Below are 72,089 nucleotides of genomic sequence, written 5' to 3'. Positions count from 1 at the left end.
CGAAATTTCCACCTTCGGACTATGATGGCGCCTAACATTTCACTTGCAAGGCAAGCCAACGTTAGAATAATATTAATCAATTTTTAAATAATCTTTAAATTATTAATAATCAAAGAAACAAATGCGGAAGCAACGTTTGAAATACAGTAAAATAACCCATAAAAATAACGGTGTCTAAATATCATCCCAGAATTGGTATCACAAGTGCACGAGCTTCTAGAATAATACAAATAAAGGTCTGAATAAAAATAAGTTGTCTGGAAATAAACACACAGCTAAAGTAAAATAGACAGGGACTTCAGAACTGCGGATGCCATGCAGTTATACCTCAAGTCTCCTCCGAATAGCTGAAATCCGAACAAGTCTATGGTACGCCGCTGGGACCAACTCCAAAATCTGCACAAGAAGTGCAGAGTGTAGTATCAGTACAACCGACCCCATGTACTAGTAAGTGCTGAGCCTAACCTCGACGAAGTAGTGAGGAGGCTAAGGCGGTTCACTTACATTAACCTGTACGCAATATTAATGACAACAAGAAATAATAGAAATAAAACAGGTGACTCATTTATAATAATTGAAGCCAACTCGGCAGTCATAATCCATTATCATTTTAACTAATTCTGTTGCAGCGTGCAACCCGCTCTCACAATATATTCACATTCAATTCTGTTGCAGCGTGCAACCCGCTCTCCCTATATATATTCCTTTTTATCAAGTCTGTCATATATTTATTTCAATCAAGTATATATATAGACTTTTAAATAAGTCTGTTGCGGCGTGCAATCCGATCCCCCAATATTGACTTTTCAGTAAGTCTATTGCGGCGTGCAATCCGATCCCCTAATATTAATTTTTAATAAGTCTGTTGCGGCGTGCAACCCGATCCTCCAATATGGACTTTTTATTAAGTCTGTTGCGGCGTGCAACCCGATCCTCCATTATTGACTTTTTAATAAGTCTGTTGGGGTGAGCAACCCGATCCTCCAATATTAAATTTTTTAATAAGTCTGTTGTGGCATGCAATCTGATCCCCCAATATTGACTTTTCAGTAAGTCTATTGCGGCGTGCAATCCGATCCCCCAATATTGACTTTTAATAAGTCTGTTGCGGCGTGCAACCCGATCTTCCAATATGGACTTTTTATTAAGTCTGTTGCGGCATCCAACCCGATCCTCCAATATTGACTTTTAATAATTCTGTTGCAGCGTGCAACCCGATCCTCCAATATTGACTTTTTAATAAGTCTGTTGTGGCGTGCAACCCGATCCTCCAATATTTACTTTTTAATAAGTCTGTTGCGGTGTGCAACCCGATCCTCCAATATATCCATTTCAATCAATTCTTATAGAAAAAATTTTTCCAATAAACTCAACAATTAATATAAAATTATAAGACAACAAGCATACAACAATTATGATTTAATTTTGAAACAAACAATGACAAATAGTAAATTATTATAGAAATCAAGGAGAAAATAGGCAGTTTAATATTTAATATGCTAAATGTCAAATAACAATTAAAACACATAATTCAAATAGCATGTAACAATTAATGCAAGAATTCAAGAATTAATATTTGACAAAGAATAGGAGAGCAATAATTATTATAATAATAATAATTTATAATTTAAAATAATTTATGATTTTTCAAGTAAGCAGGCAAACAATTAATTTGATGACGTATAGATACTCGTCACCTCTCCTATACGTCGTCCACAAATAATTTACAGAACAAATAATTTAAGGGTTCTATTGCCTCAAGTCAAGGTTAACCACGACACTTACCTCGCTTTGCAAATTCCAATCAATTATTCAACCACAGCTTTTTCTTTGAATTTTTTCCTCCGAAAGCTTCAAATCTATTCGCAAACAGTTCGATATATTCAATACTAATCATAGAAATTAATTCCATATGAATTTACAAATTTTCCGGATAAAAATCCGAAATTCATTAAAATATTCGGCAGTAGGACCCACGTCTCAAATCCCAAAAAAACTTACGAAATCCGAACACCCGTTCCGATACGATTTCAACCAAATAAAATTTGTCCAATTCCGATATCAAATGGACCTTCAAATCTTAATTTTTCTTTTTTGGAAAGTTTTACAAAACTTCCAATTTCTTCCATCTAAATCCGAAATAAATGATGCATATAGGCTTAGATTTATGAAATACAATCACTATATGATAAAGAACAATTACCCAGTTCGAAATCGTGAAAAACTCCTTTGAAATCGCACCTAAGCCGAGTTATAATTGAGGGTTTGTGAAAAATGAGAAAAATCCTGTTTTGGTTTTGTTTAAGTCATATGGGTCAGGCCTTCTTCACATTCGTGAAGGGCCTGTCACGTTCCGGATAAAAATCCGAAATTTATTAAAATATTCGGCAGTGGGACCCACGTCTCAAATCCTCAAAAAACTTGCGAAATACGAACTCGCGTTCGCGATGAAGGAATGATCAACCTTCCCCCAGGTGTGCCTAACACTACGCGTTGGCGAGGAACTGGTCGCGTTCGCGAAGGGTAATGCCCCCATCGCTTCGCATTCACGACCAAGCCTTCGCTACCCGGTTTACTCTTCGCATTCGCGAATGCAAGAATACCTGTTGCAGCAAAATACCAGATTTTCAAAGTCCAAAACATCCCGTAGCCTATTCGAAACTCACCCGAGCCCTCGGGGCTCCAAACCAAATATGCACACAAGTCCTAAAATATCATACGAACTTGCTCGCGCAATCAAATCGCCAAAATAACATCTAGAACTATGAATCGGACACCAAATCAAAGGAAGTTTTCAAGAAAACTTTAAAACTTATATTTTTACAATCGGACGTCTGAATCACGTCAAATCAACTCCGATTCTCACCAAATTCGGCAGACAAGTCATAAATATTATAGTGGACCTATACCGGACTCCGAAACTAAAATACGAACCTGAGGTCAATAAATCTAACATCAGTAATTTCTTAAAAATCATTAAGCTTTCAATCTTTTAATTTTTCATCAAAATTCCATATCTCGGGCTAGGGACCTCGGAATTCGATTTCGGGCATACGTCCAAGTCCCAAATCACGATATGGACCTATCGAATTGTCAAAGTACTGATCCGAGTCCGTTTGCTCAAAATATTGACCAAAGTCAACTTAGTTGAGTTTAAAAGCTCTATTTCACATTTTAATTTATTTTTCACATAAAAACTTTCCAAAAAATTGTACGGACTACGCACGCAAGTCGAAAAATAATAAATGGTACTTTTCGAGGTCTTAGAACACAGAATTACTTATTAAATTTAAAGATGATATTTTAGGTCATCACAACCGCATGCAAAATAGTGTATTTCCTTACAAAATATATGAAGAATTGAAGTTATAGGAAGAATATAAACCTCAAAGCAATGGAATACTTTGATTTGGGTTTTTACAATAGAACAGTTTGAACGATAAATGAGCAACAGAACTGCAAGTTTATTCCGTAAGATGAAGCACTTGATCTAATTTTATGATACAAAAGGTGAAAATATCTCTCTCAATAATGGTAATTCTAAAAAAGCCTTTTTTATTACAAAAGGTGAAAATATCTCTCTCAATGATGGTAATTCTACAATGTCTTTTTTGATTACGAATAGTGGTGGCTATAAGATGTTCCTCCAATATTTTTGCTACCGGAGGAGACATGTTAAGTACATCCTTAGGAAAAGAATCTTTGTCATCTACCCAAATGATTACAGAACATCTAAATAAGAAGAAAGCACAGAATATTCTGCTTCATCTGATATGACTTCACAAGAAAGAAAATGTTATACACCGTATACAAAATAGTGTGTTTCCTTACAAAAAATATGAAGAACTAAAGTTAGAAGAAGAATATAAACCTCAAAGCAATGGGATACTTTGATTTGTGTTTTACAATAGTACAATTTGAACGATAAATGAGCAACAGAACTACAAGTTTATTCCGTAAGATGAAGCACTTAATCCAATTTTATTATACAAAAGGTGAAAATATCTTTCTCAATGATGGTAATTCTAAAGAGCCCTTTTTGATTACGAATAGTGGTACTATAAAATATTCCTCCAATATTTTTGCTACCGGAAGGGACATGTTAAGCACATCCTTAGGAAGAGCATCTTTGTCATCTGCCCAAATGATAACAGAATATCTAAGTAAGAAAAAAATATAAAATGTTCTGCTTCATCTAATATGAATTAACAAGAAAAAAAATATTATACACCGCATACAAAATAGTTTATTTCCTTAAAATAAAATATGAAGAATTGAAGTTATAGAAAGAATATAAACCTCAAAGCAGTGGAATACTTTGATTTGGGTTTTTACAATAGAACAATACGAACGATAAATGAGCAACATAACTGCAGGTTTATTCCGTAAGATGAATCACTTGATCTAATTTTATGATACAAAAGGTGAAAATATCTTTCTCAATGATGGAAATTCTAAAAAGCCCTTATTGATTACGAATAGTGGTAGCTATAAGATGTTCTTCCAATATTTTTGCTACCGTAGAGGACATGTTAAGCACATCCTTAGGAAGAGAATCTTTATCATCTGCCCAAATGATAATAGAACATCTAAGTAAGAAAAAAGTACAGAATGTTCTGCTTCATCTGATATGACTTAACAAGAAAAAAAAAATATTATACACCGCATAGAAAATAGTTTGTTTCCTTAAAATAAAATATGAAGAATTGAAGTTATAGGAAGAATATAAACCTCAAAGCAATTGAATACTTTGATTTGGGTTTTTACAATAGAACAATTTGAACGATAAATGAGCAACAGAACTGCAAGATCATTCCGTAAGGTTAAGTACTTGATCTAATTTTATGATACAAAAGGTGAAAATATCTCTCTCAATGATGGTAATTCTAAAAAGCCCTTTTTGATTACGAATAGTGGTGGCTATAAGATGTTCCTCCAATATTGTTGCTACCGGAGGGGACATGTTAAGCACATCCTTAGGAAGAGCATCTTTGTCATCTGCCCAAATGATAACAGAACATCTAAGTAAGAAGAAAGTACAGAATGTTCTGCTTCATCTCATTTGACTTAACAAGAAAAAAAAATATTATACACCGCATCCAAAATAGTATGTTTCCTTAAAAAAAATGAAGAATTGAAGTTATAGAAAGAATATAAACCTCAAAGCAATGGAATATTTTGATTTGGGTTTTTACAATAGAACAATTTGAACGATAAATGAGCAAAAGAACTGCAAGTTCATTCCGTAAAGTGAAGCACTTGATCTAATTTTATGATACAAAAGGTGAAAATATCTCTCTCAATGATGGTAATTCTAAAAAGCCCTTGTTGATTACGAATAGTGGTGGCTATAAGATGTTCCTCCAATATTGTTGCTACCGGAAGGGACATGTTAAACACATCCTTAGGAAGAGCATCTTTGTCATCTGCCCAAATGATAACAGAACATCTAAGTAAGAAGAAAGTACAGAATGTTCCGCTTCATCTCATATGACTTAACAAGAAAAAAAATATATTATACACCGCATACAAAATAGTATGTTTCCTTAAAAAATAAAGAATTGAAGTTATAGGAAGAATATAAACCTCAAAGTAATGGAATACTTTGATTTGGGTTTTTACAATAGAACAATTTGAACGATAAATGAGCAGCAGAACTGCAAGTTCATTCCGTAAGATGAAGCACTTGATCTAATTTTATGATACAAAAGGTGAAAATATCTCTCTCAATGATAGTAATTCTAAAAAGCCCTTTTTGATTACGAATAGTGGTGGCTATAAGATGTTCCTCCAATATTTTTGCTACCGGAGGGAGACATGTTAAGCACATCCTTAGGAAGAACATATTTGTCATCTGCCCAAATGATAACAGAACATCTAAACAAGAAGAAAGTGCAAAATGTTCTGCTTCATCTTATATGACTTAGCAAAAAAATATTGTTATACGCCGCATACAAAATAGTGTATTTTTTTATAAAAAATATGAAGAATTGAAGTTATAGGAAGAATATAAACCTCAACGCAATGGAATACTTTGATTTGGGTTTTTCAAAGGTAAAAAAATACATTTTTGGATGTCCTTAGCATGAAAACTCTACAACCACGTAAATTAGATTAGATCCTAATTTCCTTATGGCTTGTCATATAATACATAACCATTCCAATACATGCACGATCATTATTCATTTCTGTGAAAGCTAATTCTTTTGGGAAGTTACCATGAATTTATAAAAAAAAATATTTTGTAGCTCTGCCTTTTTCTCTCTTTTAAATTGCACAATATATATCTAAATACTTCTTGTTTCCGTAAATTGCACATAAACTTTCAGAAACAAACATTAGTTGAAGGCTATTGTTTAGTTGATTAGAAGCAACTGTTACATTTGCTTACAGATTTTTGTTTTTCTTTCTTGAGAGTGAATCTTTTTCTTTTCCATTACATCGATTTTTGTCTACTAAGCGAATTCAGAGAAAAATTAAAGAGGAAAAGAAATATAGCCTTTTCCAATCATAATCTCTTGGTAAATTGCATCGTACTGTTTTGCCTGCTTCACTAAAGAAATCCCTCCAACATTGCATATTCTCCAAATCTGTCTTTCAAAATGTCCTCATCTCTGGCAACATATTTAGCAAAATTTTCTTTACTACGCTATTGCTTTAAGTAGTTATTCTTGAAAGAAGCTAATTACACTTGCAGGCTGCAATAAACAAAGAAATTATTTGTATAACTCTATATCCAATCTCCATTATTGCATTTTAAGAAACTTTGTTTTGGACCTAAAAGAGAAAAAAAGACACACATCATTTAAAACTAATTTCTAACCATTACAACAATGCCATATATACTAATTTCACCTTTGATTCATCAAGACAAACTATGATATACAAAAATGATCAACTGGCAATTAGCATCCGTATTATAGAATAAGTTCCCTGGAAAAATTAGAATAAATCTTTTTGGTGTTCTTGTTAAAAATAGATTGAGTAATCATTGCAGCTATCTGCAATTTAAGGACATTTGAACAAATGGATGACGCAAACACCATAAACTTTTCCTAATACTAATTTCAACAGAATCTTTAATCTATTTTGCAATATTTAATGATGAAGGAGGTGATAGTGAATACTTTGCACTGTTCATAATTTTACTTTATACACTGTGTATTTTTTTATTTTTTTTTCCTTTGATCATTAAGATAGAAATTTCATTCACAAAATACACAACTAATTAGATGGTGCTATGAACTATACAACCAAACCAGAAGTATAATTCTTTTTCCTTGTGTAGGGTTTTTTTTTACCCTGCTTATCCTAACTCTTATATCATGTTCAGAAATTGATCGGATATTAAAATTTAGCAAACCAGGAACGGTAACCCAGAATATAAAATGAGAGACCATTTCCAAATAATATCCAAAAATATGGTCTCAAAAAAAATGGTATACGAAATTGGACTTACGCAGGCATAGTCAAGATGATTAGCAGTCATGGATGTGGCAGCCTCGGCGGCCAGGTCACAACATTTCTAGTACAGAATATCTGAGAAATCTTAAGTCTATGCAAATTGGTGACAAATAAGAACATGCATGTCCGAAATGGGGTAGATAAATATAAAAATAAAATATTTATTAAGAACCCATCAAAAAATGTTCAAATTATTTCATACCTATTCGATAAAGGGTGCACGCATACAACTACCAAATTTGAGATATGAAAAACTATTGCATACATTTGAGTGGGTTATGGACAAAAAGACCATATTGATCCAGTTAACAAAGATGAAGATAAGTTACCGCCACCCGCCAAACTTACTCTTACATTGAAATCACACATATATCTCATACATTGGATGAGAAACTTAGTTGCAAAACCTTAATGAAGCTATGTAGAAACTTTTTACTCATTGAATAGAAGTAATGAGGATTTCTTTCTTGTTGCTTGTTCTCGCATATGAAATCACAAAATCCTAAGCTAAAATATTAAAAACCTAACTGAACTTGGACATTTTCTTCTTTGATGTTTTTGTACTCCTCTCTATGTCACATTGATACATCTTCTTTTCTTCTTTCATGTAATTTCCCTGCTTTTCAGTCCAAAAACAAGGACGATTTCATGGATATTATAATAATTCCATGAAACAAAATGCTTTTAATAGAACTCTGAAACATCTAGAAAATATGGTAATAGACTTCATTGGTGGCTTTGCTGATGTCCATGCCCCACTCTATTAATTCACAGAACACTTTTTGGCTACAACATGCCTAGGTTACATGATAAAACACACAAAATCATTTTCTCAATATTTGTCTCGGAAAACTAAAATCTACAAAAAACAGTTTAAATAAAATAAACCAGAAGATTGTAAGGAACAAATTGAACAAAAAGGAAGGAGTAAGAGGAAGAACACACCAGAGAGAGAGAAAGAGCAGAAGAGATGACCTGAAGAAGCCCAGAAAGAGAGAGAGAATTGAAAGTAAGAACTAAAATTTGAAGCCGATAAGAATTGTGGAGTCTAGTAGGGTTTAGCGACCCACCGATCGGAGATTTTCTGTTCGGTCACTTTATCCGCCGTCGGAAAGGCATCGTCGGCGAGACTCACCCATCCATCGTACTGATATATACTCAAATTTACAAGTTTTTGTGGACAGAAGAGAATCAAATAGTGATGGAGGATTGGGAGGATGTTCCAGTTCCGGATCTTCTTAAGAAGGAGCAACCAAGGAGTAAATGGGATGATGAAGATGCAGATGATAATGATGTAAAAGAATCTTGGGAAGATGAAAAGGAGCCTGTTCCGGCACCTAAACCAGAACCTCCTGCTGAAAAGGCACCCAAGAAGTCTGCTGAAAAAGCTAGTGAAAAGAAAGGCAAGGAAGCTGAAATTCATACCAAGGAAGAGCCTCTAGATCCAGTAGCAGAGAAACTTCGCCAGCAAAGGCTTGTGGAAGAAGCTGATTATAAGTCCATAGCTGAATTGTTCGTCACGAAAGGTGGTGATGACAAGACCATTGACAATTTCATCCCCAAAAGTGAGAATGATTTCTTGGAATATGCTGAGTTACGTTGATTTCTCATAATTAAGCTGCGACCATATGAGAAAAGCTACCATTATATGTGGTTGCTCAAGGCCTCATCCCTGAGCCGATGAAGGAAGTCAGAGTCTGGTACCCTGGACTTAGTATTCTTCTTGGGCTTACGAGCCCGGGTGGCTGCCCTCTTTTTTATCTTCGCCACTAGATCTGGGGAACCTGAGGACTTATTTTTCCTCTTCTTCTCCTACGTGGAAGCCCCAGACAGTCCCGAAATGGAGGGTTCGATGGGTAAGGACGTATGCTCGTCCCCTACCAGAGGCCTAAAATCGGTGGTCTTAGACAAACCTACGAGGGAAAGGAGAAAGTCAACATTATGTAAGCTTGGGACGTAGTAATAACTATTTAGGGGAGAGCCTTTCTATGAGAACGGGCTTCCCATTTGCCCCTCGAAAGTTTGTGCCACGTGCGCTTGTGGTATGACATCTGCTTGCAGATTCTTTCGATCCACTCCTTGAGTCAGGGGATCGCATTAGGAACCCGAGCAATAGCTGCGCGACTATAAATACTGGTGATGAGAGAAGAACTAAAGGGAAATTGACACTTAAGGAAAGACTACACTTACAAGATGCATTCTACTTCTTGAGGAATGGCAGGAACTCGGGAGGGATCATGTCTTCAGTTTTTACCCAAACAAAATACCCTTGCCAACCTCGGTCTCTATCCTTGTCGATGCTGGAAAAGGGGGCCTTGGTGGCTTGGCGAACAAGCTTGATTAGTCCCTATCGAAAATTTTGGGGACTGTACAGATGGAGTGGTTGGTCGAGGGTGAACTGAGAAGATTCGGTGTTGTTCATAAAATGGTGTAAAAGGTTCACAATCCTCTAGACGTACGGGTGGATTTGCCCGAGGCACACCTCGTACCTCTTACAAAAGGCCAGGATTGGTAGGTCTACCGGGCCCAGCGTGAAAGGGTAAGTGTAAACACTTAAATACCCCTCCACGTGGGTAGTAATATCGTCCTTAGGTCTGGGGACAACCACGTCCTTGCCTTCCCATTTACAATCCTCCCGGACTATGGAAAAGGTATCTTTAGTAACAGAGCATATGTATATCCACGCTCTTTCACCTCGGTCTTGTTTGACGGAGGTATTCCCGACCATGAAGTCATCTCCGATAGAACAAGCCCCGGGTCTACAGCTTTTTATAGGAGGCTCTGGAGCCACCTCGACATTTGCGGCCGGGTGGGAAGATGAAGGGGCCGCTTGCTGTGGTACAGACTTGGAAGTTTTGACCATCGTGAATCTGGGAAATATATGAATATTTGAAGAAGGAATATGAAATGAGATTGTCAATGACTGCGTTGAAAGGTGCAGATGCTAAATAAATTGCCTCTTCTGTTACTGCAATTGCAAATGAGAAGATTATAGCAGAAAAGGAAGCCAATGCAAGTAAAAAGAAAGGTGCAAAGAAGAAGCAGATACATGTTGATAAGGCAGATGACGAAGCTGTGGTAAATGCATATGATGGTTATGATGATTATGATTTCATGTGAAAGGGAAACTTAGCAAACACATGCATGTTAGGCCGACAATATCACCTTTCTAGTTACATTAGTCCGACAATCTTTTGGATTTACAAGTGACAACTGTGAGGAAGATCCTGCAGCCTGTTCTCCCAATTCTGGAGGCTTATTGAATGTCATGTTTTTTTTTTTTGGTTTACATTTTGAGATCAGTTACTGGTTGGAGATCCATTGGTAAAATATTTTTCAGTTGATCTGCGTTTTCTTGTATGATGTGGATCTTAGATTTTGGACCTATAGATTTCCTGTAACTGTCTAATTCGAAACTATTTATATGGACTCTTTCTTCTTTAAAAAAAAAACTAAAATTTGCTTTTAAAATCTTATATAATAAAAGGAGAGGCAAAAACACATTATTAAGACAAGTGGCATAATCACAAAAAGTCAAGTGACATTATTTAGACAAAATAAACTACCTTTTTAACTAAAAAATATCTTTTTAAATTTTGAATTAATTGGTTACTCTATTTGAATTAATAAATATAGATATCTTATAATTAGCTATATTAAAAATATAAAAATATAAAAAAAATAACTACTCATTCAAATTTGGGAGTAGTTTCAAGTTGGAGTTTTAAAGTTATTTTAAAAAACGAAAAATAAGAAAAACTTAAATGTAACGACCCGACTTGTCGTTTTAAGAATTAATGTCGCGTTCAGTGACTTAAGGTCTCGAGCAATTTCGCAATATGTATTATGACCCGCATGTGTGATCGAGTTTGATTTACGAATGATTCAGAGAGATTTGGGACACTTAGTCCCTCAGATGGAAGCTTAAGTCTTAGGATTTTTATCGTAGTTGGAACTGTGTGAAGACGACTCCGGAATAGAGTTCTGTCGGTTCTTTTAGCTCCGTTGGGTGATTTTGGACTTAGGAGCGTGTCCGGACTGTGAATCTGAGGTCTGTAGCCAATTTAGGCTTGAAATGGTGAAAGCCGAATTTTTGGAAAGTTTGACCGGGGGGGTTGACTTTTTGATATCGGGGTCGGAATGCGGTTCCGAGAGTTGGAACAATTTCGTTATTTTATTTGGGACTTGCCTGCAAAATTTGATGTCATTCCGGTTTGGTTTGATAGGTTTTGGCACGAGTTTTAGAAGTTAGAAGTTCATAATTCGTTTCGATGCGCGATTCGTAATTCCGGTGTTGTTTGATGTGGTTTGAAGCCTCGACTAAGTTCGTATGATATTTTGGTACTTGATGGTATATTTGGTTGAAGTCCCGAGGGGCTCGGGTGCGTTTTGGGGTGGTTTCGGACCAAATTGGAGCTGTTTGAACTGATGTTGCTGAAGTCTGGTTTCCTTCTTCGCGAACAAGAAAGGAGTCCCGCGTTCGCGAAGAGGAATTTGAGGGACTAATGATTTAGTCTTCGCGAATGCGAAGCTGTGGACGCGAACGCGAAGAAGGAGCAGGGCAAGCCTTCGCGAACACGGCCCAGGCAACGCGAACGAGAAGAAGAAAGGAAGATTGGGGCCTGGGGTCGTTTGGCCTTCGCGAACGTGAAGCGTGGAACGCAAACATGAAGGAGTTGGTCAGCTGACCATCGCGAACGCGACAAGGAGTTCGCAAACGCGAAGAGGAAATGATGGGGCAGAAACAGTTGGCCTTCGCGAACGCGACGAGGAGGTCGCGAACGCGATGAAGGATTTGAGGCAGTTGGGTTTTGGCCTTCGCGAACGCAAAGCAATGGTCGCGAACGCGAAGAAGGCCTATCTGGGCAGAATTAAAAGTCCCAAAAACGAGGGTTTGAGTTCATAACTCAAAATCAAATTTGGAGCTCGGTAAAAGGCGATTTTTGGAGAGATTCTTGCGTGGGTGTTTGGGGGTAAGTGATTCTTATCCAGTTTTGATTAATTTTCATGATTATGTCTTTGAATCCATCATTTAATTCGAATTTAGTGGAGGAAAAATCAAGATTTTTATAAAATCATCCAAAAATAAAAATTTAAGATTTGAAAGTCGAGTTGTTATTGGAATTCGATAAAATTGGTATGGTTGGACTCGTATCGGAATGGGTGTTTGAATTTCATAAAAATTATGTCGGGTTCCAAGAGGCGAGTCCCGCGTTGACTTTTGTTGACTTTTGGGAATAAATTTTTTTGTCGACGTATTATTAACCGGAATTATTTTCGATGAATTTTAATAAAGCTATACAATTAATTTGGATAGATTTGAATGACCCGGAGGTCAATTCAAGAAAGAACACGATTTTGGAATATCGGCATAACTTCAAAAAGGTAAGTATCTTGCCTAACCTCGAGTGGGAGAATTACCCCTTAGGCATTGAGTCTTATGTGCAAATTGTGTGGTTGGAAGCCGTGTACGCGAGGTGATGAATACGTACTCGGGCTTATATGTGCAAATTTTATTGGTTAAAGTTTTAGGCAACTTTATGTATTAAATTAGATAATTATTGGCACTAGTAAATACTTGAGTTATCATGCTGCATTCCTTAATTGTCAAGTTTGTGTTTTATATAATAATTTGGTGTTATTGTAATTTGGATTTTATGTGAATTCCGTGTGTTTATTGATTTGATATATTTCTTGGAACTAAATTCATGATGGAATCCTTATCTGCAAATATTTATTAAATAAGTTTAAATTAATGAGTTAATATAATTATCAAGAATGTGGAGCCTTGGGCTATTTATTGAGAAATTTATTGATTCTGCTACATATTGGAACTTGATTGTGGTCAGTAGCAAATTGTGATATGAATTATTGTATTGTGTTGTAGATTAAACACTCTCCTTGACGTTATTTATACTTCCTACATTGATTGTTAATGATATACATGTGCTTGGTGAGGAAGAGTGTAAAGCACGAATGGTGATGCAGTGCCATTTATATTATATTATTATGTGAGGGAGAGTGTAAAGCACGAAGGGTGATGCTGTGCCATTTCATTTATATTATCAGGTGAGGATGAGAGTAAAAGCACGAAGGGTGATGCCGTGCAATTATTATTTTATTATCGTATACTCATGGCACGAAGGGTGTTTTTGTGCAGGAGAGGACGAGAGACATACATTATATTATGATATTGTTTGTTGTGTATACATCCATGCCTTTATCTTGAGATGTTATTGTGCGCCTATGTTTTCTATGTGACTTGTAGTCGTGTTGCTTCATTGTACCTCTACTTTATTCTTTTTACTGTTATTGGCATTTCTCTCACCTTAGTTGGTACTGTTGTATGTATGTACTGTGAGAAAGATATAAATGCACGAAGGGTGTTGCCGTACCAATTGATTTGATCTACATATATATATATATATATATATATATATATATATATATATATTGGGTGAGAATGAGACAAGTGCACAAAGGTATTGCCGTGCCATTTGATGTGATACGTTGAATATATTTCTCACGCCATGAAAGTTAAATAAGGTTGACTTGGTGACTTTTACTCGAAAGAATTATATTTCAAAGTTATTTACTTGAAAGAATTATATTTGAAAGATATTTACTTGAAGGAATTATATCCGAAAGCTATTTATTGGAAAGAATTATATTCGGAAGAGATTTATTTGAAATAATTCTATTTGAAAGATATATTTATTTGAAGAAAGTATATTTGAGATATATTCATTGAAAAGGATTATATTCTAGAGACTTTCATTGAAAAACTTATAGATAAAAGATGTATATTTTGAAATACTTGATTAATTGGTTGTACCTGTGTTTATTATTCGTTGAGTAATATTTATGATGTTCCTGTTGCTTTGCTGTTTAAATCACTAGTTGATTGGTGTTGCCCTTATTGTTATTTATTTTCTATTATTTTCGTATGCTATATTGCACAGATTATTTGACTAGTGAGTGTTTTGACTGTACCTCGACTCTACTCCATTGAAGTTAGTCTTGATACTTACTGGGCACCGCTGTGGTGTGCTCACTCTACACTTCTGTACATTTTTGTGCAGAGCCAGGTATTGAAAATAAGGAACTTGAGCAGAGTTAAAGCGGTATCGTAAGGATTCAAGGTAGAGCTGCTTGGTCGTCGCAGTCCCTTGGAGTCTTTTCATTTTATTGTACTGTTAACTTGTAATCAAACAGTATTGTATATTCGGTCTGCGTGATCATTCTATGTATTCAGTTAGAGTTCGTGACTCAGTACTACTAGTCTTGGGAGGTTGTACATTCATAATTGTTCCGCTGTTAGTTTTAGTTATTTATTTAATTCAAAAAAAAAGGGCTTCAAAAGGTAATTAAAATCGGCTTACCTAGTCTTAGAAACTAGGTGCCATCACGACGCATGTGGTGGGATTTTGGGTCGTGACATTAAATTAGCTACAATAAAAAAACGAAAATATTAATAATAAAAAAAACTACCTATTCAAGTTGGGGAATAGTTTCAAGTTGGAGTTTTAAATTATTTTAAAATAAAAAATAAAAATAAAGAAATAAAAAATTGCCAATTCAAATTGGGGTGTGGTTTCAATTTGGAGTTTTAAAATTATTTTAAAATAAAAAACGAAAATAAAGAAATAAAAAATTGCCAATTTAAATTGGGGATTAGTTTCTTTCTAATATAGTAGGTATATATATATATATATAGAGAGAGAGAGAGAGATATACACACACACACACACACACACACAAAAAGAGAAGTAAATAATTATATGATGCCAAGTGGTATAACTATGAGACGCCAAGTATAGATTTTTAGGACAAAGCTCCAACAAAGTTGGTGTTTTAAAATTATTTTAAATAAAAAACAAAATTGAAAAAAATAAAAAATTTAAATTTGGGAGTAGTTTCAAGTTGGAGTTTTAAGATAAAATAAACTACCTTTATAACTAAAACATCTTTTGAATTTTAAATTTTGAATTAATTGATTACTCTATTTGAATTAATAAATATAGATATCTTATAATTAGCTATAATAAAAATGGAAAAAGAATTACCAATTCAAATTGGAGAGTAGTTTCAAGTTGGAGTTTTAAAAATATATTAAAATAAAATAATCTATATATAATAAAAGGAGAGGCAAAAGCACATTATTTAGATAAGTGGCATAACCACAAAAAGCCAAGTGGCATTATTAAGACAAAATAAACTACCTTTTAACTAAAAAAACCTTTTTATATTTTGAATTAACTGATTACTCTATTTGAATTAATAAATATAGATATCTTATAATTAGCTATATTAAGAAATCAAAAATAAAAAAAATAACTACTCATTCAAATTGGGGAGTAGTTTCAAGTTGGAGTTTTAAAGTTATTTTAAAATTAAAAAACGAAAAATAAGAAAAACTTAAATTAGCTACAATAAAAAAAATAAAACTATTTATAATAATAATAACAAAACTACCTATCCAAGTTGGGGAATAGTTTCAAGTTGGAGTTTTAAATTATTTTAAAATATAAAACAAAAATAAAAAAATAAAAAATTGCCAATTCAAAATTGGAGTGTGGTTTCAATTTGGAGTTTTAAAATTATTTTAAAATAAACAACGGAAATAAAAAAATAAAATAATTGCAAATTTAAATTGGGGAGTAGTTTCTTTCTAATATAGTAGTATATATATATATACACACACAAAAAAAAGAGAAGCAAATAATAATATGATGCCAAGTGGTATAACCATGAGACGCCAAGTATAGATTTTTAGGACAAAGCTCCAACAAAGTTGGTGTTTTAAAATTATTTTAAATAAAAAATGAAATTGAAAAAAATAACAACAATAACCCAGTAAAATCCCACTAATGGGGTTTGGGGAGGGCAGTGTGCACGCAGGTCTTACCCTTACTCCGAAGGAATAGAGAGGTTGTTTCCGAAAGACCCTCGGCTCAAGAAAACAAAAAGCCAAAAGGACAAAAAGGAGACAATATTAGTATCATCACATCAATCATAGGAAAAATGAAAAAAATAAAAAATTGTAAATTCAAATTTGAGAGTAGTTTCAAATTGGAGTTTTAAGACAAAATAAACTACCTTTCTAACTAAAAAATCTTTTGAATTTTAAATTTTGAATTAATTGGTTACTCTATTTGAATTAATAAATATAATAAATATATATATATATATATATATATATATATATATATATATATATATATATATATATATATATATATATATATATATATATATATATAGAGAGAGAGAGAGAGAGAGAGAGAGAGAGAGCATTGGGGAGTAGTTTCAAGTTGGAGTTTTAAAAATATATTAAAATAAAAAATCTATCTATATGTATATAATAGGAGAGGCAAAAACACCATAGTAAGCCAACTGGCAATATAATAAAAAGTCACTTGGCAATGTTAGTACAAAATTAGTTAAGTTAGGTAATAATTAGTTTTTTTTTAATTTAAATTTTAAAATAAATAAATTATGCACTATGTGTTGTTAATAATTAGTTGCTATTTTTGAATTTGAATTTAAACATAGAAGAAAAGTCTAATTTGAATTTGAAATCATTACAAGCAACATAGTAAAAAATATATAAATCAAAACTTTATATTGAAAATAAAATAGAAGAAAAGTTGAATTGCTTATTCTATATAATGCAAAAACAATATTCTAAAACTATTGATACATTTTATACATAATAATAAAAGAACATATATTTTGGATGAAATCCAAAATGTAAAAATCAAAACTTTATGTTGAAAAAAATCGAAGAAAAGTCGAATTGCTTAGAAACAAATAATTAAAATATTGATACCTTTTATACAAAATAATAAAAGAACATATATTTTGGACGAAGTAAGAAATCTATATTATTTATGTTATATTAAAGGAGGTATTTATATATTATATATTATATTATCTATACATAATACAAGGAGATGCAAAGACACCATAGTAAGCTAAGTGACAACATAATAAAAAGTCACTTGGCAATGTTAGGACAAAATTAGCTAAGTTAGGTAATAATTAGTTTTTTTAAATTTAAATTTTTAAAAAAACTAAATTATGTACTATGTGTTATTAATAATCAGTTACTATTTTTGAATTTGAATTTAAACATAGAAGAAAAGTCTAATTTGAATTTGAAATAATTACAAGCAACATAGTAAAGAATATAAAAATCAAAACTTTATATTGAAAATAAAATAGAAGAAAAGTCTAATTGCTTATTCTATAAAATGTAAACAAAATATTCTAAAAATATTGATACATTTTATACAAAATAATAAAAGAACATATATTTTGGATGAAGTCCAAAATGTAAAAATCAAAACTTTATGTTGAAACAAATAGAAGAAAAGTTTAATTGCTTATTCTATATAATATAAAAAAATAATTAAAATATTGATACCTTTTATACAAAATAATAAAAGAACATATATTTTGGACGAAGTAAGAAATCAATATTATCTATGTTATATTAAATGAGGTATCTATGTATTATATAATATATTATCTATACATAATATAAGGAGAGGCAAATATATCATATTAAGCCAAGTAGCAACCTAATAAAAAGTCACTATCAATTTTATGATTAAAAATTAATATTCATAAGATTAAGCCAAGTGTCATGATACTACAACTTGATAAATTTTACAATTATTCATGAAAAAAATTTAAATACCAAAAAACAATAACCAAGATATAATTATAAAGTCAGTAAATAATATACAAAAGTATTATTAATAAATTTTGGACAAATTGAAGATTGTGAATAGAAGGCTTGTCTCTTTACTTTTGAACAAAGTTTTAAAAGGCTTCTCTTTATAATTTTAATGAATTTAAAATTATAATTTAATTAAAAATAAGGATATTTAAATTATAAGTAAAACACTAAATGAAAAAACTAATTAAATACAAGAGTAGAAAAAAATATACGAAAAGAGGAAATAAATATAATATTAGGAAATTGATAAATTTAGACAATTCCTAAAAAATACCTAAACCCAAACTCACGTCTTTAAAAAAAACATTTATCGATAAATATAGACAATTTCTAGAAAAAACCTAAACCCAAACCCACATCTTAAAAAAAAAAAAAAAAAAAAAAACTATTGTCATTAATTCCATCACCAACATCTTCTTAATTGAAAACCTATTATTCTCAAAATTTCTATGTGATCCAACTATGCCAGGAGATTTCAGCATTCTCACAAATTGTGATAATTGTTACGAACAACATATAAATGGAATTGTGTACCATAGCAAGGTTTCTTGGTTGGTATCTATCAAATCGGATAACTTTTCAACCTATTAATTATATTATTACTCATCCGTTTTCATAATGTTGCGGCAATATTTATCAGTTGACGGGTTTATATAATAATATTATCTACTATTTCATGAAGAAAATAAAAAGATGATAAATATTTTTAAATATTTTAAATACAAACTTTATCTTGAATTTTTTTTTCAATTTATTCAATTACTTAAATAACAAAATTGCAATTCAAGAAAAATAGTAGAATTTGGATAGTTATGGTGTCACTCTTTTTGATACTTAGTCCTAAAATTCTCCGCGCAACCCGCGGGTATGAATACTAGTCTACGAAGAAAAAGCATGATGTTCGGGTGAGTCTCCCTACCATTAACACGTGGCACTACAGTAGAGAAAGGAGAACCAGATAGAATCTGCCTTCACTTTTGATTTATTTACTCAAATACCCTTCGTCGCACAAAGAACTTCCATTTATTATATAGTTAAAAAATTAAATTAAAAAAAAAAAAAAAAAAAAAGGACGGGAGGATGGAACTCAAAGCCAGAAGATTGCTCTTTATTTATCATTGCTATTTCAACAAACTTAAACTAAACAAGAAACTAACTTTTTTATGTTTTGATAAGTTTTCTTACGGGTCATTTACTACATATGCAGACCAAATTACCTCAAAACTTTTAGATGACTTCGCTCAAAATGACCTTCAAATGAATATAAGCGCCAAACTCCTCCATTTGTTACGTATATCGTTATTACACCTCATGTTTTTGTACGTGAGAGTACGTCGTAAATCAATTGATAAAAGTTCAGAAATGAGATCATTTTTGAAAGTATATAAAGTAATTAAGTATCTTGTTATCTTGGAGGTTACAAATATTTAAGATCATGAATAACAAGTACCAAGAGGGTTGGAAAGCTTAGAAGCTAAACAAATTTAAGAAAATAAATTTCGTCGAAAGTCGACAAGTTGTGAATTATATAACATGTACTTTTGGGGTGAAACTAGGGTGTTCAATATGATAAGGAGATTATGTTATGAGTTATTTTAGTCGTATGATAATCGTATGTTACGTTTTGAAGTCAAGCGAGTTGTGGAACAAAAGTTGACAAAGGTCATCACAAGTTATATTCATAATGTGCTGAAAATTAGGTCAAAAGTAGAAGAGATTTTCTCTCAATATAATAAGAATTACGGGTTGATCCACATATCAAATAGAAGATCTACGAGTCTAGTTTCTAACGCATTAAACCGTTCATCGAAACGACATCGGAGTAGAGAGACATTCGCGTTTTTACGAGACTACGCAAGTAGCTCCCTATGGGACCCACTTAGCGGTTGAGATATCTTGATATATATATATATGTGATGCCTACAACCCGGTTTTAACTCATTCTTTTTCACTCTCTTCAGACCTAGACACCTAAAAACTTTCTCTCAAACTTCTTTCGTGATCCAAGACCCAAACCAAGGGAAAACAACACAAATCAAGTATCGGGAATCCCATGGCGCTAGTGAGTTTCTTGTTCTTCTTGTGGTTGCTGATTTTGGTGTGGTTCCACCTCATGTGGGAAATTTTTTTAAGTAGTTTAAGTTCTGTAAAATACTCTCCCAAGGTTTTCATATCAACCCAAGGTAATTTCAACTCTTCCAAGTGATTATAGTGTCGAGAAACCCAAATTGATTGTTAGTTTCTCTTCCTTGTTCTTGTGGCTGCGTTGGAAGGATATTTCGTGGTGAAATAAGCTCAAATTGGAGTTGTTCTATCTGTTTAAAGGTAAGGAACCTCTTACTCTACATGTATTTAAGTTTATTCAACTTACGGCTAAGTCGTTCAAGCTAGATTTTATGAGATATCAATCGAAAAGCTTGTTAGTAATGTTGGTTGATTGTTGGGCTGTTTGGCAGGTGTTCTTGCAGCATTTTATGGCTGAAAAATTTATGCAATAACCTGAGTATATTGTGTTGTTATTATCAACATTTTTCTGAATATAAATAAGAGAGAAAGGATTCAAAATCTAGTATTATTAGACATTAACTGAACTTGTTACTCGACGTGTTATTGTGTTGGTTGTGTTCCATATAGCTACTGATTGTTGTTTGGGCTGTTTGGGGACTTTTAATAATTTATGGGATGTAGTAAAAACAAGGGAGGTGCTGTCCATTTTCTTGTAGAATATTGGTTTTGAAATATGAGAGTTACAACGCTTATGTGATGACGACGAAGTCGGTTTCCTCATTGTAGATGTAAGATCATATTGAGCTTCGTTGACGATTGGAGAGAAGATTGCAAAGGTATGTTAAGTCACTTTCTTCTTTCTTTTGGCATGATCTAAAGTGAAATGAACATAAACGATAAGCTATTTCATAACGGATCTACTCCTAACAACTAATGTTGTCCATGTTGTTCTTTCCTTATAAAGTTATTCTAAGCAAGTATATATGATCTTTGAATCGTATGGAAGCTCATATTGATGGTATGGATGTCCATAATGTTAATCGAAGATGTGACAACCTTACGTCACTCCGAAAGGTTTAGAACGTGATTCCATGAGTCCAGTATGCATTATATATATGTATCTATTTTACTCTACCGAGTTGCGCTATAGTCGGCCGGGTACGGCACCTATTGTACAACCACTGATCAGTTGGGTTTATTGAGTTCCACGTGGCCGGGTATGATTCTATCAAGCCTGATGATAGCCGGGTACGTTTTTACCGAGCCTATTACGGTCGGGTACGATATGATGATGATGATGCCCGCAGAGGCGTATATTTTTGGAATCTTATATATATATATATATATATATATATATATATATATATATATATGTATCATGCATTTCATGTCAGTAGCCCTCAAAGGCATTTAGATGTTACAGGTTGTATCTTCTCTATCTCTCTTTATATTACTGTTCTTATTTATGTTTTCCTGCCTTACACTCGATACTTTATTCGTACGAACGTCCCTTTTGCTTGGAGATGCTGCGTTTCATGCCCGCAGGTCCCGATAGACAGGTTGACAGTCCTCCTAGTAGGCTATCAGCTCATCGGAAAGTGTTGGCGCATTCCATTTGCGTCGTAGTTACCTATTTGGTAAGTATGCTTGGGACATGTATTGATTGGTATGGCTGGGCCATGTCCCGGCCTTTATGACGTTTATGTACTCTTAGAGGCTTGTAGACAGATGTCATGTAATGGATACTTGTATGGCCTTGTCGATCTATGTTTTGAGTGTACAATAATCATGTCGGTCTTATAGGCTCGTATGTCACATGTATAAGTTTGTATATCATGTTGGATCGTCCTATGTCGAGTATTCCCTTATGTTTTCTTCTGATTATCTCATGACGGTCCTTCTGGCCCATTTACCCATGATGGTATAATTAGAAAGATACGTTATGTTGGTACTCGGTTGAGTAAGACACCATATGCCCGTCGCGGTCGTTCGGTTTGGATCGTGACACTTGTTGTGCCAAAACCTCATATGAACAACCATGTGTTTAAATTATAATTATCTGCGAAACAATTCATTTATCGGATTTCTTATCACCTAGAACCAATTCCTACGAGATTCTCTGTTGATTTCTTACGTTTGGTAGCAATTCAATTCAAATTTCCTCTTTTTCTGAAACTGGTAACAGACTATTGAAATACGGGACGGTTTCGTTTTCAGATTGTTTGAATTTGAAATATCATCTATGACTCACCCGTCCTTTCTTCTCTTTTTGATAAAAAGCTTGTATGACTCAGAGGAAAAAGAATTAATAATAAATGCCATGACATTTGAATTTTCAAGAGCGAAACATAAAACTCGAATTCGAATTCTCGTAATCTTTCTTAGGGGACTGGTCCATTAAATTTCTATCAAAAAATTTATTTCCTTGACCTCATCCCGTAGTGCATAACGTAGTCATAACTCATACCCTCCCTCCTGCTAAGTTATTGGCTAAAAGAGGGAAACTCATTCAGATTATCGATTAATAATTAAGAAACTTAATATTTTAGATATTGTCGAAACCCAGTGTATAGAAATTATATTTTTCCTTATTTAATTAGTTGTATGATTTTGATCATCAAATGTTAAATGCAGAGAAACTGTTGATATTATCGCCCGGAAATGATTCCAAAGGCCTAAGCCAGCTAGTAAATCAGAGCAGAGACAAATGATACGTGTCAAGCAACAAATGCATGCAAACTCAGACACTCACACGTTACCAGCATGCACTAACCTATCTCTATATTTACACTCCCCGCTCCTTTCTGCTTTTTCACTCTTCATCTCTATCTCTTCTCAATTAAAAAAAAATCATCTCCAAAAGTTTAAAAAAATGTCTCAGATTCAACCACGCCATGAACAGCACCAGCAGCTGTCACGTCAAGTGGCAAAAACCACCACTGCTGTGACTGTTGGTGGTTCGCTGATGGTTCTGTCCGGCTTAACGCTGGCCGCCACTGTCATTGGCTTAGTTGTGGCCACTCCTTTGCTTGTCATTTTCAGCCCTGTTCTTGTACCCGCTACTATTACCATTTTCATGATCCTCGGTGGGTTATTAGCTGCTGGTGGATTTGGTGCTACTGCTACTTTTGTTTTCTACTGGATGTACAGGTACACACTCGCGCAGAATTAGGGTTTAAAGACCCTAAAGTTTATGGGTTCTGGAAACGCTACCAACCCATAGCTCATCTTATAGTTTTTGTGTCTACAACGTACATATTTAGAATTTTCTAATAATACAAATACAGGGTCTAAGCAAACACTAGGTTAGTCGATCTAGCTCTGCCCTGTCGGAACACTTATAAAACCATAAAAAAAATATTAGTCTTACGTCCTAAAAAGTGACATTTTTAAATTTAGTACTAAATTAACTTGAACTTTCTATTTCACCCTTATCACATTCATCCTTATCAGAAAATATAATGTGTGTAATGCATTTATTAATGCTGAGAATTTAGAAGTTTGAATCAAATTTTATCTGTCCTGTAATAGGTACACCATTGGGAAGCACCCAATCGGAGCGGATAAGATCGATTACGCGAGAGATAGGCTTGCGCATGCAGCCCATGATATAAAGGAGAAAGCTGAGCAATTGGGACATCAGGCACAGCAACAGATTAAGGGTACTTAGAATTGAAAGGGGAGAGGACTGTTTTTAATTAAGTTCAGTGGACTTTGAGGAACAACTGCTTGTTTTAGGCATTACATGCATGATGTACTCTTTTAAATTAATTTGTTTTTTGTTTTGAGTTGTGTGTTAAAGTGTCTCATCTCTGTGTTGATATGGAGATGTGCTGTTGGATTTTGTGGTAGATTTAATCAAATGATTTTGTAATAACATTTGCTTTTGGCTTAATGCATCTCGTTCATTGTTTATTTGTCTTTGTCCATTGAATAAAAGAATTACACACACACACACACACAAGTGTGTGTGTGTGTTTTAGTTTTGCTTCATCCCTTTGGTTGAATGGGTATATGAACCCGTTTGGTAAATGAGGGGTTTTAATGAAACCACTTTGTAAACCTTCGTGGTTTTAGTGATACCATTTTGTGCGGGGGAGACTACTTAATTCGGATCCAAAAGAATTTGAGGAGAAGGCACAAGGCCATGGTTAATTCCTCTAATTAGCAAATAGAGTACTAGGGCAAGTAAATAGGATGAAGTAATCTGAGTTCATGCAAAAGCTGAAATGGCCCTTGAGGTTGAGGGTATCATGAATCAGCACAATTTATTTTTATCTTAAGCTTAGAGCACAATTTTTTTGGAACTTGAGCAATCTCAATTTGGATATCACACCATCAATTGGCTAAGAAACCAATTCCGTGGGTGAATATTATCAAGAACAATAGCCAGGCAATATCTTGTTCAGGTTCCTAAAGTGACTTTGACTAAGAAAATCTTAAAGTTCTTTGGTAAATTTGATTGACATTTTTGTCAATCTTTCAGCATCTAAACAAAAAACTATATCTTGAGATATTGCTAGTTATCAAATATCGCGAACCGATTATGGTCATGAGTTGGCAAGTATTTTTCTTCTTAACCATTGGTAGCTGAAAACTTATTACATCCAACTAATTCGAATTTAGGTGGAATCACTAGTTTAGATTTAACATATGCGCTACAAAAGACACACACACACACACACACACACACACACACACACACACACACAAAAAAAAAAAGGTGGAGTGAAAATTTGTCAAAGGCCGAGAATAAGTACAACCTCATACAGCACAAGTTTAAGCCAAAGATCTCCAGTCAAAAGGTGGTGGAACAACTCCATCTTTAGCTCTTGTACAATGTTTCATTACACGTTCGAGCGAGAGATCGCAGGCAATAAAACTTAGCGCTCAGACTGCATCACTTTTAACTCTCTTTGAAATAGCAATGACATTGAAGTTGATCGAGTCTGGATTCTTTTGGATCATCTTTTGTATAACTTTAGCAGCATCCTACAACAAGCAAGGAATGTTTCAACTTGGAAAAAGATATAAAGAACAGTATACCCCACATAACCCGAAGGATTTGAAGTTTATGGGTTCTTATTATGATTTCAAGCTAATATATAGGTTTAACGTCAAATATTTATAAATGTTTAGTAGATTTTTTAATACACATACTAGGTCTGAACAAAAGCTACTGGGTTCATGAACATCTGATACCTATATCCGCCCCTAACACCCCTCCCACAGCAAAATCTTGAGGTACGCTATTTGATAACATAACTTATGTCAGCACACTAAATGAGTGTCCCAAAAGTCTTCCGTCTAAATTTAGTAACTTATGTCACAAGAATACAAAAAGGTAAGGCTTGGATCTTGTGAGGAAATAAGATCGGCCATCTCCAACACTTTTGGGATCGAGTTACACAAAGTAGAGCCATTTGATCATGTGAATTGGGACTTCTTGACAAACATGTTGAAGAAGATGGGTTTTGGTACAAAGTGGATTAACTGGATCAGATTTTGCATAAGCACAGCAAGATTTTCAGTGTTAGTTAACTAAGACAGGGGGATCCCTTATCCCCTTACCTATTTATTATTGCTATGGAAGGACTGAATAGTATGCCTCAAACAGCCCAACAGAACAACTAAATCAGGGGATTCAAGGTTAGCAACAAACAACGGGGAAGTTTGGAGATCACTCATCTCCTTTATGCAGATGATGCAATCATTCTTTGTGATGCTGAGACAGATCAGATAAGGATGTTAAGAGTAGTCTTGACAATTTTGAAGGAATATTAGGACTGCACATAAATTGGAGGAAAAGTTTAATATATCCGGTTAATGAACCTCAACAAATTCAGCAGTTCCCTGAGATTCTTGGAGGTGAAATAGGTACCCTCCCAACTGTTTATCTTGGAATGCCTCTGGGAGCAAAAAGTAAATCCATTGATATATGGAGTGGAGTTCTGAAAAAATGTGAGAAGAGGCTTGCTAGGTGGAAAAGCCAATACCTCTCAATAGGAGGTAGATTAGTGCTTATAATCAGTGTGTTAGATGCTCTCCCTACATATATGATGTCACTGTTTCCTATCCCGGCAAAGATAGAAAAAAAAATGAATTTTTTGAGGAGAAACTTTCTATGGCAAGGCAACAAAGTTAAAAGAGGGTTCCATTTAGTTAAATGGAAAACTGTCACCTTAAGAAAAAAACAGGGTGGCGTGGCATGGGAGTTAAAAATATGAAGAAACAAAATCAAAGCCTTCTCATGAAATGGCTCTGGAGATGCACAAATGAAGAACACTCATTATGGAGGAGGGTAATCACAGACAAATATGGTGAGGAAGGTCCCTGGAAAACTAAGGCAGTGAACAATGTCTATGGAGTAAGTGTTTGGAAGACTATCAGAAATTTGTGGCAGACTTTTAGCAACAGAATCAATCATAGAGTGGGAAATGGGCAAAAAGTCTTCTTCTGGGAAGATAATTGAATGGGGCAGCAACCTTTGAAGACAATGTATCCAGACATTTTCATTATAAACCAGCAACAGAAGGCCACCATCAATGAAGTTTGGTCTGTCCAAGGTGGAATCTCACCTTTAGGAGATTATTGAATGATTGGGAAATCAATAGAATTGCATACTTCTACAACACAATCGACAAATTCACAGGTGTCACACAAAATGATGACAAGGTTTGGTGGCTGGGACACAAGTCAGGTAGTTTCTCTGTTAAAACTTCCTATCAAGCGCTCAATCAAACTAATTTTATAACTGAGCTTTGGCCCTGGAAGCATATTTGGAAAGTAAAGACTCCTTATAAAGTGGCATGTTTTGTTTGGCTGGTAGCTAGAAAGGCCTGTTTAACGGAGGAAAATCTGATGAAAAGAGGTCTACCACTCTGTTCCAGATGTCATTTATGTGGAAGGGAGGCAGAAACTATTAATCACCTTTTCTTACATTGTTCAGTGACAGTACAAGTTTGGAATATATTTCTAGCACTAGCATGGGTACACTGGGTCATGCCAAATAACACAAAGAAAATGTTGTCACGCTGGAATAAAGGGAGTAGTCCCTTAGCTCAGAAAAATAGATGGGATTTAATTCCTGCTTGCATATGGTGGTCTATTTGAAAAGAAAGGAACTCAAGGTGGTTTGAAGACAAGGGCAGCTCAATTCAGAAGATAAAAATGGACTCTTTGTTGTTTTATTGGTGTAAGTAGGAATATATAGAGGATCCAAAAACTATAATAGATGTTCTAGGATCCTTGTAATAGGATAGAAATTTTAGATGTATATTTTGGTACAATCTCCAGTAATTATGGCCAGCACAACCTTTGTGCCTTTTGAATATATAAAATTGTTATCATCTAAGAAAAAAAGACAAGGATTGGATCTTCGGAGGAAATAAGATCAGCCATCTTCAACACCCTTTATTGTACTTTCCTATGTATTCAAAATGGTCCGCTAGAATCGTTTCAGATAGTAAGGTGGCAAACGGGCGAGTCGGGTTGGATATGGAACATGTCGGATATGGGTAATGCAAAAAATGGATAAATTATCCAACCAGACTCATATTTAATACGGATAAAAATGGGTTAACCGGCGGATAATATGGATATCCATATTATCCATGGCTTCTTGAGTATGATCACTTTTGGGAGAATTCCTAGTTTTCCAAATTTGAGGAATCCTCAATTTGAGGCTTTACAAATGTAACAGTTAGATCTATTAGTTATTCACTGGTTATCCATTTTCTAAGTGGATAATATGGCTCTTATCTATATTTAACTCATTTTTAAAAAGTTCATTATCCAACCTATTTTTTAATGGATAATATGGGTGGATAACTGTTTTCTTTTATCTATTTTGCCACCACTAGTAAGGACTAACTTAATATTTGCTTTTCAATTTAAGATTTATGTGTTTGCGTATCATCTAAATCCCAATAAGTGAAAATTTTGTAGACTTACAACATTCAGGTCCTAACTGATCTCACAGGTTAAAGAATTCAGGTGTGGTGGATGAAGGTCAGATCCAGGTCCGAGTTTTGGGATTCAGACATTTTTCTCCCCGCTATTTGGTCTTAACTTTCGGCTGCCACTTGGCTCCAAAAGGAATTAGTCAATAAAGGATGGTTACCTGTAATAGGTTGCTTGGGGAAGATGCACCATGTGAAATTGGTCCGGACCTCCTTCCATCGAGTTCATAGAGTTGTCCTGCAACATGACAAGTTTATGCAACTTCTCATCTTTGGTAATGATAACTTAAGGTGAATAAGGCAAATTTTGTCGATAATTACTGTATTATTGCAAGTTGTTTCACTAATATACAGGTTCCAAATGTATATTCAGGGCACTTATAAACAAGAAATGATGCAGTTTGCGAATTTCTCCCAGAAATTGTGCTCTGAATTATCTCCATTCGGACATCATCAACATAGGAAAAAGGAACAAAAGTAAGCTATTCTCGAATTTCATAGTGCAGAATTAGTTTCTTATGCAGACCCCAACAAGAGAGAGAGAGAGAGAGAGAGAGAGAGAGAGAGAGAGAGAGTTACCATCAACACATGCGAAGCAGATGAAATGGGTGTTCACGTTCTCTGGAGCCTGAAAAAAGAATTCACCAGATTGTTGCATGCTATTAGCACGCATCATAAAGTTAAATATAATATGTATTAGTATAATATGCACAGGATTGTTAAGCTAACAACAGTTGTCACTTTCACAATACAAAAGCTGTTATAGAGGAGGATCATGACCTTAAACTGATCAAAGTTCGAACAAAAGGCTGGTCTCGCTACCCTTACGACCAAAGTCTAAACAGAATAACCACTATGTTGAATAAAGCAAACAACAAATATTAACCGACTTTGAAATTTGAGACTGCCACAAATTTGGCGATGATCTCTTACAACTTAGAAAAGGAATATTTGAATGCTGCGTTTTCTTCAGGCCTACAACCCTGATTCTGTCAATTTTTCAGTCAAACACGCATACTTCACAGAATGATAGCTGTACCAAAAATAATGCAGATACTGTAAGCTGCAATCACCAGTGACAAAACAAGGATTTCTTTATCTATTGCCCAACCAGCTCAGCATTTATGATTCTTATGGGTTACTGTTAGGATCGGATTACCGGGTAGTGCGGAATTTAGCCAAACAACGTTATAATGACAATAACAAAGACAAATGCAAGTTTCTTCATCAAAAAAACAAAGACAGTGCAAGTTAATAATAACGGCAATTAAAGAAGATAAAGATTACACAAATTTAACGTGGTTCGATCAAGTTGACCTACGTCCACAAGCGCAGAGGAACAATTTTACTATACCAATAAGAGTACAAAAGAGAGTACAAAATTAGAGTAAATACTCTAATTAGTCCCAAATACCCCAAGAGAATAACCTCACAAGATCACTCCAAAGAAAGGGTTCACACAAGTGTTTCCCAACACTTACTCTCTTACAAAATAATCTATAATGAAATAAAGGAGGAGAAAGAAAGACAAGAGTGAAAAGCTCTTGAATTGGTGTGTTTACAAATGAGCAGAAACTCCTCTATTTATAGCAAGAAATCCTTGGCCTAATAATGGATATTATGTCATGACAAATGTCATGATCCACAAATTTTGTTATAGTGAATATTATTTCATGGCAAATGTCATGAAAATTTGGCCCTCACTTGAGAAGAAGCCAAATTAATGGTCATATTACAAATCTCCACCTTGGCCTAATTTCGGCTTATACATAGTAAATTTGCTCCACCTTCTCCGCAAAAACCCCAATGAGCAAAATCATTCTTCATAAATGCCAATCAAGTTCAAGCAAAGCTTGAAAGCTTGAACTTGGACACTTGAAGAGGTTTTGTGAATATGTCAGCAGGATTGTCTCTAGTGTTAGATCTTCTGAACAGAGACTTTTCCTTCAGCAATGGTTTCTCGGATGAAATGATACTTTATATCAATGTGCTTCGTCCTCTCATAATACATATGATCTTTAGTCAAGTGAATGGCACTTTGACTATCACAGAAAATGGTAAGACCACCTCGGTGTGAACTGAGTTCCGCAAATAGACCCTTCAATCATAAGGCTTCTTTGATTGCCTCGATCACTGCCATATATTCTGCTTCGGTAGTAGATAAAGCTACTACATGTCGTAATGTAGCTTTCCAACTAATAGCGCAACCACCAATGCAAAATACATAGCCTGTCAGTGATCTTCTTTTGTCAAGATCACCTGCATAATCTGAGTCTACAAAACCAACCAAAGTGTTAGTATTTATCCCAAACTCCAAACGTGTGTTTGAAGTACCTCGCAAGTATCTGAAAATCCATTTCACAGCCTGCCAATGTGCTTTACTAGGGCAAGCCATATACCAACTTACCACGCTCACTGCTTGTGAAATGTCTGGACGTGTACAAACCATTGCATACATAATAGTGCCGACTGCACTGGAATAAGGAACATGTTCCATGTACCTCTCCTCTTCTCTGACTGCGGGGACTGAGCAGCTGATTACTTAAAATGAGCAACAAGAGGGGTACTAACTAGTTTAGCATCTTTCATGCCAAACCTCTCCAAGACTTTCTCCAAGTACTTCTTTTGGGTCAGGAATAGCTTGTTGGCTTTTCGATCTCTTTTGATCTCCATGCCAAGGATTTTCTTAGCTGCTCCCAAATCTTTCATCTCAAATTCACTTTTCAGCTGACTTTTCAAATTGTGAATGTCTGTTAAATCCTTAGCAGCAATGAGCATGTCATCAATATAAAGTAATAAGTACACAAATGCACCATCATTTAACTTCCGGAAGTAAACGCAACTATCATACATGCTCCTCGATTAACCATGACCCAACATAAAGGAATCAAACCTTTTGTACCATTATCTTGGAGACTGCTTTAATCCGTACAAGGAATTATTCAACAAACAAACATGATCTTTTCCTTCAACTTCAAATCATTCGGGTTGATGCATGTATATTTGTTCCTCAAGTTCGCCATGTAAGAAAGCTGTCTTAACATCAAGTTGTTCTAATTCTAAATCATACATGGCAACGAAGGCAAGCAAGACACGAATAGAGCTATGTTTAACATGTGAGAAAATATCATTAAAATCAACTCCTTGTACCTGACTATAGCCCTTTGCAACTAATCGTGCCTTATACCTCGCATCTTCAACCCCTGGAATGCCATCCTTTTTCTTGAAAACCCATTTGCAACCAACAATTCTTTTTCCTGATGGCGGCTTCACAAGACCAAGTACCATTCTTGTGGAGAGACTCAATTTCTTCATTCATTGCAATCAGCCACTTGGCTGAGTCAGCACCAGAAACTGCTTCTGAATATTTTGATGATTCTCCAATTTCTTCAGTTTCCTGTGCAACTGAAAAAGCAAATGCAACATAATCTCCAAACCTTAATGGTTGTTTACCTTCTCTTCTTGGTCTATGTTTGGCTATAGAATACTCCTCTTCTTCTGGTTCAACTTCAGGAATTTCAGCTTCTGTCTCAACTTCAGGAGTTTCAACTGTATTTTGCTCCAAAGTTGATAAGCTTGGCTCAGAAGGAATGCCAATCTCAATCTCCACCTGGTTCTGTGTACTCTTTCCTTTATTTGTATTACAAGAACTAGAAGACTCTTTTCTAGAATGTAACATAGAGGATTCATCAAAGGTTACATCTCTGCTAATTATAAATTTTGTCGGTATCCTTTCAACCCAGATGCATACCCAAGGAAAATGCACTTTTTAGCCCTTGACTCTAATTTTCCATCATTTACATGCATGTATGCGGGGCAACCAAATATCTTTAAATCAGAATAATTAGCAGGAGTCCCAGACCACATTTCCTCTGGAGTCTTAAAGTTCAAAGGTGCAGAAGGAGCTCGGTTGACAATATAACAAGCTGTAAAGATAGCTTCTGCCCAAAAGGCGTTTGTCAACCCAGCATTTGAAATCATGCAATGAGCCCTTTCCAAAAGAGTTCTATTCATCCTTTCTGCCACACCATTTTGCTGAGGTGTCATTCTCACAGTACGATGTCGAGCAATTCCTTCATTCTTGCAAAGACCTGAATTAATGTAATCCAAAGTACCTTTTGTTCTATGAATCGCTGGAGATTTGAAGTTGACTCTTTTCTGCTTCCCGAACACACAATGTTCACATAACTCCATATTTCCGGTACTTTGGCCACATAAGAGACCTCTTTTGCTGAGGATGGAAAGAACTTTTTCACTCATATGCCCCAATCGCATATGCCACAATTTGGTGATGTCAGAATCTGATTTATCTGATATTGAAACTGCAGCAGCACCTGTAACAGTAGATCCCAAAAGAGTATACAACATACCATATTTGCGTGCTTTCATGATCACAAGAGCACCATGAGAAATTTTCAGAACTCCACCTTCACCTGTGTACTTGCACCCAAGAGATTCTAGAGTGCCCAAAGAGATGAGATTTTTCTTCAAGTCAGGAACATGTCTAACATCGGTGAGAGTTCTCACCACACCATCGTGCATTTTGATTCGGACTGTACCTTTTCCAATAACTTTGCAGGCAGCATTGTTGTCCATCAAGACAACTGCACCTCCAATAGATTCATATGTGGTAAATAAATCCTGATTGGGACACATATAATAAGAACAACCCGAATCTAAATCACTCATTGTTAGATTTGAAACTATTATTAGTTGCTAAAAAAATAGTTCCCTCAGTCTCATCAGCAACTACACTTGCTTCGGCAGTGTCAGTATTTATGTGCTCATTTTTCTTTTCTGTATGCTTTTCTTTGTTTTTCAATTTAAAGCATTCAGAAATAATGTGACCTTTCTTATGACAATATTTGCACATGACATTTCGGTATCTGGATTTTGACCGTGATTTAGGTTTCTCACTACTTGAATCTTTCTTATTGGATCTACCTCTTATGAATAAGTCTTCCCCTTGGTTCCCACTAGTTTCCCCAATAATATCTCTATCTATTTATTCTTTTGATTTCAAAATAGATTTGATATCTTTATAAGAGATATTATCTTTTCCATAAAACATAGTATCTCTTATATGTTTAAACGACTGGGGTAAGGAAGCAAGCAATAACACAGCTTGATCCTCATCTTTGATTTCAGCATCTATGTTACTTAAATCCATAAGAAGAGAATCAAAAGTATCAAGATGTGTAAGTATAGAGGTACCTTCAACCATACGAAAAGTGTAGAGTTTTTGCTTTAGGTAAAGCCTGTTTTCTACTGTTCTTTTCATATATAAGGTTTTAAGCTTTTCCCATATACCTTTGGCTGAGCTTTCTGCTGCAACTTCACGTAAAACCTCATTTGAAAGATTTAAAATAATACTTGTTTTTGCCTTTTTGTCTATAACGGCAAACTCCTTGTCCGTCATTTTATCCGGCATCTTCTCATTTCCTTGCAGTGCCAAATCTAAGTTATCCTGAATTAGGATAGCTTCCATCTTTAATTGCCACATTCCGAAATTTGCACTTCGGTCAAATTTCTCAACATAAGACTTTGTTAGAGTCATTTTGGATGTTTAAACTAACCCGGTTAGATCTGGCTCTAATACCAATTTGTTAGGATCGGGTTACCGAGTAGTGCAGAATTTATCCAAATAACGTTATAATGACAATAACAAAGACAATGCAAATTGATAATAACGGCAATTAAAGAAGATAAAGAAGACACAAATTTAACGTGGTTCGATCAAGGTAACCTACGTCCACAAGCGGAGAGGAGCAATTTTACTATACCAACAAGAGTACAAAAGAGTACAAAATTAGAGTAAATACTCTAATTAGTCCCAAATACCCCAAGAGAATAACCTCACAAAATCACTCCAAAGAAAGGGTTCACGCAAGTGCTTCCCAACACTTACTCTCTTACAAAATACTCTATAATGAAATAAAGGAGGAGAAAGAAAGGCAAGAGTGAAAAGCTCTTGAATTGGTGCGTTTACAAATGAGAAAAAGCTCCTCTATTTATAGCAAGAAATCCTTGGCCTAATAGTGGATATTATGTCATGGCAAATGTCATGAAAATTTGGCCATATTGAGAAGAAGCCAAATTAATGGCCATATTACAGTTACATTGCAATGAATGTAGTTTTTCTGCTGCTTAATTTTGCCCAAAAGAGCACCAATTTAAAAGAAAGTAGAAGGATACAACCTTTTTCAATCAGGTTACTGTCCATTTTGAAGATTACAAATAAAGTGCTTCTACCCATGTCTTTGACACAAGTACATTAAGGCAAACAAAAGGTGTGATTAACATATTAGGAGATTAGCCTTGCACTCAAAAGAGACCAGTCAATCGTGTCATGTCATAAAGATCTCTTCCTTTACATTTTCTTAAGAAAAACTAAGATATTCTTAAAATAAGACGACCACTATTCGCGTTAGGCATATTTTACCTTCCTATCGAAAAGCTTATGACAAAAGCCTCCTTGCCCATGTATAGAGTAGCTAGAACAGTTTCACTTAATTTAAATAAAAACACCATAAAAGATAAGGAAAAATCCAAAATGGATGTTTAATTTTGTTAACATAGAAGGGTATATAGGAGAGTACACATGAAATATCAAATCCAAATATCGGAATCTAATAGAAACTTTACAGGATATTAACGAATAAATTGCAATTGAGGCGTCGTCGATCGAATAACAACTAACAAGAACACCACTAGGAGGGCCTCCCATGCGTAATAGGGAAAACTCATCAACCTATGAAGACTATTGTGCAATTACATTTATAGTTCAAAAACTAGACCACCAAAGGGCGGTGCCTCACAAGAACAAAGAGGTCAACTTCTATGAGGTCGGTTTCCAAATAAACTTAGACCCCTTAGCTGGCATACAAACACATAAGTCGTGTCTAACATGGACAAGGACAAGGACACGGAACAGTAAGTTGAAACTAAAGGGGCATGACAAGAATTGACCAGAATACTGGAAAGGTTTTTTAACAGAGCCATCAGAGCAGGGAAAATTTACATATTCCATAACCCATAGAGTGTTAAGAGAAGCCAAGTAACAAAAGATCAACAAAACAAACATAATACTAATTCTAATTATACAAATCTATTTCAATATCACATCAAATGCCCATTTGGTTTCCAAGGAAGTTCACAAGTTCCAATATTACATGACATGTGTGCACAAGAAATAGAAAAAATAACTTCTGTCACGTCACACGTGTCCAAGGTGGGATAACGTATATCTGTGTCCCTAGGATTTTTCAAACTCCAATGTTTTGTCTGTAATTAGGGAATGGTGCCCACTGTAAAAATCTTCTCAAGAATGATATTTAGCACGAGAACCACCTCTTTGTTGCTAATAACTTGTAACTACACTTGAAGAACCTGGTTTTCTTGCAAGAATAACACATTTCTATATAGGTCTTCAACCACCTTCTAAAATTGTAGAATATCCTCAGTTGTCTGTTTACCATATCAAAAGGTTATGAACTTCATATTTATGAAGTGATTTCTCAATTGTGCCAATAAATACAACCAAGTTTTGAGTGTCTCAGCAGAATCAACGTGTAGGCCCTTAAATTAACTAGAAACAAGTCAATTGTTCTTCGCATCTTATGCTGGTTCAATTTGCACCGACAAATTCATTTTTAAGTAATTTGTTCACCACCAACCTTTTTTTTGGCGGGAGGGGGGTTAGTTGTTCACCCAACTTTATTTTACATGAAAAGAAAACTGGCTTTTGAATATCTATAGTTGGCGGGGAGTTGGTCACATCTTCACTACATCACTATTTACTGCTCAGTGTTGAGATTGTTCATTTAGATAAATAAGAACAGCAAAACTACATGAATTCTGACCTCAGTGTCACCAGCAGTAGCTGCTACTGAATGAGCAACTTCCATTTCTCTATCATTTTCAAGGAATGAAGCACGCTGCATTTTAGACTTGCATGTATTAGAGCTTAGTGAATACAATGATATGACATGTCAGCAACCACACAGAAACTAAACCAAAATGAGTACCTCCATCGGGTCCATGTGAGCAGTTGATTTAAAGAACTTGTCCAAGAATGAGTCCTCATCTATAGAGCGCCAAAAAAAAGTACCGGTATAGTGAGATAGATTAAAATAAACAGGGTAGGAATCATGTAGAACTAGACTTAAGGATAAGTTGTACCAGTAAAGAAAATTGATGATAGATTTTCTCATTAAAACCAGCATGGGAAAATGAGATAATCAACCCCATTTTAGTTCTTACTCTCAGCAAATAAGATTAAATAAGGAAACTAAAACTAAATTCTAGGAACATAGGGATATCTTGGTCTGAGGGCTCTTAAATGACCACCAATCTCTAATGGAGAGGTCCAAACGGACATGAGGGTAGATATGACGGTTCCTAACAAGTGAATTGGGAATATGGTTATGGTACCAAACATGAAGAAGGTTGATTTTACTGGGGTGGCCTTTTTATTTGGTGGGAGACTTATACGTCTGTATAGGGATAAGTGTGAGATTTAGAGAACCTCTAGTTCTACAGAACTTATAATCCACCTTAAAAGTTAAAAGATAAATTATTAATTGGAATCACGCACCCGAACAGACAAAAGATGGTATTTAAGTGGAGAAGGGTAGAGGGGCGGACCTATACTCCACCAAGTTGCAAACCGTGCGCCAACCGGCCCTCTGGGATTTTCCGGTCATAAAAAGGTTCATGGTAATGACACGGAAATGATTCATATAGTTGATTCCACCTAATACGGTATGCAGCTACAGTTGATTGAACGAACAAAACCCTAAAGGGCTTTTTCAAATAATACATTCCAGTGTTATCAAAGGCGAAAAGCGCAAAAAAACTCTAAGATCTGTTGAGGCTTTAAGCGCAAAACGCAAATAAAACATGAGCTTTTAAGAAGAAAGGCGCAAATAGAAAAAACTACAAATATGTATGTGTAGTCCAAGACTAATATCTATAAGCAAAAATATGGACAAAGAAATTGAAGAAAATTTAAAATAAAGTGAAATATCAATTATTTAGTGTCGCTTCTTCAGGATAAAGCTTATTGGCAAGGAAAAGTATGCCTTAGAGCCTTGATGACAATATTGAAGTGCGCACTAAGCAAGGCAAAGAGCTCAACATGTTTTGAGTCTCACTTCAGGGCTTAAGCACGCCTTTGATAACACTGATACATTCTTGAGAATAAGTTATGATGTAACCGAGAAAGCCAGTTCCTATACTACACATCCCCTGCAGATGACAACTGAAGCCCTCAAAAAGCGGAAACCTACATATTATGCAACTTCACAGTGAAGAAAACACAAGGTGCTCATACGGGATCCAATGCACTTATCTTGGTAGTACTATAAGACAATATATTTGATGCCAACAGTAGATATCTACATGACAAGGACCATTCATGGCATGAATATTAAAATGACCTACCAAGTTTTATCTCTGAGGTGATATTCCCAATAGCATGAAGTAGGCCTATCGTTCCACATGCATTTCCCACTGTCTGTTTCATGAAGTAAACTGTACTAGTAGGGTCCTGCACATGCAACTCTCATGAATAATTCCTAATTTAGAATTATGCATCCATATGAGCGCTCATACAATTGCAAAGAGGGGAGGAAGACATTGTCAAGGATGTCAGGAAATATTTCTCAGAGAAGAGAATGATGCACTGTTGACTGCATTTATCACAAAGGGCGGTGATAGTATTAAATAGATCTTTGAAAATCCAATTTAGCACCAAACCTTCTATCATATTGCAATGTCTACCAACTCATTCAACAACCACACTAGCAGTGGAATGAATTAGTAGCTGATTCAGATAAAGCACAACTTAGGAGAACTAATCAAAGACTAGATAGTAGCAAGAAGTCAAGAAAAATCAACATGAGGATAAGATCAAAGATGCTGCGTTCCGAGACGTATAGCATCTAGGAGGTCTTTCAGGCAACCACCTCAGTGGCCAGCAAGTAAAAGCTTCCAATAAAGCTAAAATCAGTCAAAGAGGACTAAGAGTAGACAACATTTAACGCGATGAGCTACATAACGATGAAGCCGAGGCAATGACAATATCAAGTAACAACCAATTCAGAAGAACAGGACATGCAGCACCATAAGAGATGATAACGTGCCCAACCTAATCAAACAATTATACTGGCATAATAACAAGTTAATGTGCCTCAAGATTAGACATGAATAGCAGTAACATAAAGTTCCTAAATCCTGTAAATTCAGCATTCAGCAATAAGAAAAACCAAAGGTTGATGATGAAAGCACTGTATAAATAATTTAATAACAAAGTATAGTTCATAAACATATGGCCATGAGCTCATGAAACCACCTTTGTTTGGCTGTCTTGCTGTATTCTCTCTGCTTCACTCTGAAAACACATGGCATGTAATTAATGATCTAGCATAAAATTAGAAGGAAAAAAATGAGTACAAAATCAAAAGCCTAATTAACAAAGTTTTCCTTAACAACAAACCTGTGATGTGAGAGGATAGAGAAACAAAACGGCAAGCACCGGCTTGGGCACCATTTCCAAAAGTTCTTCATCTAAACCATAAACATCGTAGCACTCTGCCTCATCAGGTGGAACACCAAGACCCCAAAGGAACTGCTCAATTAAACAAAAAAGGCATATAATGAAATAGGATCAACCAATTACGTTTTTTTACTTGTTGTTGTTATTGTTGGTTGCTTCTTGTTCACTATTTCTTAAGCCGGGGGTCTATCGGAAACATCTCTATCTTCACAAAGTAGGGGTAAGGTCTGCATACACACTAGCCTCCCCGACCCCACTTATAGGATTACACTGGGTTTGTTGTTGTTGTTGTCGTCTAGTTGGTTGATGGAAAATACACATGTAAATTAAAAACATGCTTCTATTCCTTATCAAGTAGTTATTTTTTCGGACAAAATAAGATCAATCTGCTGATTAAAGTGAAAGCAACTGCTTTATCATCCCAATTAGTGGGTAAATAACACTTCCGCTGGTCAACTTATTAAACATGAGAAACAAAGAACCACCAAGATAGTTTTTTTCTTCAATACTAAAATGAATATCTCAAGAACTCAAAAAAAAAAATGAAAGCTTAATTTTCTGAGAAACCGCAGAAAAGATTTAGCTCACGAAAAGAAAAAATCGAACAGATTAACAAAAAAGTAAATGCTAAGAAGTAAAATAAAGGGGTACCTGATTCATGACATCAGGGTTAGCTTCAAGAGGAAGCCATTTCTTAGCACTACCACTTTCAGCCATGAATTCCATTCTCTCTAGCTAGCTCTCTCTCTCTTAGGAAGTACAGGTAGCGGGTAATGTGGCACTCTGGAACGCTCCCTTCCTTATATAGGTTTTGGAAAAATTTTCTGATCGGTTTATGAAAAAAAACAAATCTGCCTTTCTTGCTTCATTTTTCCGCTTTCCAATTCCTAGCCAATTTTATAAATTTGACATATATTTGGACATAGTTTTAACGGAAAAGGGCTTTAAAATGGCTCAAAAATAACTTTAGTTAACTTTTCAATGCCTCTAATGTATGTTTTTTGGCTCAAACTTAACCATATATCTAACACAAGGGTCAACAATACTCTAACGTAATGAAAATGGTTCAAAAATACCTTCCGTTAACCTTTTGGTCCGCAAATATCCTTAACGTTTATTTTTGGGCTCAAACCTACCCCTATATCTAGTAGAACTAACCTGGTCAATTTTTTGACTTTAACTTCTCATGTGGTATTTTCTTAATCCGCCACGTATATTATTTGTATTAAATAAAACCCACATGTATCTTTTAAAATATCCAACGACCCTGACCCGCTCCAATATATTTGGACGGTCGGCTAAAAATAATTACATTCGCTAGTTAAATATATAAAAAATATATATTGATTATATATAAAAATATATATATTATACATTAATATTTTAATATATATTTACATGATATTATTTTTAGGAGAAATTATAAGGTGTAGTTTTTCCTATTAATTATGACTTATAACTCGAATTTTTAAGCAAATCTGACAATGGAACGACGGTTTTTGTTAATATTTTAGCTCTATCGTTATATATTAAAACACTATTAGTTCCCATTAAAAAGATCATGTAAAGTCCATTAATGTGCTAAGCAGTTGGATATGTATATAATTAAAGGTTTTAAATAATTTCCTTTCCATCTATTTCTTTGCTCCTGCTTTAGAATCATATAAATAGAACATTATCATTTTTATGTTTGCAAATTAAAATTTATATTTGTTAAACTTGTTAAGATTTGCAAAATTTGAAGGGCAAACTACACCGTATAATTTCTCCTAAACATAATATCATGTAAAATATATATTAAAATATTAATGTATAATATACATATTTTTATATATAATCGATGTATATTTTTTTATATATTTAACTAGCGAATGTAATTATTTTTAGTCGCCCGTCCAAATATATAGGAGCGGGTCAGGGTCGTTGGGTATTTTAAAAGATACAGGTCGGTTTATTTAATACAAATAATACACGTGGCGGATTAAAAAAATGTCACATGGCGAAGTTAAAGTCAAAAAATTGACTAGGTTAGTTCTGTTAGATATAGGGGTAAGTTTGAGCCAAAAAATAAACGTTAGGGACATTTGCGGACCAAAAGGTTAATGGAGACTATTTCTGAGCCAACGTTAGGGGTATTGTTGGCCCTTCTGTTAGATATAGGGATAAGTTTGAGCTGAAAAATAACGTTAGGGGCATTTGTGGACCAAAAGGTTAACGGAAGGTATTTTTGAGCCATTTTCAATACGTTAGGGGCATTTGTGGTCCTTTTTCCGTAGTTTTAAATTGAAAATTTTATTTGTTCATAAAACTTGATTAGTTTATGAATATATTTTTATGAAGAAAAATCTTCAAGTTTCAAAAACTAGCTTTGATGAAACTTTTTATTCCACTCGCAAAACTTTAACTTTTTTTCAAGTAAAATGCATGTTCCAACACAACTTCAACTTTCAAAACCTATTTTTCAATACAACTTAAAAAAAAAAAAATTCAAATTTCAGCCAATCTATGTCTAAACGCCTACTTAATATGCCCTTTTAATTGGAGAAATCAAACGTATCCAAATGGAAATAAGTACACGTGTTTTTTGGGGTGAAAGTGACTAAGGACATGTTTGGTCATAAAAGTTTTTACTTTTTTTGGAAAGTTATCATTTTTTTAAATCAGGCCACGAAAATATCAAATTTCACTTGCAGTTAAATTTCAAAAAATTTGAAAATTTTAAAAATTCCAAAAAGCTAGTTTTCAAATTTCACTTCAAATCACTCACAAAAATTCAAAAACAGCTCCAAATTGTATTCATATCCCAACACAAATCTAATTTTCAAATATCATTTTTATTTGAAAAAAATAATTCAATTTTTTTCCGGAATTTGCACAATTCTTATGTCCAAACACCCACTAAATATAAGGAGAATAAGATACAGATCCTAACTTTAGTAACCCTACAATTGTCTAACTATATTTCTTTGCTGAAAGATTAAAGCAGTTGTCTTTATTATGATATTTTTTACTTACATTTCATGCTAGCGTGGTTTAGTTCACCAATTGAAAGTCGTTTTACCAGCGACATTTTTGTTATTCAATTGATGATAGGTTCATCTACCTATCATTTGCATGGTCTCATATATGTAACAGTTTATTTGGCTTCCACTGCATATCTATTGTAGATTTCTGCAAATAAGAGGAATCCTTGTCGCATAGTAAAGGATACATTGTCTCTTCACAGAATGCAAAGAATGCTGCACACAATGTACTCCCCCATTCTCCCTCTACATCCAACTAGTTTGAGCGCGCTTCGTGTATGGTTTTATTAGCCCTTAACATAAAACAAGGTTTACACAAGCAGAGACATGACGAACAACACTAAAACCTGATGAATTCGATCACATATAAATAGTACTTTGTTTTGGTTTCCGTTGTGAATGGTCAATTTATCTATCGGGTGCACTATAATCTTTTCATTCACCCTTATACCTAGGTTTTCTCCTCTCGGCAAATGCAGCAAGGCCTTCTAACCGATCTTTTGTGTCTAACAGTTGTTCATAGCAATCCCACTCTAAAGCTAAGGCTGACTCCATATTTAGCTCCACTCCTTTGTCAATAGCACATTTTGCCATCCTTAACGCCACCGGACCCTGTCAGAGAATATATGTCAGTCGACATTGATAAGGTATATGTCAGTTGACATGCAAAACCCGAGCATAAAAAAGAGCATCTTTAGCAAAACCTTCATCAATATTTATTTTACTTTCACTCCTCGTGCATCCTTAAACCAAATTTATTCATCAGAAGTTTTAGCTTATTGAATAAAGAGCAAAAGCTTTACGACCATTCCATTTGGAGGTATAAAAGCAGAGTCAACAAGGGAAAAGGAAAAGGAAAAAGGAAGGCTCTATACAATACGAAACAATTGGACTTAGTTGATGCTACCATATCCTTTCAACACAGCCCTGACTAGTATAATAAAACCTTATGAAGAAGTAGTACCACCAGAACTTGTCAAGTGGATTACTCCATTCTTATAGAACATGAATAGAGTGAGTCCCTTTTCTGGACCCTGGACATTGAAATGACCTTTTAAGGTTGAAAGCATGAGGGAATCACCAATGTGGCTTTTACTTGTTCTTTTCAATCTGTCTCAGCTTCCTAATAATCCCACTCAATATCATTTCATACTACATGAAAACCAGAAATATATGAAGCTTATAAAACAGAACGTTGCAGCTTGCGTGGAGAAACCTTAAGCTTCGGTTTCTATAAGATGCATGGAGAAAAAAGGGAAAGAAAAACAATAGAGTAACACTTGTTTTCTATGTGAACCTGCCATAAAATAGCTAAAAATCGAAAAAGAAGGGGAAAAGGAAAACAAAGAAACCAAAGCAAGGAACTATGCAATAGTCAATGATCCTCCACCTAAGAAAAAACAAGACAGAAAAAGACCAAAAGCAAGAAACAAAGCTTGTCACAAAAAATGAAGGTGCAGTGCACAAAGTGGAAAACAAACAAGCATAGGATTAGTAAATGCCATTAAATTAAGGTCCATGGATGACAATAAAAAGTTCAAACAAGAGCCTCAACTTCATTCAACACACACAAAAGAAAAGAAAATCCAGTGACAAGCATATTTCATGGCCTTGAGGGTGCATAACTCATAAAAGGTGAAAAGGGTACAAAAGAGGGTGCATAACTCATAAAAGGTGAAAAGGGTACAAAAGAGTACACGTTACTGCTAACGAATCTTTACAATTATCTATGTACAGTACAGTTTGAAATCATTTTGTTTATAGGAAGAGTTGGACTTCTTTTATGTTTCTTCTTTGTTCGTGACTAAATTGCAATTGGAAGTCATATGGGTGGCACACTGGATAAATACATCACATCCTCTTTATCTCAATAACTAAAGTCTAACCTTCTGATTAATATCCCTAGCAAGTTCAAGTGTCTTGAGGCGAGCCTCACCAGCAGGAACACAGTAATTGACAAGCCCTGCATACAATGTATTATTCACTAAGAAATTGGAAAAGAAAACCATAGGAGATCAAGGTCCAAAATTACAGCAGAAGCAAAAATTAGATGATTTCTTTCTATCTGCCTAAACCTTGGAGGACACTGTTAACCCATAATTTGTAATGAAGTGCTGACATCACTGCTATCTTTATATTAACAAGAGAGAACTTGGAAAGACAAAGGAGTCCTGTCTCTTGACAAATGAGCTCTGACAAGTCATACACGTACCTATTGATACAGCATCTTTCCCACTTATCTTTCGGCCAGTAAATATTATATCTTTTGCAATTGATTTTCCAACCAATCTAGGAAGCCGTTGTGTTCCTCCTGCTCTGCACAATGCCAGTATGAAATAAGAGGATACCATTAAGAAGATCATCTATGCATACAGAGTATTTATAGCAACTTCTGAAGTTGGAAACCTTTGAATAGTAAAAGATTACAAAGTGACAAAAAGATAGTGGAAATGCGTCCCACTGATCTGATAAATTTAGAAATAAACCACACATAGCTAACACATCCTTCAAAGAATTTTGGGATTTTGCATAAGCAAACATATAATGCGTAATTAAGGCATACCTACCCTGGTATTACAGCAAGTCCTGTTTCTGGCAAGCCCAGCACTGCATCTTCACCTGTTAACACATTATCAAACTAGAGAGCAAGAAGGAGAAAATATGGTACACCCAGAAGTGCAAGAAAGCACGTACCACATATACGGATATCACAAGACATCGCCATTTCAAGCCCCCCACCCAATGCTATACCTTCAATCGCAGCAATTGTAGGAATATGAAGACCCTGAGCAAGAAAATATTTACTCAAATAGAGTGAAAGAAAAGAAGAGGATATGTACAACTGGACCACTTTATGGTTGATAAAGTAATAAGTGAGGAAGAAGAAACGAGACATAGTATGATCTCATGAACCAATCATTTTGAAGGAAGAATTCAGAAGATTATAAACTGATAACTTCTGCTTTTCATAAATTGATAAAAAAAACTTCTTCTTGAGCTTTAAGACACTATGATCTTTAATATATTAAACAAAACATCAATAAAAATCACGTACCTCCAAAAAGGAAAAAGTTGATCTCAAAGTGCTTACAAAATCCTGGACTTCAGAAAGAATCATAGTTTTTCGTTCCTATGTAGCAAATGCCAATCAATTGAATTAGCTATCAGTAGGTACAAAATACAGCACAGATAACAAACAGTAGAAAGACTACTAAAGTGCGTAAATCAACATCTGACACCAAAAACATCAGCTATTCAATCATATGCCATGCCAATCATAAATGCAGTCCCCACAAAAGAAAATTGAATCTGTGAAGATGTTTGAGTCCCACAGAGGCTGCACAAGCGAAGAGATCAAACCACAGAGAAACTTTTCAACATTGAAAGTTGTATGTTTGGCAGATGCTCCTAGCTTGTGAAATTTTATTGTTTTTCTTGTCAACATGTCACGCGATACAAAAGAAAAATATACTAGAAGACAACAAGACATTACAGAGAGAATCAACGAAACATATATGTGTTAAAAAACTCACCAAAACTTGTACAAATATAGATTTCAAACCCCGTAAATCAAATGGACTAGGCAGAATTTAGAACTCGAACACATAAAGTTCATATCTTGGATCTGTCTCTTGCTTGAAAACACAAATACAATGGTTGGCACAATGAAGAGAAGAGGATACATAACGAAAAGGAAGATGTAATATCTACAAGTTGTGATACTGCTTGCAAGAAAAAACATATTACAACTAAAAACACGGGGCATTTAAATTTTTAAGACACTTCAAAACTTATATCACTTTTTAAGACAAAAGTGTTAAGAATGGGGTAAAAGGGACACTTCTGTGATTAGGGTTAATGACACTATTTTTAAAACCCCCAAAGTTTTCTTATTTACAAAAAAAAAAACCCTCCTCCTCCTCCCGCCACTCCTCCTCCTCCCCTTGTTACTCCATCTCGCAACGCTCCTCTCTCTATCCCCGCCACTCCTAATCCTCAAACATTTAGGAAAGATGTTTCAAATATCTAAAGAAATGTTTCAAACATTTATTGAAATGTTTCAAACATCTGCACACATCTGTGGGAACGTTTGAAACATCTGTGAAAAAAAGATCAATGAGAACAACACTAGAAAAAAAGAAAGAAGTAGAAGAAATATCCCGTAGGATGTTTCAAACAACAACCCGGGGATGTTTCAGTAGAATACTCATTTATGGGTATGTCTCAAAATATCTCGAGGGTATTTTGCAAAATACTTACTTTGTAAAATTTCATATTTTTCTCTTTTTCTCGTATATTTTAAACCACTAGAAAGAAAAGAAAAAATGAAAAAAAGAAGAAAGATGAAAATGAGACGAAGATGGAAAAATAAAATGAAGAAGAAGAAGATGACATGGACGAACCAGCAGCAACAACAACGAAAGTTGAAGAGAAATAAGAAATTAAGGAGGAGAACGAAGAAAGAAGGAGAAGAAGAAGCAAAGAGGAGAAATGAAAAAATTTAATATAATTTGAACGAGTATGATTTTTTAAAAGTTTTAAAATTTTTAATATTTACCCATAATTTTTGTTATTTAATCTGACTTCGAACCCTTTGATTACACATTTTTTGTTAACCAAATAGTGTGTCCTATACTCTGCACAAGATTTCAAAAGTTTTTTTTTTGCCTCATTTTTTCCTAAAAACACAACATGAAGAGAAGCTGTTATACCTTCAAATCAGCTCCAGCACAAAACACTTTGGGAACCGAACTGCAGATCATCAAAACATTTGCTGAACGTTCATTACTCACGGCTTCAAACGCTTGCTGTAATCCTCTTAACATATCCTTCCCTATTGCATTTCTCGCTTCGGGCCTATCCAATTTAACCTCCAAAATCCCTGTTAATTAACCCCAGAAAGCAATTGTACCCAAAATTAAAAGAAGTTTGATTCCCCAAATAGTAACAGTACGCCGTAAAATAGGACAAAGTGAGTGGAATTACCGGAATCGGAATCGGAGAGTCTTTCTAATTTGACGGATTCAGAAGCCGATTGTAAAATTAGAGTTCTATGACTCTGAAATTGCCAATTTTGGAGTCCATACTTAGAATTTGAGGAACGAACATAGCTGGAGAAGTAAGAGTAAGAGTAGGGTTTTGATCGCCTCAAGCATTGTTGCCCGATAGACTTGGCTATGCCCACAAATGCAACAACCATTGCCGGAGAAATTAATCGATTTTGATATACACAGAATCAGCTTCTCGATTATTATTAAAAATTGCTTTATGTAAGAAGTTTCTTCTCTTCTTTTTCTTTAAGCTTTAATACTACAACTACCTAATTGTACTTTTATACTCCATTCCAATTATGTAATATTATGTAAAAAGAAAGAAAAACTTAAATTTGTGATCTTAAAATAACTTATAATTTGATTTTAAATATATAAAATATCCTCTCTTTTATTTATTTTTTTACAAAAAGTAACTCGTAAATTATAATGGATGAAGTAATAATTTCTCTTATGTTTAACGTACATATTATGGTATTTTTGTGCATGAGAAGAAAAATTACTATTCCTTCCGTGAAGAAAATGACTAGTTCTGAGTTGAGCGTTAAAGCATATTTCATGTGAATTCCGACATTCATTTCCTCATTTGTTTTTTAAAATAACGTTTACATATTTAAGAGTTATACAAAAATAGATAAAAGGATATGAAAGAATTCAACAATTGAAAACGTGAAAAAGCGAAACACCAAAGTTCTAAGGTGGTATCTCTATCCTAAAGATAAGTGGAGATTTCCTTCCATTTGTGACTTATTAAAATAATTTAGTCAACAGTTGGAATAGGGATACACTAGAAATATAGTTAAACTGTTTAATTAGAGTCTCAGACTTTTTCAAGATCTGGTTTATTCTTCAGGGGACACCTCCATTTTCCTGCAGTTTTCGTAACACAACACTAATGAGGGGTCGTTTCTTGAGGGAATTATAATGCAGGGATTGCAGTAAATAAATTGTTTTACAGTAAATTAACAGATTGTTATGCATGGAATAATAATACAGGAAGAAATATTGTATAGGTGTTTTCTTCGTTCAGCTTAACCTTAACTAAAGCCAAGAAGCAGATTTAATAACATCTATCTTCTCCATAGAGCATGTTTCATGTGAATCGAACAAATTAAGAACTCAGACATATAAATACAAGTCATGTAATATGATTGTCTAAAATAGTCTCAGGTAAAGAGGGTCTTTTAGCCTGGAATATATCAAAACACATAAATTAATTAGTACTAGTATCATTTTTGGCCAACTGCAGCTTAAAGATTTATAAATGAACAACTTTAGAAGTGCTTAACAGTTGGTGCTCATCACTACTAAAAAACAGTGCAAATCCGTCCCCCAAATCCGACCGAAATCAGCCGGAAATTGATAAAAATTAACCGATTTTCGATCGATTTTAATTGGTTGGAAAAATGATGATCGCTAACGTGTATCGACCGAAATTGGTTGGAAATTTCAAAGCGTTGACTGACTGTCAAACTTCAATTTCCGACCGAATTCGGTCGGTAACAATTAATTTTTTTTTTTAATTTTCAAATTCTGACCGAAATCGGTCGGAAATTTTTAAAAAAAATTATTTAAATAAATAATTAGTTGTAAATTGTAATATATTGTTAATTCATTTAAAAAATAAATATAAATTCATAATTTCCGACCGAATTCGGTCGGAAATTTCAAAAAACTGAAGAATTTATTTAAAATTTCCGACCGAATTATTTGAAATTTCCGACCGAATTCGGTCGGAAATTATGAATTTCTGGGTAAAAAAAATTAATTTCCGACCGAAATCGGTCGGAAATCTGGGTAAAAACTGGGCAAAAAATGCCTGCTTTTAAGCTACATCACCTGCCAATTATAACCAATATCCATCTTATAATGGCAGCATTACATTGCTGCCATTCAACCATAATTAATCAACAATAATTAACTAACTAACAATAATAACAATAATTAACTAACAAAAATAATTAACTAACACTAACAATCATTATCTAACAACAACAACAATTAATAACAACCACAACAATAACGCCAACCACAACAACAATTACTAAAATGTTCAATAACAAAATAATATCAACAATACAATCATCATTCAAAACTAGTCTCAACTAAATATTGACACGTTCAATACTTTGTTTAGCAATACACACCATTCAATGAGTGTTTTATCTAGCATCATCTCCATCTTCACTCCTAGAACCTTCATCGTCGGCACATGGGGAAGGCTCGTGTCACGACCCAAACTAACCCCCCGTAAGTTATCGTGATGGCACCTAGTCTTTACGACTAGGTAAGCCTAATATTACGAAAAAAATATAAAGAAAACACAACATTTTAAAGATAACCAGCATATTGTGAATAGCCAAGAGTAGTACCACTTGGCATATACAAAATATTTTTTCAAGACCCGGAATATCACTAAGTCACAAGCTACTATAATCTATGTAGCTCTATACAAAAGTCTGAAGATAATAAAGAAAGTTTCTAGGTGAGGGAGTAGAAGGGGACTCCGAAGATCTGCGGACGCAAGCAGAAGTACCTTGAAGTATCCTAGAATCAGCAACACGCACTAACCCCAAGGCTGATAGTTCGTACCTAGATCTGCACACGAAAACATGTGCAGAAAAGGGCATGAGTACACCACAATGGTACCCAGTAAGTGCCAAGCCTAACCTCGGTAGAGTAGTGACGAAGTCAGGTCAAGGCCCTACCGTAATAAATATAATAAATTAAACAGTAAAAGGTATAAGTAAAATTTACGGTAACACAATTAAAGAAACTCTCGAAAAAATTTAACAGTTAAGGGAGTCCTCGACTCAGAACAAGGTAAACATAGTGGGGAATCTCCCAGGATACCGTCCCGTAGTTTCAAATGAATATGCAGTACAGGGGGATCTCCCGGAATACGTCCGTAATCCCAGAGTAAATATGCAGTGCTGGAAGATCTCCCGAAATATGTCCGTAGTCCCAAAGTAAATATGCAGTACTGGGGGATCTCCCGGAATACGTCCGTAGTCCCAAAGTAAATATACAGTATAGGGGGATCTCCCGGAATACGTCCGTAGTCCCAATTTAAATATGCAACGCAAGATAAAATGGCAGGTATGGCATCGAGTTATACAGTTTATATTGAACACATATAAGAAAAGTAGGGACTTAACTAAGCATGACACACAGAATGTCAAATAGGTAATTAAAAACGTAAGCATGCTTCTCTAGACTAAGTTTAACAATTAAACGTATTAGTGAAATTTAATAAGGAAAAAAAATAATTTATGATTTAGAAGGGAAAAACGGGATTTTTTGCAATAATAGCCCGTGTACGTACTCGTCACCTCACGTACACAGCGCCCACACATCAATTAATATCAAACATCTTAAAGGAAAGTCCCCAAACAAGGTTAGGCAAGCCACTTACCTCGAACCGCTCAAATCACCTCGATAACACGTTCTTGCCACGAGTATCCGACTCCAAATGGCCTGAATCCATTCAAATAAATTGCATAATGTAAATATAACTACAAATAACTAATTTAGCTAATTAATTCGAAGCTAAAGCGTGAAATTAGGAAAAACGCCCAAAAAGTCTCCCCGGGCCCACGCCTCAAAATCGGGTAAAAATTACAAATTATGAACACCCATTCACTCACGAGTTCACTCGAACAAAAATCATACAAATCCGACGTCAAATTCCCATTCAAATCTCAGATTTTCAATTGGGGAACCCTTTTCTCCCATTTCCAAACTTCTACCCTCAATTTCCTTAATTAGACGAGGAAAACAACAATAGATAAATGTATTATGATCAAAATAGAGTTAGAATTATTTACCCAATAGTTCTCCTTCAAAATCCCTTGAGAAATCGTCTCCCAACGAGCTCTAAATCGAATTTTGTGTTATGAAATTTCAAACCTCGAACTCCTCTTTTCTGCCCAGCGATTTCCGCACCTGCGGACAATCCATCGCAGGTGCAAAGTTCACATACATGGGCTGGGTCCGCACCTGCGTGCATGAGTCCACACCTGCGGATGCGCTTCTGCGCTCAATCGCCCGCTTCTGCGGAACCTTGGGTCCTTCACACCTCCGCATCTGCGACTGCCCTTCCGCAGATGCGGCTCCGCTCCTGCGGCTCACTCGTCACATCTGTGACCACTGACTCCCTGGCCTAAAAGAGACCTGCGATCCCAGCCTCGCTTCTAGGAGGCCGCACCTGCGGACTTTCCACCGCAGGTGCGAAAACACCAGAACCAGCAACTCCAAAAATTCCTCTAAGTCCAAGTTCATTCCGTTAAGCATCCGAAACACACCCGAGGCCCCCGGAACCTCAACCAAACATACCAACCAATCCTAAAATACCATACGAACTTAGTCGAGCCTTCAAACCACATCGAAAAATACTAAAATCATGAATTAAGCACGGATTCAAGCCTAAGAATTTAAAATTTTCCAAATTCTACAAACGACGTCGAACCACATCAAATCTAGTCCGAATGACCTCAAATTTTACACACAGGTTACAAATGACATTACGAACCTACAGCCACTTTCAGAATTCCATTCCGAGCTGGATATCAAAATTTCCACTATCGGCCGAAATCGCCGAAAATTAACTTTCGCCAATTCAAGCCTAAATCTACTACAGACCTCCAAAACACATTCCGGACGCACTCCTAAACCCAAAATCACTCAACGGAGCTAACGAAGTCGACGAAATTTCATTCCGGATCCGTATTCACACAGTTCCAACTACGGTCCAAACTCTAAGGCTTAAACTCACAACTAGGGAATAAGTATCCCAAAACTCTCTGAATTCCATAACCAATCACTCCGGCAAGTCCCAAAAGCAGTAACAAATATGGGGAAAGCAGATATTAGGGGATCGGGGCTCAAATACTCAAAACGACTGGCCGGGTTGTTACATCCTCCCCCTCTTAAAATAATTATTCGTCCTCGAATGAGTATAAAGGCATACCTGAAACTGTGAAAAGATGAGGGTACTGGCTGCGCATAACCTGCTCGGTCTCCCAAGTCGCCTCCTCGACTGGCTGACCCCTCCACTGGACCTTTACTGAAGCAATATTCTTTGACCTGAGCTTTCTGACCTGCCTGTCCAAAATGGCTATTGGCTCCTCAACATAAGATAGATCTTTGTCCAACTGGACTGAGCTGAAATCCAATACATGAGTCGGATCACTATGATACTTCCGGAGCATAGACACGTGGAATACTGGGTGAACTCCTGCTAGGCTGGGAGGCAAGGCAAGCTCATAAGTAACCTCTCAAACTCGCCGCAATATCTCAAAAGGACCAATGAACCTTAGGCTCAGCTTGCCCTTCTTCCAAAACCTCATGACGCCCTTTATATGTGATACCCAAAGCAAGACCCACTCACCAACCATAAATGCCAAGTCACAAACCTTCCGGTCCGCATAACTCTTCTGCCTGGACTGGGCTGTGTGAAGTCTCTCCTGAATCACCTTCACCTTATCCAGGGCATCCTAGACCAAATCTGTATCCAACAATCGGGCCTCGCCCGACTCAAACCATCCCACTGGGGACCGACACCGCCTACCATACAAAGCCTCATACGGTGCCATCTGAATGCTGGACTGGTAACTATTGTTGTAAACGAACTCTGTAAGTGGTAAGTATTGGCCCCATGACCCTCCGAACTCCATCACACAGGCACAGAGCATATCCTCAAGAATCTGAATTGTGCGCTCGGACTGCCCGTCCATCTGAGGGTGAAAGGTTGTGCCCAACTCCACCCTAGTACCCAACGCCTGCTGTACGGCTCTCCAAAATCGTGATGTGAACTGTGTACCTCTGTCTGAAATGATGGATACTGGAATACCATGAAGGCGGACAATCTCTCTGATATAAATCTCAGCCAACCTCTCAGAAGAATAAGTGGTCAACACTGGCAAGTCCCAAAACTCTCTAAATTCCATAACCAATCACTCCGGCAAGTCCCAAAAGCAGAAACAAATATGGGGAAAGCAGATATTAGGGGATCAGGGCTCAAATTCTCAAAATGACCGGCCGGGTCGTTACAACTCGCAAGACCGGAGAATGGAAAAAGCACCACTAGTAAGAAGATTCGCCAGCTGACCTTGAAGGAGATTAAATTGTTTGTCCCTTATTTCTAGTTAAACTTGAAGGGTACCAAATTGTCCATCTCTCTTTTGTTCTCTAGCCTTTATCTCTTCAAGATCTGCTGTTAGCTTTGCGATCTTCTGTTCCATAGACAAGATAGTCGACCTATCAATTGCCTCGCCTTGGGCGGAAGTCCCTATACCTTGCAATCCAGCCCTGTCGCGCCGAAATAATTTCTCTGGAAGGCCGTATGCTATCCCCTTTTTAGGACCACCGACAACATCCAACCATATCCTCTGCGCTTCTTCGTCTGAAAGGGGTGATCGCTCGCCTTGCTCATTCAGTGGAAAGCTCTGAGTGTACTCCTCCACATTAATCTTGTAGCGACCCTTTATTTAGAAGATAGAAAATTATTAACTAGTTAAGCATAATCAGTTAAGCATAATTAGCATAATTAGCATAATTAGTTAAGCATAATTAGTTAAAAATAATTAGCATAATTAGTTAAGCATAATTAGTCAAGCATAATTAGCATAATTAATTAATATAATTTATTAAGCATAATTAGCATAATTAGTTAAGTATAATTAGCATAATTAATTAAGCATAATTAGTTAAGCATAATTAGCATAATTAGTTAAGCATAATTAATTAATTATAATTTGATAGCACACTAATAGAACAATATTATCCCCTAAATTACACTAATTCTATTATACTAACTCAAGGTTCATAATTTATGCCTTAATTCTAAATCTAATGTAGTTCAAACCAAAAACCCTAAAAAATTAAAATTTTAGGTAATTTAATTCTAAATCTAAATCTAATATAGTTCAAAAACCCTATTTAGTCACACAAATCCTAAATATACAAAATCCCTAAAAAATTACATAAAATTTAATTCTGAATATTAAAAGAGTAATAAGGTAGAACACTAACCTTGAAAGAGATTTAATGGTAATGACAATGGTGGAGGCGGAGGCGGAGGCAGGTGGCAGGCGGCGACAGGTGGGGGCTGGGGGGAGGGGGCTGGGTGAGGTGGGAGCTGGGGGAGGAGGGGGCTGGGCGAGGTGGGGGCTGGGCGTGGTGAGGCTGGAGGGGTGGAATTTGGGTGGGATTTGGGTAGAAGAGAGATGGAAGAGAGAAAGAAGAGAGGGATTGAAAATAGGAAAATGGGGAGAAAACCCATCTGGTGTTGGTGAAGATACACAGATTTTTGACCGAATTTGATTGAAAATTTCGGTCGGAAATAATAAAAAATGTTGACTGTTTGACCTCGAGATTTTCGACCGAATTCGGTCAGAATTTAATTAAATATTATATTTTCTTTTTAAATATACCAACCAATTTCGGTCGGTTTTATAAAATTCTATTTAAATTATTGTTATTTACAATATATATATATATATATATATATAACAATATAAATTATATATAAAATACACTTATGCGCGCAAAATATAATTTAATTCAATTATAGTAAATTTTAATCGAATATAATTGAATTTTCAATTGATCCAATTATATTGAGTTGTATCCAATTATATAAAGTTATATTAATACAATTTAATTCAATTATAGTAAGCTTTAATCGAATATAATTGAATTTTCAATTGATCCAACTATATTGAGTTGTATCCAATTATATTAAGTTGTATTAATACAATTTAATTCAATTATAGTATTATGTACATATATGTATATATACTATATGTCATTTTGGTATATATCGATGACATTTTGGTATTTTTTAAAATACTTGAAATGCATATTAAGCATTTAGATATTTTCAAAAGAATTGTTATACAAAATGGTTTGGTAATCTCAAAACAAAAAATGAATTTATTTCAAACTAACATTCGATTCCTAGGACATTATATTTGTCAGGGAAAGATTACTCCTATTCAACGATCGATTGATTTTGCCTCAAAATTTTCCGATGTTATTACTGATAGAACTCAGTTACAAAGATTTTTGGGAAGTTTAAATTATATTTTACCTTTTTATAAAGATCTGTCACGTGATTTAGCCCCCTTATATGATAGGCTAAAAAAAATTTATAAAAATCCTTGGACTGATAGTCACACTACTTTGGTAAAAAATATTAAGCAACGTGTTAAATCTTTACTTTGCTTAACCCTTGCTAATCCTGCATGGCAAAAGATTATAGAGACTGATGCGTCTAATATTGGTTACGGAGGAATTTTGAAACAGATAAATCCCAATGATAAACATGAATATCTGATTAGATTTTACTCTGGTAAATGGTCTGAAGCCCAGAGAAAATACGCTACTGTGGCACATGAAATGTTAACCATAGTAAATTTCTTTTAACTTCTTCCAAGTAACTGTTAATCATTTCTGTTTTATCTCCCTCTTGGAAGGAGATTCTTCTGGCAATATGTCTTACCGAACTGTCATCAATTACCTCTTTCTGAGGTTTGCTGGAATATTCTTGGATCTTTATCTCGATTGAATCCAAGAGCTCTTGACCATATAAGGTCTTTGTTTTGGGATCCTTCTTCATTAATTTGTCCCAAAAATTATTGTAAAAAGTCCTGTATAAGCAGGGGACTTGTTCTTCAGTGAATCCAACTTCTGGATTCCATTTGTGTATCCAAGGGATAGAAAATTCCAGAAAGAAATATATTTGGTTAATATTTTCTGGGTAGCAGATATGATCTGCGTGATATAAATCGTTAATAAAAGGAGAAATTTTTATCCATTCTTTGTATAACATGAGGAATGGATCTGGTAAAATCATTATTGTTGGACCGTGGTATGACCACCAGTTTAGAAACCAATTAGGAACAGTTGCTGCAAATATCTTTGCACATACTTTTATAAACCAAGTATGTTTGTGTCTATCATTATTGTAGTATAAAACTTTATCAAAAGCTTGGATATAATCCCAATAGGTAAAATTTATTTTATTTTTGTTAAGGCTTATCTGCCTTTCTTTCATTGTGGATATACCCCAGTCTTCAACAGATATAATCTGTTTAATTATAATCTTCAAGAAGTTATAAACGTTCTCGTCTGTGCTATATCCAGAAAAGTGCTGAAAATCTGCACTGCCAGTACTGGTTAGTATCGTTTCATAGTAAGAACGGGTTTTGTATGACTCACCCGGATAATATAACGTATTTCAAGTGTTTTGGAAAATACCAAAATGTCATCGATATAGACAATGACGGAGTCTAGATAGGGGTTGAAAATATCATTCATAATTTTTTGGAATTCTGAAGGGGCATTTTTCAAACCAAAAGGCATAACATTCCATTCATATTGCCCAAATGGAACATTAAAAGCAGTTCTATAAGTATGCTCTTTAAATATTTGAATCTGCCAATAACCAGATTTTAAATCAAATTTTGAAAATATATTGGCATCATATAATCTAGACAATAAATCTCTTTTATTAGGAATAGGATACCTAACCCATTTCAAATATTTATTTAAGGGTTTATAATTAATGACTAATCTAGGAATACCACATTCCTTTTCAGCTGCGTTATTAACATAAAAAGCTGTACAAGACCAAGGAGATTTTGAGGGTTTTATCAAACCTTTTGATAGCAAACTATCAATCTCTTTTTTGCAAAATTCTACCAATTCTGCATTCATCTGACAAGGTCGAGATTTAGTAGGAATATCATCCTCAGTGAAATTATCTTCATATGGAAGAGTGACAATATGCTTTTTTCGATTCCAAAAAGCACTAGGATGTTCGGCACAAATATCAATAGCAATCTGCTCAGAAATCAATTTAATTTTTTCTTGTACTTTAGTAGAATTTAAAGTATCAAATATATTCATACTAAACAATTCTAATTATAAAGAATCAACATGTTTTTGCTTCATATCAATTAAAGCATTAATATCTCTAGTTACTGGATCTGTAACAAAAGTATAACTTATCTCTTTATCCTTATAAGTAGCAGTAAAACCTTTCGAGTCTATGCTAGTAAAAGGATAAACGGCGTTAATAAACGGTGTTCCAAGTATAATTGGAGGGTATAACTGGTTTTTTACCAAGAAAAAGAAGTGAGGAATACAGACTTTATTCTGACAAATACCTGTATTAGGAAGTTTATACTTTATATCTAAAGCATGTCCGGATGCAGATCTAACCATATGAGTAGTTTTTTGAAAATATTTCGTAGGTACTAAACCTTCTTGAATGCAGCTAACATCTGCTCCACTATCAATCATGGCAATGTTTGTAATTGAGAAACTATTATCAATGAGAATGGTACATTTGATATACCATTTATGAGCAGTAATAATTTGCATCATTCCTAAAAATATATCATGTTTAGGATTAAAACTAATAGATTTTTCTTCAATATCATTTTCAAAAATACCTTTGTTTTTATCATTAGATTTCTCAGCTGGAGAATTGATTTTCTCAATCTGAGTAATCCTATGATCACAAATCATTTGATTTTATTTAAGAGATCTGATCTCTCGTTTCAAGTTTTCAACTTCAATTTTTAAATCATCAAAAGAAGAGTCTCTTGCTGGAGTTGCATTTCTGTTCAACAGACGGTTATTAACCTCAAGTAAAGAATAAGGTGGAGAATATTCAAATTCTTTTTCAAAAAGTTTTGTAAAACTAGTACTTGAATTAGAACTTGAACTAGCAGCTAAATTAATAATTTTTTCACGAATTCATCAGTAACTTCTTTTAAAAGTTCTATTACATTATCAGATGTAATAGTTTTCATGTTTAAATCTTCAAATTGTGATTGTAATTTATAAAATTCATCATCACAAGCACATGTATCACCTTTGCAAGTTGTACAAGTATTATCAATATTTTTATCGCTATCAGATAAATCAAGCAAATCAATTTCAGCTTCGGATTCTAATTCAGAATAATAATCAGATTCCGATCCAGAAGTGTATAACAAACTATAAACCTTATCACGTAGTTCATCTTCTAGTCCTAAGGTTTTCAGCTTTTGAAGCTTACAATTTGGAGCTATATGGCCAAATTTACCACACTTATAACACTTAATGTCAGCAAGATCTCGCTTAGACCTATTTTTGGTAAATCTAGTAGACTTGCGATGTGCTTTCTTGGCTTCTCGTTCTTCTTTGGATCTATATCTAGATCTCTTTTTCCTATAAGGACTGTCTTGGTTGGGGTATCTATGATACTTATGTTTCTTCTTCTTATGAGTAGAAGTCTCGGGTAAACCGAACTGGGTGCAAAAGTCCCCTAACTGGTTTCTTTCCTTAAGCTTATCCATCTTAAGTTGTCTGGACAATCTTAATTCATTGCACAGGTTTAACCCTTCCTGTGTGCAAATTCCTATCAATTTACCGTAGGTATAATCAATGTATGGAATTTCACCATAACTACCTCTTAAAACCTTTCTAACTCTTTCGGCAAATAAAGAGGGAAGGCCATCTATGAACTTAGCTTTCCAATGTTCAAGCTTATTTTCAGGTAGTTCCATTACTCTACTCATAAAGGTGTCTTTATACCACCTAAACTCACTTAAAGTCTTACATCTAAGGCTGTTAAGGAGGGTACGAATAGTCTCATTCTGGTTGGTAAATCTACCATTGAAGTGTTCTAATATAGTAAGAATAAGGATATAAACGGCATCTTCTCTATTTGCCACTAGGGCCATGCCTAAGTTATCAAGTCCTTCGTCAACGGCTTTAGTGTTAATAACCATTGCCCTTTCGTCGACAGACAAATAATTGTCCCACCAGCCACGAAGTTGGCCAGTAAAACCTTCAACAATCATTCTGCAAATATTCCTATCTGTATTCTTCACACTTTTACAGATAGTTGCATACATAAGCATTCTATGTACTAGAATAGTTAACTGCCTATCAGTCAAACCATCAAGATTCCATTCGTAAATTTCGGAACCACTGTAAGACGTATTAGTCTGATTCCAATCACGTTCCTCTATTAAAACATCTTGAGGAGTAGGACGATTGTAATAATAAGTCTGCATTCTAGGTTTATCAGCATATCTGCTATCTGCAAACTTACTATTCTTTTTGGGGTAACTTCTGAGTTTATTAAACTCTGACAAAACATCCTTTTTATAGTCAAAAGTAGAATCTAATTTATCAGCAAAATCATTTGATAAATCAATGGGTTTGATATTCAAACCGGATAACTTTTTATCAAGAAGTTTTTCTAAGTCTCCAAAAGATTTAAATTTAAAATCCTGAATATCAGGAGGTCTTTGAATATGAGTAACAACAATTTGAGGTTCTGATTTGCTTCCTGAAGAAGAGGCAATATCAGTCAAAGTCTTTTTAGTATTCATATCCTTAATCAAGACTGTTAAATCATCAAGTTTTTTATTAAGAAAACTAACGTTTTCACCCAAAACTTTAACATATAAACTCAAATAATTATTTTGTATATTGGTATGGTTCAAATTGCTTTTAAGCCTTTAACCCTTAAAGGGTTACCAGAAAGAGGTAATTGATGACAGTTCGGTAAGACATATTGCCAGAAGAATCTCCTTTCAAGAGGGAAATAAAACAGAAATGATTAGCAGTTACTTGGAAGAAGTTAAAAGAAATTTTCTGTCTTCCATTAATCAATATGAAATGTCAGATACGTCAATGCAAAGTGAAACAAGCAACGATGATATTGCTGAAGATTCTCAGCCCATTGAAGCAGAAAGAATATTATCTGAAGAAGACTTACATGATACAGAAGAATTCATCCGCAAAATGAAAAAAGCGGAAAAGAAACCAGCACAGTGAAACTCAGCTGGACCCCACTCAAACAGTGAAGCCGCCGGACCCACAACACAGTGAAGCCGCCGGACCCACTCAAACAGTAGATACACTGTTCATCAACAGTAAATACACTGTTCCAACAGTAGAAACACTGTTACAGGGACCCACGGGGACCCACCTTTACTGTTCATAGATTCCTTTTCTTTTCTATTTATAGAATTCATTCGTTCATTTTTTTAAAAGGCAGAACTCGAGACTCTCTCTCTCTAGAACTCTCTCTCTCTCTCTCTCTCTCTCTAAGTGTAAGTAAAGAGTTAGTTTGAAGTTTGTAGATTGTAATAGAAGAACAAGTAAATAAAAGTTTTCAGTTCTTCATCTTCAGGGCCTTGCTTCTTGGCCACAAGGTACATACTTCTGTCTTTCTTAGTTTAGTTTTTATTCTAGTCTCTCCTCTCTGGCCGTGACGATGTCCGGCTAAGAGACTTCATATCTATGTTGAGTATCTAACTTCTCTCCTATATACACCATGAAAGCGACAGCATCTATTAAAATATAAATGAGTTTTATATATAGAGTTTTGACTTGGTGTCAAGATGGTTGGTACAGTCTGATATAACACTGCTCTTATTGGCTTTGCCTTAGTGGCTTCGTCTAGCCAGCCGTGAACCTCAGCCCGATAAAGGAGTTAAAAGGGCATCTTCTTTCACGGTTAGAACTGCTAGACACAAGGGCTCAATAAAAGTATGTATTATATTATGACAGACCCCTTGCTTGAGTAAAGGTTTTTAACCTTCCATACAGTCATTAAACTATATATAAAATTCAAGTATATTTCAATTCTTATCCTTAATGATTGTGCGGATTACCGCCAGTCTTTAAATATAAGGGTACTGAATTAGCTAGATTAAGAATTCTCAAATATATTAAAATAGAAATCTTTAACTGGTGGAAACCTTCCAGGCATATAAAAGCCAGATGTGAGGTGTGAAACAAGTCCAGTTCCCGGTCAAACGGTGATTTCTGTTTTAGTTTAATTGAGAAGGCATGGCGGATTACCGCCTGCCACTTGATCCTGTTAAAATGGTATCAGAGCAAAATTTCTTTTTGAATATAACCTCTAGCTTGTGACCCTGGACTAAAATCAATTTGGTGTGGAATCATTAAGTATCATTGGGGTCAAAATCCATTTCGGACGCAGAAGGAATATCCTTATCAGAAATATTATCATTATCCTGAACAATATTTGTCTTGGGGTTAATCTTAACCCTTTCGACTGGCTTATCACCTACTTTAGTAGAAATTGTGTTTAAAGATGCAGCACGATTTCTAGCTGGTCCATAGACTGGCTCAACAGGAGAAATGTGTTGAATATCAGGCAATAGTCTACGACTAGTAAAGGAATGTCTATTATAACTAGAACTAATAGTAGGCAACAGTCTATTATTAGAAAATGACTGTCTACTATAAGTGGAACTATTATCGTCAAACTGAATGCAAATCCTACCATCCGGATTTTGAGTAATATGAGAATACTCAGTATTACTGACAGCATCAGTTATCTGACTGGGGGATATAACCGAATCCAAAGTCCATGTGGTTGGAAAATTAATTTCTTCCCACTTAATAGGTCTCCTCGTGGTGACCTTAGACTTTGCAAAATTCGTTTCTACTAGAATAGTCTGATCAGATGTATCATATAATTTACATCTGGGGTTTAATATAGATAGTAATTTAAAATAAATTCTATACGATAAACATATCAGTTCAGAACCAGGCGCATAATTATAACCATGCGATTTCACATTTAATGTTAATGCATCAAGTATATTAATATCAGATAAAGATAATTGTAAATTGGGTTGAGTATTAAAATATACTGGGCCATAGGCGACAGTAGATTCAATAGAACCCATCAGAGACTGTCTAAAATTTAAATTTCTGGCATCTCTGAGAGCAGCCAAAAATGTCTCTGGTAACCCTTTAAGGGTTAAAGGCTTAAAAGCAATTTGAACCATACCAATATGCAAATAATTATACTGGTGTTTATAAACATCTACATCATGCTTGTTTAACAAACGAATAGTCTGTTCAGACGAATTTAAAGCTAAAGATTGCTCAGTTGTTTTAACAAGTTGTTTAGAAGAGAGTTTATCAAACCATCCATAATCATAGATTGTTCTAATAGGGACTTTAGGAATAGTCCATTTGTTTAACAAATCAAGGTTTTGAGGTATATCTACCTCTTCCAACCTAGTATTTTTCATACTAGTTGAAATTTTTTAAATTGTAGTTTATTTATTTCAGATATTTATTATTATTCCGCATTGATAGGCTTACCTAGTCTTAGAGACTAGGTGCCATCACGACCTCCTACGGAGTGAATTTGGCGTCGTGATAATAATAACTCATATTTATGGCAAAACAATCAAAGGTTGAGACTATGAAGTGTCACGACCCGAAATTTCCCACCGACGGGACCGTGATGGCGCCTAACATTTCACTTACTAGGCAAGCCAACGTTAGAGAGTCATTTACCAATTTCTTATTTACGTTCAATAATTAACATTAATTAACTACAATGAAATATAACAAGTGCAGAATATCATAAATCTGTATTAACTACTACCACCCGGATCTGGAGTCACAATTCACAAACATTCTAGAGCTTACTACAAGTAATAGTGTGAAAGAAATACAACTGTCTAAATGAAAGAAAACAGTAGGACATAAAAAAGATAGACTGGGACTTCAAGGTCTGTGAACGCCGACAGATCTACCTTGAGTCTACGGACAGCGGACCAATAGCAAATCTTGATCAACCTGAGCCGGTATCAAAATCTGCACAGAAAGTGCAGAGTGCATCATCAGTACAACCGACCCCATGTACTGGTAAGTGTCGAACCTAATCTCAACGAAGTAGTGACGAAGCTAAGGCAAGGCACCTACAATCAACCTGTACAATTTAACAGTGTATACGCAAATAACAGGAACGAAGAACTAAACAGGAAATGTCGGGAGGGGAGATATACCGAGGGGAATACAAGATAAAGAATTACAACAGAATGATCACCGGAGCAGTCAATATACCATGAATCAACGGGAGTAGTGAATACAGTAAAGAAGAATGCACGGCATCACCCTTCGTTCTTTTACTCTCAATCTCACCATAAAATTAATAGAAACGGCATGACATCACCCTTCGTACTTTTACTCTCATATCATGGAACGACATCCGCACAATATGGCACGGCATCACTCTTCGTGCATTAATACTCACAATATGGCACGGCATCACCCTTCATGCATTAACACTCACAATATGGCACGGCACGGCATCACCCTTCGTGCATTAATACTCAAAATACGGCACGACATCACCCTTCGTGCATTAACACTCACAATACGGCACAGCATCACCCTTCGTGCATTAACACTCTCCCTTACCATAATGCAATGCATAAATAACAACAGGGAGAGAGAATAAGAATTATAAACCTTACTTCAATATTTGGTTCCATAATATCAATCTTAACTTTGAAATAAAAACTCAATTATCACCAGAAAATTCCGTAAACATGATAAAAACGATAATTTGAATAACACTAGTATAACACGTAGCAATTTGGTATAGGAATGAGACAATATCAGAAAAAACAGAGAAACATGGAAAAACAGGTAAATTGGCGGCGCATAGGTACTCGTCACCTCACATATACGCCGCTCATATGAATTTCACTTAGCAAATAATCTAAGGTTCCTAATTCCCTCAAGTCCGGGTTAGACACAACACTTACCTCGCTCCGAAGGCCACTTAATTCTCAATCACAACTTTTCCTTTGGAATTCACCTCCAAACCACTCGTATCTATTCAAAATGACTCAATAATATCAAATATTGCTAAAGGAATCAATTATATTGCATAAATTAAATTTCCCAAATTTTCCTCCAAAAAGTCAAAAAATCGACCCCGAGCCCGCTTGGTCAAAACCCGAGGTTCGGACCAAAATCCTTTTACCCATTCACCCCCGAGCCCGAATATGTAATTAGTTTTGGAATCCGACCTCAAATTGAGGTCTAAATCCCCAAATTCTCGAAATCCCTATTTTTCTACCCTAACCCCTAATTCTACCATGAAAACTCTAGATTTTAGGTTGAAAATTCAAGAAATATAATGGGTAATTGAAAGAAACGAGTTAAGGTACACTTACCTATGATTTGGGGAAGAAAATGTCTTTGAAAAATCGCCCTAGGCCTCCTATCCTTTTGAAAACGAGAAGAAAAATGGCTGGAGTTCGAATTAAATACTCACTGCCCAGCGGACGCGGTGTGCGCTTCTGCGGAAAAGGGCTGGGCCAACTAGGACTGCACCTGCGGACAGGGTTCCGCTTCTGCGGTCCCGCTCCTACTGAGAAAAGTCTGCATCTGTGAAAAAATGAAGTCCAGGCCTGGGTCGCATCTGCGGGGCTTTCGCTCGCACCTGCGACCAAAGGCTCGCAGGTGCGGGCACACCAGATTTGGTGCACCAGCAGCCTTGTTGAGGTTTGAACTCAACTCGCGCGTCGCCCGAATGGCACCCGAGCCCTCGGGGCTCCAAACCAAACACGCACGCAAGTCTAAAACATCATACGGACCTGCTCGCGCGATCAAATCACCAAAATAACACCTAGAACTCTAAATTTAGCACCAAATCAAATAAAATTCTCAAGAACACTTTAGAACTTTTAATTTCTCAACTGGACGTCCGAATCACGTCAAATCAACTCCATTTCTCACCAAATTTTACAGACATGTCTTAAATATCATAATGAATTTGTACCGGGCTCCGGAACCAAAATACGGACCCGGTACTAACAATGCCAAACATCAATCAATTCTTAAAAACAAATAAATTTTCAGACTTTTAATTTTCATCAAAAATTCATAACTTGAGTTAGGGACCTCCGAATTCGATTTCGGGCATATGCCCAGGTCTCATAATTCGATACGGACCTACTGAGATACCCAACCCAAAATGGTAATAATCTTAAAATTCACCCCGGGCCCACGTGCCCGGATTTCGGAAATTTTCGGAGGAAATCGTTACCCATAATCTCAAGAATTCAAATATATCATTTATATCCGATTCCATAACCATTTTCGTAGTAAAAAATCAAAAATATCAATTTCTAGGTTTTTCTTCAAAACTCCAATTTTTTTACAAATTTTCATGTCTAAATTCATGTATAGACCTTGTATTTAACTCACAACTAGTAGGAATCACTTATCTCATGGTTGATGGTGGAAAAGGTGCTCAAAAATCGTTCCCAAAATCGGCTCCCATGAAGAAATGGAGTGGAAATGAATCCAACCCCCGTCTTTAACAGAACACTGCCCAGAACCGTTCTTCTTCGCATTCGCGAAGGCAAAATGTTCCTGCCCTAGTATTCCCCCTTCGTGTTCGCGTGACCTGTGTCGTGTTCGCGAAGGCCTGTCCATGCAAGGCATCGCGTTCGTGTTCAAGCCATCGCGTTTGCGTAGACCAAATAGCCTTAGGCCCGTCTCCTCCTTTCTTCTACGCGTTCGCGATTGACCCTTCGTGTTCTCATAGTTTTCTCAGTCAATCCCTCCGCGTTCGCGAACTACACCTCGCGTTCGCGAAGTCCAAAACCCAGCAGCCTCAAAACTCCTCTTCGCGTTCGCGACCCACTGATCGCGTTCGCGAAGCACAAGATAGCAGCCACCATTTTCCTTCTTCACGGACGCGGGACTCCCTTCGCGTTCGCGAAGAACAAAACTAGAACCAGCAAACCAGCAGCAGCTTTTCATCCAAATTCGATCTGAAACCACCCCAAAACACATTCGAGGCCCCCGGGACCCCCAGGATCCCGTCTAATTATACCAACCTATCCCAAAACACAACACAAACTCGCTCGAGGCCTCAAATCGTATCAAACAATATCAAAACCATGAATTGCTCATCGATTCAAGCCTAATAAACTATTGAACTTCTAACTCCCACATCCGATGCCGAAACCTATCAAATCAAGTCCGATTGACCTCAAAGTTTTACACACAAGTCATAATTGACATTTCGGACCTGCTCCAACTTCCGAAATCGGAATCCGACCCCGATATCAAAAAGTCAACTCCCCGGTCAAACTTTCAAACTTAAATTCTTATTTTAGTCATTTCAAGCCTAATTTTACTACGGACTTCCAAATAAAATTTTGATCACGCTCCTAAGTCCAAAATTACCATACGGAGCTGTTGGAATCATTAAAACTCTATTACGGGGTCGTTTCCACATAATTCGAGATCCGGTCACTATTTGAACTTAAATATTTTAATTCTTTTCATCAAAATTCTATATCTCGGGCTAGGGACCTCGAAATTTGATTCCGGACATACGCCCAAGTCCCAAATCACGATACGGACCTATCGAAATTATCAAATACTAATCCGAGTCCGTTTGCTCAAAATATTGACCAAAGTCAAACTTGATCTTTTAAGGCTAACTTAAGGAACCAAGTGTTCCGATTTCAACCTGAACACTTTCAAATTCCGAACCAACCATCCCCGCAAGTCATAAATCAATAAAAGCACATTCGGGGAATTTTATTTTAGGGAACGAGATTTTAAAAGTTAAAATGACTGGTTGGGTCATTACAGAATTTTTAAAGAAATCAAAGAAAAAAGAAAGAGAATGTACCTTTGCATAAAAGCCACAATAGACGTTAAAATAGTCACTGTAACCGTACTCTGCATGTATACAATATAGTTGTGCACATTTCAAAGTATTTAAGGCAAAACCCAATTAAAAAAGATTGTGTATATTCTTCACGTGAGAAGGGCAACCGAGATAACTTACTTGGTCGTAAGTATATCGCCAAGCAAGTGTTCAATCGGATTAAACAAATACATATTATATGAACTTTTATTCTATTATGGTTAATGCCGCCACTAAATTTGTTCAACTAATTGTAGAAAAATATAAAAGAAGAATGAAATCTTCTTGATGACTTTTTGCATTTTCTGCATTTCAAAAGCTTCTTGTACAAGCTAATGCATTATAAAGCCACCACCGCTATCCATCATCTTACTATAAATAAAATAACTCCAATCACATAAATTAAAAATTGACCATACTAATTCAAAAGCTAACTATAACAACCCTCAAATCTAATATTTATTTTAGGAAGGTAATAATGTATTACTATTAACCAATATCTTAAGCATTGTAATACTAAAACAATAACAACAATAACATGGCCGATGTAATCCCACAAATGAAGTCTGGAGATAGTAAGATGTACGCAAATCTTACCCCTACCTTTGTATGATAAAGAAACTATTTCTGATAGACTATTTTGTACAACACTAATATACCTAATGTGATGACCCAAAATATAATCTCTAAACATAATAAGTAATTTTGTGTTCTAAGACCTCGAAAAGTACCATTTATCATTTTTCGACTTGCGTGCGTAGTCCGTACAATTTTCGGAAAGGTTTTATGTGAAAAATGGATTAAAATGTGAAATAGAGCTTTAAAACTCAACTGAGTTGACTTTGGTCAACATTTTGAGCAAACGGATCCGGATCAGTGTTTTGACAATTTTGGTAGGTCCGTATCGTAATTTTGAAACTTGATCATATGTCCCGAATCGAATTCTGAGGTCCCTAGCCCGAGATATGGAATTTTGATAAAAACTTAAAAGCTTGAAAGCTTAATGATTTTTTAAGAAATTACTGATGTTGGATTTATTGACTCCGGGTCCGTATTTTGGTTTCGGAGTCCAGTAAAGGTCCACAATAATATTTATGACTTGTCTGCCAAATTTGGTGAGAATCGGAGTTGATTTGACGTGATTCGGACGTCCGACTGTTAAAATATAAGTTTTAAAGTTTTCTTGAAAATTTCCTTTGATTTGGCATCCGATTCGTAGTTCTAGATGTTATTTTGGCGATTTGATCACCCGAGCAAGTTTGTATGATGTTTTAGGACTTGTGTGCATGTTTAGTTTGGAGTCTCGAGGGCTCGGGTGAGTTTCGGATGGGCTACGGGATGATTTCGGACTTAGGAAATCTGATTTTCTGCAGACTTCAGGCTTCTGGTGTGTTCTTCTTTGCGATCGCGAAGGTACTCTCACGAACACGAAGAGAAAATTGGGGCTGTCACGTTTTGTGCTTCGCGTTCATGATAGAGTGAACGCGTTCGCGAAGGCTTGAGGTGCAAAGCTTCGCGTTCGCGAAGGAAAAGAGGCTAACCAGGAAATTGCCTTCGCGTTCACGAAGGCAGCTCGCGTTCGCGAAGGCCAAGCCAGGCATGCTTCGTGTTCACGAAGAGTAAAAATTGGGCAGCACAAATTTTGTGATTCGCGAACGCGAGGCACTGACCGCGTTCGCGAAGGGTAAAAATCCCAGAAACAGAACTTAAGTTCTGGAAAATGGGATTCGTCCCATTTTCAACCCTCTTCTATTTTTGAGCTCGGGTAAGGCGATTTTGGGAGATTTTTACGGGAAAACATTGGGGGTAAGTGTTCCTTATCCTATATTGATTATATTTTATGATTCCATACTCATTTATATCATGAATCCGTGAATTTATGGAAGAAAAATCAGATTTTTATAAAATCTTCCAAAAATAAAAATTTAAGATTTGAAGGTCCATTTGACATCGGAATTTGATAAATTTTGTATGGTTGGATTCGTATCAGAACGGATGTTCGGATTTCATAAGTTTTTTCGAGATTTGAGACGTGGGTCCCACTATTAATTATTTTAATAAATTTTGGATTTTTATCCAAAATATTAGTAAATTCATATGGAATTAATTCCTATGATTCGTATTGAATATATCGAATTATTTGTGAATAGATTTGAAGCTTTTGGAGATAAATTTAAAAGAAAAAGCTGTGGTTGAGCAATTGATCGGAATTCGCAAAGCGAGGTAAGTGTCGTGGTTAACCTTGACTTGAGGGAATAGAACCCTTAAATTATTTATTATGTGAATTGCATGTGAACGACGTATAGGCGAGGTGACGAGTGTCTGTATGTTGTCGAATTAATTATTTGCATAATTATTTGAAATCAAAAATTATTTTAAATTATGAATGAATTATTATATTAATTGTTTCACTCATAATTCCTTGTCAAATATTAATTCTTGAATTCTTGTAATAATTGCTACATGCTTATTTGAATTATGTGCATTAATTTCTACTTAACATTTAGCATATTAAATATTAAACTGCGTATTTCCTCCCTGATTTTCATAATAAATTGTTATTTGTCATTGTTTGTTTCATAATTAAATCATAATTATTGTGTGCTTGTTGTCTTATAATTTTATATTAGTTGTTGTATTTATTGGGATAATTTCTTCTATGAGAATTGGTAAATGAATATATTGGAGGATCGGGTTGCACGCCGCAACAGAATTGATTGAAATGAATATATTGAAGGATCGGTTTGCACGCCGCAACAGAATTGATTGAAATGAATATATTGGAGGATCGGGTTGCACGCCGCAATATAATTGATTGAAACGAATATATTATAGGATCGGGTTGCACACCGCAATATAATTAATTGAAATGAATATATTGAGGGATCGGGTTGCACGCCGCAACAGACTTATTAAAAAGTCTATATATATACTTGATAAAATAATTATATGAGAGGTTGGAAAATGAATATATTGTGGAAATGGGTTGCACGCTGCAACGGAAATTGATTGAAATAATAATTGATTATGACTGCTGAGTTGGCTTCAACTATTAAAAATGAGTTACCTGATTTATTTATATTATTGTTGTTTTACTAATATTGCGTACAGGTTAATGTAAGTGACCCGCCTTAGACTCGTCACTACTTTGTCGAGGTTAGGCTCAGCACTTACTAGTACATGGGGGTCGGTTGTACTGATACTACACTCTGCACTTCTTGTGCAGATTTTGGAGTTGGTCCCAGCGACGTACCATAGACTTGCTCGGATTTCAGCTACTCGGAGGAGACTTGAGGTATAACTGCACAACGTCCGCAGTTTTGAAGTCCACGTCTATTTTAATTTAGCTGTGTGTTTGTTTCCAGACAGCTTTATTTTATTCAGACCTTTATTTGTATTTATTCTAGAAGCTCGTGCACTTGTGACACCAATTCTGGGATGGTATTTAGACACCGTTATTTTTATGGATTATTCACTATATTTCAGAATTTACTTCCGCAATTGTTCTTTGTTAGTAATAAATTTAAAAATTATTTTAAAAATAGATAATATTATTCTAGCGTTGGCTTGCCTAGCAAGTAAAATGTCAGGCACCATCACGGTCCGAAGGTGAGAATTTCGGATCGTGACAGTTAAATAACCCGAAAAAATACATTGAATTTATGCACGTTTCCTTGTATGTTTCCTTCAACAGAACACAATCTGTAACGACCCAACCAGTCGTTTGAACTGTTAGAACCCCGTTCCCCTAAATAAAATTTTCCGTATGTGTTTTTAATGATTTATGACTTGCGGGGATAGTTGGTTCGGGATTTGGAAGTATGTGAGTTAAAATCGGAACACTTGGTTCCTTAAGTTAGCTTTAAATGGATAAGTTTGATTTCGGTCAACATTTTGAGAAAACGATCCCGGAATTGAGATTTGACTGTTCCAATAGGTTCGTATGATAATTTTGGACTTGGGCGTATGTCCGAATCGTATTTTGGATAACCCGGGAGCGTTTTGACGCGTAATAGTAAAACAATCAACTATTTGAAGGCTTAAAATTCTTTAAATTTGGTTTGGAGTAGAATTTTGAGTAATTGAAGCCGTTTAGAATTTCGAGTATGGGAATAGTTTCGTATAGTGATTTAAGACTTGCACGCAAATTTTCGTGTCATTCCGAGTAATTTAAGTATATTTCGGCGCATTGGAAGTAAATTGAAGAACTTGAAATTCTTAAGTTTGAATCAATTTGGTTTAGGGTATGATTCTTAGATTTGATATTGTTTACGTATTCCGAGAGTTCCAGCGAGTCCGTGTTATGATTTCAAACCTGTTGGTATGTTCGGGCGGGGCCCCGGGGGTCCCGAGTGTTAATCGGACGAGGCTTGTACCAATTTTGGGTAATTGAGCAAGGACTGAAGCTCCCAGCTACTGTCATAATCGCACCTGCGCTTGGACAGCCGCAGGTGCGAGCCACCAATCGCAGGTGCGAAAGAGAGGAGCCTGCCCAGCCATCACAGATGCGGCTTAATTTGGCGCACGTGCGAACGCGTAGGTGCGAAGGTCTTGTGCGCAGAAGCAGAGGGATGCGCAGGTGCGAAGGAATGAGCACACCTGCGCTTGAGCAGAAGCGAGCACTTCTTCCGCCGGTGCGGAACCAGGAAAAGAGGGAAAATGCGCACCTGCGAGGAATTTCCGCAGGTGCAAAAGCCGCATGTACGGTACCTCTTCCGCAGGTGTTAAAATCACTGTTGGGCAGAATGGTTAAAATCGGGGATCACACATTTTGAGCCCATTTTCCCTCCATTTCCGGGCGATTTCAGAGCTTTTGAGAGGGGGATTTCAACTAACAACTTGGAGGTAAGTTAATTCTATACACCTTGAGTTAAATACATAGATTATAGGTAGATTATAACTAATAAATCTTAGAAATCAAAGAATTAGACGAAAAACCTAGATTTTTATAAAAGTGAGATTTTAACCACGAAAATAGTTATGGAATTGGGTAGAAATTATATATTGAACTTCTTGAGATTATGGGTAACGTTTTCATCTAAAAATTTCCAGAATCTGAGCACGTGGGCCCGGGGTGAATTTTAGGAATTTTACCATTTTGAATAAGGTAATTTATTTAATAGATAAATTTTGAATCATTTAGCATATATTAATTATTTTGTATAATATTTGAATAGTTTTGGATTTTTGGCATCGAATCGAGGATTCAACGCAACGTGGTAGTCGGAAAGTGGACTTTGAGACGAGGTAAGTCTCTTGTCTAATATTGTGAGGGGGAAATTACCCCATAGGGATTAAATTGAATGATTGTTGCTAATTGTGGGAGCTACGTACGCACGAGGTGACGTGCGTAACTACTATTATTGCTAAAGTCCGGGTAGTTTAGGACCCAAAGCATGAATTATTTGTGTAAACTGTATTCCTTGTTTAATTAATATTATTTTATATATTTATATATATGTTGTGAATTGTTAGATAAAAATATTAAAGGATGGAAAATTCATATGTTTGATTTTCTGTTTAAATTAATTAATTGTTAAAAGAAATTGTTCTTCCTCCCGAATTTATCTTATAATAAAATATACTCTCCTTCCGGAGGTACATAAGAAAATATTCTCCTTTCTTGGGGAGCGAGCCGAACGCCTCGGCAGGATAGATGCATCTATGGATCGCGCCGCACGTCCCTCGGCAGTGTACATGACACTCTGGATCGAGCCGTACGTCCTAGCAGAAATCGTGCTTAATAATAATAA

At 35.4% G+C, this 72,089-nt stretch overlaps 4 protein-coding genes across 4 annotated transcripts; 2 read left to right on the top strand and 2 right to left on the bottom strand.

Annotated features, from left to right (window-relative positions):
- The first annotated feature begins 8,507 nt into the window (after positions 1 to 8,507).
- LOC107760667 (uncharacterized) lies at positions 8,508 to 9,082 on the top strand. The gene has a single exon (XM_016578750.2). The coding sequence runs from the start codon at positions 8,666 to 8,668 to the stop codon at positions 9,065 to 9,067; it is 402 nt and encodes a 133-aa protein (XP_016434236.1). The 5' UTR covers positions 8,508 to 8,665; the 3' UTR covers positions 9,068 to 9,082.
- Positions 9,083 to 23,012: 13,930 nt separating this feature from the next.
- LOC107760666 (oleosin L-like) lies at positions 23,013 to 24,133 on the top strand. The gene is made up of 2 exons (XM_016578749.2): positions 23,013 to 23,368; positions 23,750 to 24,133. Exons 1-2 carry the CDS (start codon positions 23,091 to 23,093, stop codon positions 23,886 to 23,888), a joined length of 417 nt encoding a protein of 138 aa, XP_016434235.1. The 5' UTR covers positions 23,013 to 23,090; the 3' UTR covers positions 23,889 to 24,133.
- Positions 24,134 to 24,819: 686 nt separating this feature from the next.
- On the bottom strand, positions 24,820 to 39,600 carry LOC107760663 (ubiquitin carboxyl-terminal hydrolase 3). The gene is made up of 9 exons (XM_016578748.2): positions 39,389 to 39,600; positions 38,678 to 38,809; positions 38,534 to 38,572; positions 37,624 to 37,729; positions 36,207 to 36,265; positions 36,042 to 36,116; positions 28,759 to 28,807; positions 28,341 to 28,417; positions 24,820 to 25,210 (listed from the first exon to the last, which is right to left on the bottom strand). Exons 1-9 carry the CDS (start codon positions 39,461 to 39,463, stop codon positions 25,109 to 25,111), a joined length of 714 nt encoding a protein of 237 aa, XP_016434234.1. The 5' UTR covers positions 39,464 to 39,600; the 3' UTR covers positions 24,820 to 25,108.
- Positions 39,601 to 42,039: 2,439 nt separating this feature from the next.
- On the bottom strand, positions 42,040 to 47,074 carry LOC107760662 (putative enoyl-CoA hydratase 2, mitochondrial). Its single transcript, XM_016578746.2, has 8 exons — positions 46,747 to 47,074; positions 46,473 to 46,642; positions 44,816 to 44,890; positions 44,455 to 44,545; positions 44,328 to 44,379; positions 43,973 to 44,076; positions 43,647 to 43,723; positions 42,040 to 42,372 (listed from the first exon to the last, which is right to left on the bottom strand). Exons 1-8 carry the CDS (start codon positions 46,958 to 46,960, stop codon positions 42,196 to 42,198), a joined length of 960 nt encoding a protein of 319 aa, XP_016434232.1. The 5' UTR covers positions 46,961 to 47,074; the 3' UTR covers positions 42,040 to 42,195.
- Positions 47,075 to 72,089: the final 25,015 nt, after the last annotated feature.

Source organism: Nicotiana tabacum, chromosome 23 (assembly GCF_000715075.1).
Source record: "Nicotiana tabacum cultivar K326 chromosome 23, ASM71507v2, whole genome shotgun sequence".
NCBI lineage: Eukaryota > Viridiplantae > Streptophyta > Magnoliopsida > Solanales > Solanaceae > Nicotiana > Nicotiana tabacum.
The sequence above is the reverse complement of the archived record's forward strand: the minus strand, read 5'-3'. Positions and strand labels throughout refer to the sequence as shown.

Coding starts and splice junctions, on each gene's coding strand:
- LOC107760667 (XM_016578750.2), top strand. CDS start 8,666: ATGGAGGATTGGGAGGATGTTCCAGTTCCGGATCTTCTTAAGAAGGAG.
- LOC107760662 (XM_016578746.2), bottom strand. CDS start 46,960: ATGGTTGTTGCATTTGTGGGCATAGCCAAGTCTATCGGGCAACAATGC. Junction 44,380..44,454: donor TTGTGATATCCGTATATGTG/GTACGTGCTTTC, acceptor ATGTGTTAACAG/GTGAAGATGCAGTGCTGGGC. Junction 42,373..43,646: donor CTAGGGATATTAATCAGAAG/GTTAGACTTTAG, acceptor ATTCTCTGACAG/GGTCCGGTGGCGTTAAGGAT.
- LOC107760666 (XM_016578749.2), top strand. CDS start 23,091: ATGTCTCAGATTCAACCACGCCATGAACAGCACCAGCAGCTGTCACGT. Junction 23,369..23,749: donor GTTTTCTACTGGATGTACAG/GTACACACTCGC, acceptor GTCCTGTAATAG/GTACACCATTGGGAAGCACC.
- LOC107760663 (XM_016578748.2), bottom strand. CDS start 39,463: ATGGAATTCATGGCTGAAAGTGGTAGTGCTAAGAAATGGCTTCCTCTT. Junction 37,730..38,533: donor AGCAAGACAGCCAAACAAAG/GTGGTTTCATGA, acceptor TTGCATGTGCAG/GACCCTACTAGTACAGTTTA. Junction 36,266..37,623: donor CACCTCAGAGATAAAACTTG/GTAGGTCATTTT, acceptor GGCGCTCTATAG/ATGAGGACTCATTCTTGGAC.